Below are 72,089 nucleotides of genomic sequence, written 5' to 3'. Positions count from 1 at the left end.
CTTTCTTGTAGTGTCATAGTCTGGTTTTGGTATCAGAGTAATTCTGGCCTTATAATTCAAAAGCATTTTGAATGAATTTTAGAATTCAAAAGGATTCCTTCCTCTTCTATTTTTTCTTTTAATAGTTTGAGGAGGATAATTATTAACTCTTCTTTAAATGTTTGGTAGAATTCACCTATAAAGCCATCTGGTCACTAAACTTTCATTTATTGAGGATTTGTTGTTGTTGTTTTTTTTTAATCATTATTATTATTGCTTATTCAATTTCATTCCTAGTAACTGGTCTGTTCAGATTTTCTATTTCTTCTTGATTCAGTCTTAGAAGATTGTATGTTCTTGGAATTCATCCGTTTCTTCTAAGTTGTTCAATTTGTTGGCATATAATTTTTCATAATAGTTTCTTATTTCTGTGGGGTCAGGTACAACTTCTCTTTCATTTCTGATTTTATTTATTTGAGTCTTCTCTCCTTTTTTCTTGATGAGTCTGGTTAGAATTTTGTCAATTTTGTTTATCTTTCAAAAAAAAAACCTCTTAATTTCATTGATTTGTTTTTTACTTTATATTTCATTTATTTCCACTTTGATCTTTATTATTTCCTTCCTTCTACTAACTTTGGCTTTGTTTACTTTTCTTTTTCTAGTTCCTTTAGGTATAAGATCAGACTTTTTATTTGATATTTTTCTTATTTCTTGGGGTAGGCCTGTATTATTGTAAATTTTTCTCTTAGAATTATTTCTGCTCCATCCCAAAGATCTTGAAATACTGTTTCTTTTTTCATTTGTCTCCATGTATTTTTTTAAATTTCCTCTTTGATTTCTTCATTGACTCATTAATTAGTAACATGTGGTTTAGCATCTGTGTTCGTGGGGCTTTTCAGCTTTTTTCTTTTGATTGCTTTCTAGTTTCATACCATTGTGATCAGAAAAGTTGCCTGATATGACTTCAATATTCTTAAATTTATTGAGACTTGTTTTGTGGCCTAACATGAATAATCATCTTGCCAGCTAGAATATTTTTGCTTGTAGGTTTTTTTCTTTTCAGCACTTTGAATATATCATATCACTTTCTTCTGGCTTATAAAGTATCTGCTGAAAAATCAGCTGATAACCTCATTGAAGGGATTTCTTTAATACGTAACAATTTCCTTTTCTCTTGCTGCTTTTAAGATTCTTTTTATCTTTAATTTTTGCCATTTTAATTATTATGTGTTTTGGTGTTGACTGCCTTGTATGCATCTTATTTGGGGCTCTTTTTGCTTCCTGAACCTGAACATCTGTTTTTTCCCCATGTAGGAAAATTTTTGTTTTTTCAAGTATGTTTTCTGCCCCTTTCTTTCCCTTCTGAGGTCCCTATAAGATGAGTATTAGTACACTTGATGTTGTCACAACCATCCCTTAACCTTTCCTCGTGTTTTTATTCCTTTTTTCTTTTTACTGTTCAGTTTAGTTGCTTTCCACTATCCTGTCTTCCAATCCATTCTCTCACATCCTCTAATCTGCTGTTGATTCTCTGTAGTGTATTTTTCACTTCAGTTATTAAATTCTTTAGCCCTGCCTGGCTTTTTTTTTTTTTTTTTCCTATCTCTGTTGAAGTTCTCACTAAGTTCATCTTCTCTTCTCAAATCCATTGAATATCTTTATGATCATTACTCTTGATTATTTTGATTTGCCTATCTCTATTTTGTTTAGCTCTTTAGGGGGAATGTCTTGTTCCTTCATTCGGCATGAATTCCCCTGTCTTGTCATTTTGTCTGTGTCTTTGTCTCTATGTATGAAGTAGGTAGGTCAGCTTTCCTGGTCTTGAAAGCAGTGGCCTTATGTTGAAGGTGTCCTGGGATGCTCAGTAATGCAGTCATACCTGGTTGCCAGAAACAGGCATTCCAGCAGTATCCCCTGTGAGGAGACTCCAGGTCTGATTGAAGCTGCTCACAGGGTTGGCAGGGCAGAGGACACTTTGGAGGAGTGTCTGAAAGGGCAGACATGTTGGGTGGAGCAAGTCCCCAGTGGAATGTCAAGCAGTGTTAGCAAGATGGAGGATGTCAGAATTGGTTCCCACAAGCACCCATCCAGCTAGACAGAAGGAGGACAAGAAAAATAGTGCCCACCAGGACTTCCATTCCTAGAGAAAACTCCAGCAGATCCCTGCCCCTCTGGCATACATCTTAAAATTAGTAGTAAATCTCTTTTACATATAACCAAGGTGTTTTTCAAACTATTGCAGGATGGAGTGACATAGTGTGCTGGTTCTTAAAGAGTAGAGACTCAGTTTTCTATAGCTCCCATGGATTTAAGCCCTGATGATTTTCAAAGACAGATGTTTTGAAGGTTCATCTTCCCGGTGCAGATCCTCAGCGTCAAGGGTGCTCAGGGTGGGGCTTGATCTCCTCACTCTTCTGAGTCAATCAGCTGAAGATACCTGCACTACAGCAGGACTGCAGACAGAGACCCAGTCTGGAGACATTCAGGCTGAAACACCTTGAGCAGAGGGCAGTGTATGTACCAAGGGATCTTTTAACTAGCACTGAGTATATTTAAGCTTAGTTCTGCACCAAGATACCATCTTGAAGTGGGATGGACAAGGTGAGGGAAATCCTCTTAAGGCACAAAGACTCTACTCTGTTAGAGTTTAGGCTTTGAAAAGCTTTTGAGTTAGCAAGGATTCAGTTGACCAGGGTCTTTTAAAAAGAGATTAAGTTGCCTTTAATAGATAATTTAAAAATCCTCACTCCTCCACTCCTTGGTAGTCCTCCTGCTTGTGGGGCCCTTCCTTGGGAGTTTGGTTCTTAACTGCCTCTACGCCTCCTACCCTTCTCAGTGTGGCCTTCTCTTTAAATCTTTAGCAGTGGAAGATCCGTTCTCCTGGCCTCAGGTAATTTTAAGAGTAAGTTGCATTATATACACTGAGGCATGACCTTGCCAGCCATGGTCTAGAGCATATCCTGTCCCTTCCTCACAGACCTAAACATGGAGACACATAGAAATTCTTGTTCTACTCTCCCTACTATGCAACACTGCTGGGGATTTCATGGTATGTACTAAAACTGAAATTTTTACATACCGTCTGTATTTTTCCTTTGAGCTATATAATAGATTCTAACCTTATTCCTTCTGCCTCTTAAGTTTTTCCAGGGAAAAATGTGTTGATTTTTTTTTTCTTTTATGGTTTAAGGCATGACCACATGGAATAGCCTTTGAGGTACAAATCATTATTTGTCTTATTACCATGGTGTTTATCATTCTCTCATAAACACTGTGAATAACACTGTCTGCTCCAGGGAAATGAAGTTTTGTACCCTCCCTCTTAAAGCCTTCACTATCTTTTTTTTTATCCAATATAGACTTTATCTTTTTCAAGATGATTTCAACTATTAAAATTAAAGCCTTTAAGGAAAGTTTTAAAAAGAAAAAGTGAGGTCATATGCAGTGAACTGGATTGGTAAGAGGGCTGAGAGTTGCCAAGAAACAAACATGACAAGAAGTTAATAAACCTATTCACCACCTTTTTTTTGTTTTGTTTTGTTTTTGTTTTTACAAGTACAATTTAAGTTCCAGGTGATTCATCTACTAAGCCCTCTTCCAGTAACAGTGACTACTTTATTAAGAGGTTAAACCTACAACATTTTATAGTTAATTCAAAAACAAATTCCTAAGAACTATTCCCATTGTGTGTTTGGAGAGAAGTAGCTGGGAGCAATTTCCCCCCTCAATTTTTCTATATATTCCATCAAGAGTGAGACAACCACTTTGACAAAACAGCAGAACTGAGTTTTCTTATAGGGCAATATTCATCTGTCTCATTGCTTTTGCTTATTATTAAGTATTTCCAATGTGGTAGGACTTTCTGCATCACTTATTACAAAATCCCTATTCTCTGCAATTTGGAGAATGATAAGGAAATGTCCACAGAATCTATCGAGATGCTCATGATAAGGATAGCATTCTTTACAAACCACCACAAGATACAGACACAGGCTTGAAGCACCACAACTGGAGGGATAGTTTCAGATTTTGTACATGGAGTTTTCATTGTAGAAGCAACAAAAGTGTAATGAAAATTTTCACCAATATTAGGAAAAGTTCCCTGGTTTGTTAAAGAAATTTACTGGTAATCCTGAGATGTCAAGTTCACTTTAAGAACCATAAAGCAGGGGGCGCCGGGGTGGCTCAGATGGTTTGGCTCAGGTCATGATCCCATTGTCCTGGGATCCAGCCCCACATCTGGCTCCCTGCTCGGGTGGGGAGTCTGCCTCTCCCTCTCTCTCCCCATTGTCCCCGCTGCTAGTGCTCTCTCACTCTTTCTGTCAGATAAATAAATAAAATCTTAAAAAAAAAAAAGAACCATAAAGCAGCATAATACAAAATACCCACCAGCACCACAGGAATATGCAGCATACTGTTAGAATTATATCAGTTCATTTGGATGTCAAGAACCACACATCAACACAGAGAACTGCAAGAAATTTTCTTAAATTGGAAAAAGATACAGAATCCTTTTTACCACAGGTACCGCAACAATCTGAAAATTGAGGGCTATGTCTGCCAGACATGCATTCCCTCTAAGAATCATTTCTTTGACAATGGATCATCCTCTCCTAAGTAATTTGCTGAATCAACGAAAACTAAGCCAAAAGAATTCCAATTGATGTGCTTAAGGGTGCAGTTTTGGTCCAAAACAACACGGTGTCCATATGGCACTCACTACCTGAGGCAGGGCCTGGGGTATGGGACTGGGCTGTTTAGCAATGTATTGGGGTCCAAATGTATACCTACAACTAAAACATACTTTCCTTCATTTTCCGTTACCAGTCTTAAACTTTTGCAATTTCATTCCTCATTCCTTGGGGATGGAGGTATAATGGTGTTCTCCTATTAGAAAAAGGAGATGACACAGAAAAGATTTTTTAAATTATCTAAGGCAACTTAATCTCTTTTTTTAAAAGACCCTGGTCAACTGAATCCTTGTTAACCCAACAGCTTTTCCAAGCCTAAACTCAACAGAGTAGATTCTTTGTGCCTTAAGAGGATTTCCCTTACCTTGTCCATCCCACTTCAAGATGGTATCTTGGTGCAGAACTAAGCTTACATATACTCAGTGCTAGTTAAAAGATCCCCTGGTACATACACTGCCTTCTGCTCAAGGTGTTTTAGCCTGAATGTCTCCAGACTGGGTCTCTGTCTGCAGTCCTGCTGCAGTGCAGGTATCTTCAGCTGATGGACTCAGAGCCTGGACTCTCAGCATGGAAATAAGTGGTAACCACTCTTGAGGTATTCATAGTCTTCCTCTCAGCTCTCCCTTGCACTGTGGCTTCCCTGGGGTGTGGCTGCCACTCTCATTCAGTCCCCTCCCAAGAAGTCCAAGTCTGCCTGCTATCCTCATCTACAAAGTCCCGTCATCCTTTGCTTCAGTCATCCAGTTGGCAAAGTCACCATCAAGCACTTTGGTTACTTCCCCTATGCATCATGGTGGGGGTGGGAGAACAAGGGGAGAATATCTGTTATGTGCCACACACAAGCCATAGAGAATAAGGGCTTGGTCTCAGGCCTCCTTATGATGAAGTTCTAGAACCTAGATGAGGTTCAGTGGGCTGAAGTCCGGAGCCGATGACCAAGAAAGAATTCTTGAGACATCTTTGATGCAAAATGGTGGTTTATTAAAGCATGGGGACAGGACCTGTGGGCAGGAAGAGCTGCTGCCCTGGGTTGTGAGGGATGGCAGGTTCTGTACCTTGCTGTTGGGGGAAGGTGAGGTGAAGGGAGGTTTCAATGGAGTTTTCATATGCTAAAGAGGGCCGACAAGGATACAAGAGGCCTTGCGGCTTGATCAGTGTTGTCTTTAAGCCAGCCATTAACATCAAGATAGTTGGGAGATTTTTGGTGGGAGTCACAATCCTGCTATCAAGCTTCTTTGTTAGAAGAGATTTAACTATATTTACATTCCCTTCTACCTGGCCTCCTCCAGTTTTGTTTATGGTGGGGAGGGAGACATTAGGGCTAGAGGAACTGAGAGTTATTTGCCTCTGGAAATTTGTGCTATTGGTAAGGTAACCTCCCTGTTTGTAGATCTCCAGGGCATTCGTAAAGCAAGGGAGACTCCTGTCCTGCAGGACCACGATCTCTGCAAGTTAGCTATTTGTTTATCATCTATGGCAGTCAGGAGTGCCTGAGGAATGCCACACACACTATGGAGGGGGAGCAGAAAAAGAGGGGGTGCAAGGTGCCAGCCCTTGTTCTGTCTTCAACCAGCCTCCTGCTCCCTCATCACTTATGCCTAAGCATGTCATTCCACCATTACCGCTCCACTTCATTTGCTCAGGAAGATGCAGGGAAACCCTAAAGTGCAGTCTCTTCTTAAAGTTATGGGGGGTTGGGCCGGCACCTGGGTGGCTCAGTGGGTTAAGCCTCTGCCTTTGGCTTAGGTCATGATCCCAGGTCCTGGGATCGAGCCCTGCATCTGGCTCTCTGCTCAGTGAGGAGCCTACTTCCCCCTCTTTTCTCTGCTTGCCTCTCTGCCTACTCTAACCTCTTCTCTCTTGTCAAATTAAAAAAAAAAAAATCTTTAAAAATAAAAAAATAAAAGTCATAAATGAGAAACAGGACACAGGTAACCTCTCTTTCTAGCTGTTCCCTCAATGAGATGATGTTGACAGTTTTTTTCCAACACCCTCCCACCTCACCCCAGCCCCTGCCCAAGGCAGCATCTTGACTCAGTTGTCCATCTTTTTACAATTCATTTCTCCCTACAGAAGAGAGATTTCCACTTTCTTTTCCTGTTTGGCAGGAGCATCCCTCATAGGACACCAACTGCCACCTCTACACTTTTGAGATAGTCCACCAGACTGGGCTCTTAATATTTTAAAAAAGTACATGGAATTTAGAAAATACTACTCTCTTGATAAAGCTGAGGTTTAAAGACTTCTTGTGTTACTCCAAACCTTTTATATCGGAAGTCAAAGGCCAAATAGGAACTTGTTTTTACCTCTTTGCATCCCCATTTTAACAATCTGAATTTTCCCTAAGGCAATGGATAACTTGGACTGAATAAAGAGGAGACTGTAAAAGAAAAGAACTTAAGATATTTCAAAACCAACATCCTTCCTCTCCTCCCCATCCTCTCTGTTGCTTTCTCATCCTGCCATCTCATTCCATCTTTACTTCTTTCCTTTCCCTTCTATATGCAAAGATTTTAGTATCCAAGGAAGAGGCTATGAGAAGCACTGCAACTTGCCCAGGAGCCTAGAAAGCGAGACAGTATGTTTCTAGGATGCTTCTTGTTACAGTGGGCTGCAAGTGATATTTTCTTGTAAGAGTTGGAGAACAGAAGGGAAGCAAGGCTAGTGTGTAGCACACAAAAGCTTTTTTTTCAGTCATTCATTCAAACACTGAAATAGGGGAGCCTGGGTGGCTCAGTCATCTAAGTGTCTGGCTTCAGCTCAGGTCATGATCCCAGGGTCCTGCTTAGGAGAGAGCCTGCTTCTCCCCTCCCCTCCACTCATGCTGTTTCTCTCAATCTCTCTCTCTCTCTCTCAAATAAATAAATAAAATATTTAAACAAACAAACAAAAAAACCACAAAACCCAAAAAAAACCACTGATGTAAGTGCTGCTGTGAAAGAATTTTACAAATGTTTTTGAAGTCCCTAATCAGTTGACTTTAAGTTCATCAAAAAGGAGATTTTCCTCAGAGGACTTAAGTAATTGGTTGGAAGGCTTTCAAAAGATGGCTTAGGATATAATTAACTAAAAGAAGCCAATCTATAAAGGCTATATACTATATGTTTCTGACTATATGTCATTCTGGAAAAGGCAAAACTATGGAGAAAATAAAAGAATCAGTGGTTTCCATGGGTTAGGGATGACAGAGATGAATAGGCAGGGCACACAGAATTTTTAGGGCAGTGAAATTAGTCTATAAAATACTACAAGGTAGGTATGTGTCATAATATATTTATCTAAACCCACAGAATGTATAAGTCTAAGAGTGAAACTCTCATGTAGACTATGGACTTTGGATAATAATGATGCATGAATGTAGGTTCATTGATTGTAATAATTGAACCACTCTAGTGCCTAATGTTAGTAGTGGGAGAGGTTGCATATGTGTGAGGACAGGGATATATGGGAATTCTCTGTACGTTTCACTCAATTTTGCTATGAGCCTAAAAATACTCTAAAAAGTAAAATGTATTGATTTAACAAGCAGAAGAAGAAGACAGAAGAAGAAGGAGGGGGGGGGAGGAGGAGTAATATATATAAGGAATATATATAAATTATATATATATCCAATTATCTTCACAGTTAGTAACTAAATGAAAAATGCAGAACTTTTGTGAGCTCTTCAAAGACAAACAAGATATTTTTAGTGTATTACTTTTTTGTTATGTCACAAAACGTGGTAGTGATAGTAAAATGAACTCCAGCCTTATATAAATCAAATGCTGACTCCCCAGATCTAAAAAAAAAAAAAAAAAAAATGAAGTATGCTGATAATAGTGTGTGTTTGTTTTCTATTGCTGCATAATGAATTACTACAAAAATTATTGGTTTAAAACAACACCCATCTATTGACTCACAGTTTCTGTGAGTCAGTGGTCTGGGCATAATGTAACTGATTTCTCTACTCAGCATTTTATAAAGCTGAATTCAAGGTGTGACTGGGTCTGCATTCTCATTTTGAACTCAAAATCCTTTTCCAATATCATCCAGGTTGTTGGTATAAAGTCCCCCACTTTCTTGCCAGCTACTGGTTAGGAGTTACTCTTTCCTAAAACCTCCTAGGAGGTCCTTTAGATGCTAACTATGCAGCCCTCCATGGGCAGCCCACTGCCTGCTTCTCGCTTGCCATCAGGAGCAGCTCTCCGATACTTTATCTTCTTCTACAGGTATAGCTGATTAGGTAATACCCACCCAGGATAAACTCTTGGTTAACTCAAAGTCAACTGATTAGAAACCAAGTAATAAGGGTGATATCCCATCATATTCACAGGTCTCTCCCATACTCAAAGGGAGGGCATTATACAAAGGTATGGGTCATGAGGGATAATCTTAGAATCATGATTCCACACAGAATCAGCTACCCCTCCCTGCTTGGACCTGACAGGCTGTGAGTCTCATCACAGTGACTTACTTGAGAGAAGAAATCCAAAGCAGCAGCAGCACTTTTTTGTTTCTCAATCATGACATACCCCAGCATTCAAGTCTTACACTTTTAGTTAATTACTGAATACCCCCCAGTAATTTTAACCTTCTTCCAGGTCATGGAAACAAAAAGGGCTGCCAATAATCACTTTCTAAAAGGACTAAAAGGGGTTTTCTTCCTCCCTATCCTTGCTCGGAGTCCATAAGCAAAGTCTGCTTTGCTCTCTGGTGACCTAGTGAAAAGATGATAAATGAGAGAAATGGATTTAAAAAGTTTTCTGCTGCTGACTACCAGCCCAGTTAGAGGTTTGGGCTCTGGTTAAGGCTGTGGTATAGGACTTACAACTATAAAAATAACACTTGCCTTTAGACTGGATCAAATGATAGAGTTAGCTTTTGTGATGTTCATGTGTCTGGAGTCTTGAGTCAGGGCATCATCACAGGTTGACTTCCTGATTCTTCGATCTTCTAAGACCCTGACCACTGCTTTTGGGATACTCAGGCCCCCTTCTAACTGACTAGGCTTAGACCCAATTAGCAAAAGCCCATGCACATGATTGTTATGCCCTTGCTTCCCTCCTACCTAGCTCTACAGCTTAAGACCAGCTCACAGGAGCAGAAGGAGAGAACTGAAAGGTTGAGAAGACTTTAGGAAGGGTGATGGAAAGATGCAAAACAAGTAACAGTAGAATCTGAACACACTTCAGTCCTCCCAGCCATACCACAATTCTTTGGCAGTTTCAGGCTTTCCCCATCTTACCATCCACTCCCCACATCCTCACCATCATTCACCAAATGAAAGCTAGAGAAGGCTACCCACTGCCACCCAGAAAGCTATTTCAGTTTGTTCTGCTACATAGATCAGACTATTCAAGAGGATAATTGTGTACCTGGCTCTATAAATTGGTCTATAGTTTTGGTGTTTTTAAGGTTTGTGTGTTTGTTTTTTCTCAGAAAGTAATGAAGAAAGAGCAGCTGCTACAAATAACAGAGGAAGAAAAACCAATATATTACTTTGAATAGCTTGGACTTCCCAGTCACTGAGTACTCCTTGAGATAATCTAACCTCGCTAGATCCCAGATATGAAGTCTGCACACTCAAGACTTTTAAAAAAGTCACTTGAATTTTTTCTTTCAAGAATCTGAACCCTCAACACAGTAGCAGAAAGACTTGCAGTATCCTGGGATTAAACAAGCTAAGGAGTCCAAAAGCAAAGACTCTATCTGGCATTAGTTACTATAATGAATACTCCAACACCCAAGGAAATTGACCTTTCTCCTGCAGAAGTCATAGCCTCTCCCTTGCTGGGGTTTGTCTGTAGTGACAGATCCACCGGACAAACTTCCAGTCAGCAGTTTAGGATACAGTGTAAAGAAATTTCATGATGAAATACTGAATGTGCTGAATAATTTACAAATGTACAAGTTCAGATATAGTTTATATTCAGTCTAAGCCACAGCCTTTTTCTTTACCATCTTAGTCACCAGTAAAGTAGGATTCTTCCAAGCTGGCTTCTCCAATGTTTGTTTTTGAACTCAGACTTGACCAGGCTACTGTGATCCTGAACCACAATGATGCTATTTGCATTGTTAACAACTGCTATAAGAGATAAAACCTGAAATCTTTGTTCCATGCAATCATGCAGAAACCAGACCAACAAAGGCTCTGTCCTTTCCAATACATGGTTTCCAAGGTCACCCTGGCCACTGACACATGATCAATAGAGGAGTAAAAAGTGAAGGCAGATCACCTACGAGGTATTTATGGATCAGGCATGGAAATGATGTGATGACTTCATCTGGCATTCCATTGGTCAGAATTTGGTCACATGGTCCTGAAAGACCCGCGGATCCCCTTACCCAAGAATCCAACACTGCCACTGGATGCAATCAGCAAGAGGTTCTTTATTGTTACGCAGGCGCCTGCGGGTGGTCAGCAGCTCCTGCTAGCTGAGCACACCCGGCTGGGGTGGTGCCGGGTTTTTATAGACAGGTACAAACAAGTTTTGGGTGGGGCGCAACTGATTGGTTGACAGTTAGAACTTTTGAAAAAGGCATACGTGGAGTTTGCTGATTGGCTTTGGGGACCCGCACACGCGAAGAGAGAGGCGGGAAGGGGGAACAAGCTGATTGGTTCTGAGGGCCCGCGCGCGGGAGGAGAGAGGCAGGGAGGGGGAACAAGAAGGGGGAAGGTAGGAATGCCTACCTTCTATTATTTCTATAAGCCAAGCGGTTACAGAAGGGCAAAAGAGCGATTAATAAGCAATTAATAACCTAATTAATAACCTGGTCTATACCTAAAAGCCAGCGGTTTACAGAAAAGCAAACAAGCGGTTAGTTATCCTATCTATCTTCTAGGGGAGGGGTCTTTCATTCCCCCCTTTTTCTTTATCATGGATAGAATCTTCTATCCGTTCGTCTTGTTCTTGCATGTCCTGCCCTTGCATTGAGCTAGTCCGGGGCTCTGTTTGAGGAGTTGGTATCGCTGTGTCAGTACCTAGTCTGAACAACAGACAGGCGATCTTTAATGAACTGTACTAACCTGTTTAAGACACAAGGACCAAAAGTTAGAATTAATAACAGAATGATGAGAGGGCCCGTTATAGATGACAACAAAGTAGTAAGCCAAGGCAATCTGTTGAACCAGTTTTCGCGGTGGAGAAGGGTGAAGAGGGGGTGCAAGGCATCAGCCCCTTCTCCATCTTCAGCCAGCCTCCTGCTCCTTCATCATTTCCCCCTGAACAATTTTGACTCTTAAATCTTTAAGGTGGTTGAAGGTGGAAGGTCTCATCTTCTGTAACTTCTTCCTGCTGAATAGGGGCGTAGAGCTGTCCCTACCTACTGGGGTCAATATTGATCAGTGGAGGAATGTATAGGGGAGTTACGAAAGGCGGAGGCAGCCGAATCCAGCGCTGACAGTGAAGAGGCATCCTCTCACGCGAGAAGGATCATCTGTCATGGTGAAGTCATTGCAGCAATGGAGTCTCGGCACCAAGTAGAGAAACATTGAACAAAGCAACATATTAAGGTTAATGAGGTGATAAAAATGAGATGCCCGAGAAGGAGATTTGGCCATAGTCCTCCTTCAAACCAGGAACTTAACCAATCACTAAAAGAGAGAGAGAGAGAGACTTATCCCTAAGACAAATCTGGACCTGATGTGAAGTCATTACAGTCAGGGACTGTCTTATAGTGATCTTTGAGGCTCTTTTTATGAGGAGGGCTGTTCTAGGTTTTGCTAAAGCATCTATTTGCAATTGCACCTCAACAGAGGTGGCTTCTAGGATAAATATGACAAAGGGGTGAAACCAATAAGAAGACCTTTGAGTGGTCCAGCCTTAACAATATCCTGATTACATAGGATCACTGGCAAGTGAGAAAACTTGTCAAGAGATCAGGGGAGTCCCCCATGGATCATCCAATCCACTCATAAAGAAAGTGGGGTCATCCATTATCTCCACAAGTCCATAGTTAATCCTATGGAGTGTGGTATGGTGGTTTTTAGGCAATTTCATTATCCCAGCCACACATAAGGTGTTAGTTAAGTTATACAATTGTAGGGGAATCAATCCCATTTTCCAGTTGTTTAATCATGTGCTGTGGGGTCTGCTAATATCCCCACAAAATAATAAGATCGACTAAAGAAGCTATTGTGCAACTTCTCTGAAGTTTACCTCAAATTGTTTAGCTTAGGTAAACAAACATTTAAAGACAATCAAATCTAGAATTTAACATCCATAAAGGCGTGTTACTAAAACATAATTTTTCTCTCTAAAATAACCCTCATTTCCAGAGATAGCCAAATTAGGACTAATTCACTTGTGAAACAAGTCCAGTTTTAACAAACTTGGCCTATTATTTACATAAGCTCAGCAAGAACAGTGAGTGTGATGAAAAGCAAACAAGCGGTTAGTTATCCTATCTATCTTCTAGGGAAGGGGTCTTTCAGTCCCACCTGAATGCAAGGGTGGATGGGAAATGTAGTCCCTGTTCAGGCAGCCACTTCCCAGAAACAATTCTCTATGAAAAAGGACATGAATCACTTGTGGACAGCAACCCAGATCTGCTAAAATGAATATAATAGTGGTGGTGGTGGCAGCAGAAGCTACCATTTACTGTGTTCCAGTCCCCTGCTAAGTGCTTACCAAAGACTTTCTTGTGGAGTCCTCAGAATAGCCCAAGGAAATACATTTTATTATCCCACTTTTAAAGATGAGAAAGCTGAGGCTCAGAAAAAAATAAGTTACTTCCCAAAATCACATGACTAGCCAGGGAGAAACAAGGACTAAAATCCCAGAATACCTGAGCATAGTGTCCCTGTTTTTAAGCACCACCCACACACTGCGGCTCTTTAGTTTGGCTATGGTTATTTGATTAGTTTTCCCCTCTTTCAGTTGTTTATCTTCTTGCCAGAGAAGTTCCTACTCACCACAAAACTTGGAACTCCCCATGAGTTAGATAATTGTCTAAGATCTTTAAAACTCCTTTGTACTTTTAAGCTAATTCTTACTTTCCCTTTAATGATCCCTGGATCTCCCACTTACCAAAATCTCCTTGAACTGGGCTTTGTCTCTTCAATGCATATCCCCAGGGGCTGATGTGGAGCTGTTCCTCACACCCAACTCTTTCCTAATAAACTTGTTTCAGGTCATTGAATGTGCTATTTGTTGCTCTTGGAGTTCTTCCAACAAGAAGGTTTCTCCAAAAATGTCCTGTCGCTTTTCATAATCTTCTCCCAACTCTCAGTGTCACCAATCTCTCCTACTCACTGTTTCCCTGAAACTCTGTTTTTAGGCTTTGTTTTGCAGCCTATTACTTTTGTTCCTCCCTTGAGAAATGACACCTTCAAAACCTAATACTTAGGTTTAAAATCGCTCTTGACCAAATAGGGCCAGATAGCTTTCATGTTGGAGAAGAGACTAGGGTCAAATCAGGGGAAAAAATTAATAATAATGGGGCTGCAAATGTTTTCAGTTTGGCTGGTTTGCTTTTTTATTGTGGGATAATTCAACCAACTGATGTGAAGTACTTTCTGACATAAAGTTAATGGAAGTTTCAGTCTCACTTTTTAGAATGTTTTAAAAAAACAGAAAAAAAGCAATTTCAGATCTTTGGTTTTTTTTGTTACAATAACAAATTTCATTTCTCAGTTTGCTATAGCCTGTGGGTCTTGTGGACATGAGGCCCATTGATCTTCAAAATTGGATATTTTATGAGCTTATCTCTCAGGTGCAGGTCTTAAAATTTGAGGTGTCTGATGTGGAATTCAAACCCTTTGCTCTTCAGGGAGAAGCTCCGGGTTTTGAGCTCCCTCCTGATGATAGGTCACAGTGCTGAGAGTGGGGTTTACGGCAAGATTGTGTCTTGGGCTCTTCAACCAACTTTGATGTGGCTTTTTTTTTTTCTCTCGTTTGCCCAATGTGTAGGAGTTGCTCAGCTAGTTTTTAGGGTTTTTTCAGGAAAAAAAAAAATTGTTCCATATATAGCTGTAGGCTTGGGGTGTGTTGTGGGGAGAGAGTGAGTTCTGGATTTTCCTACAACACCATCTTGAACAAGAATCTCACAAAAGCCTGGTTCATTCTTCTCCCCTCAGAATTCTAACTCATGTTGTCAGAGAAGTCCTTAAACGCTTACCTGAGAATTTAGAACTCTCTAAGTGACCTTTTGTTTTAAGCTTTTTCTGTGTTCTACAAAATCCCATTTTACTTTGGTTCTCTTTTTCCTCTTCTTGTAATCAAGAAAGTCATTTAACATATCATGTCACCCTCCCTTTTAGTGAACTAACATCTGAATGGTAAGTGATCTTGATACTAGAAAGTCTCACAGTACGGCTTTTTTCTTCAAGAATCTTCATGAACTTACCCAACTACAAACACAGAATGGAATGTGTGTGTGTGTGTGTGTGTGTGTGTGTGTGTGTGTGTGTATGTGTCCTTTTTTCCCTTGACAACCAAGAGCCTATTTCTCACAAACCCTACTCAGTTCTCACCTTTTATGGAGAAATCAGAAAATTCTCCCTGGGCCAAAAAAACATTCAGAAACTATTATTTCTCTAGGCCCAAGGCCCCAAATCCCCATTGCCCTTCTAAATAGTCAATAAAACTTATAGGAAGCATTCAGTTAAATGTGGGAAAATTAAATGTGTATATTTACCTCCACTGCCTAGCAAAGGCCACAAAAATTATGGTAAGGAAAGAATAAAGCATATACCTGCAAAAAAGAAAACAGTAAGAGAAATTAGGGTAACTAAATTTTGTAAGCTGAAAAACAAATGAACTAGTGATAACTGACTTAGAGCAAACCTGAGAAAAATAAAACCTCAGCTGGCAGAAGGGAAAAAGCAGAAGCAAACTGATCTGGACGACAGAAGGCTCAAGAACTGGGGATACTTCATACCTCTTAAAGAGTCTGCAGAAGTTTGAAAACCAAAGGATTTTTTCAAAATCTATATAATATATATAATATAGTGTTTCTCTTATTTATTGCTGCATTAAAACTGACCCCAAAACTTAGTGATTTAAAACAACCGTTTTGCTTTGCTCACAGTTTTATAGGTCAGGAATTAAGGAAGGACTTAGCTGGCCAGGTCATCTCTGATCCTCATAGCATTCCCTGGGGCAGCCCTAGAAGGATCCATTTCCAAGATGGCTTCATCACTCATATTCTGGCACCTAAGTGATACCTGACCTTGTTCTTTCTTCCCTCCCTCTTTCTTCCTCCTCCTCCCCCTCCTTCTCCTATTCTCTCTCTCTCTCTCTCTCTCCCTCTCCCCCTCCCCTTCTCCCTCTCCACACAAGCTATCTCATTCTCGAGAACCTCTCCCCATGGCTTGGGCTTCCCATAGCAGAGTGGCCTCAGGATAGTTGTACTTGTTAAATGGCTAGTGGCTTTCAAGACACAGGAAGCAGAAGTTGCCAGATTAGTTAAAGACCAAGCCCAGAACTGACCTAGCATCACTTCCATTGGATTCTACCGGTCAAAGTAGTCCAAGGGCCTATGAGATTCAAGGCGGTGGAGAAATAGACTCAACTCTTGATGAGAGATGGCAAAGTCACATTGGAAAAACACCAGTCCAGGGGGGAAAAAATCCTACAAAGACTGTCATTTGGAGGACCCTAATGAAGAAGCCCGTTCCAGTTCAGTAATCTCCTCCCCCATGCACAGATCTACCTACATTCTACTTTTCTTTTTACACTCAGTGTCACATGCTTCAGTATGATCTTATAGCCATGAATATCACATATTTGGGAAAAATCACTAACATCAAAGAGTGGGCTCAAAATAAACAAAAAATGGGGGGAACTTTGAGACCACATACATAATCCATGGAGACAAAACAAATTTTGTGTCCATGTAAGGAAAAAATGATGCCATTTTTTAGAGAGTTCATTTCCGTCAAAGTCAAAAAGTTGTAAGTTTAAAAACCAAAATAAATCTACAAGACATAACAATAACTTCAGAAGTAAGTATTTTCAGCTCTCTTAGCTATTTTTTATAATAGTTACCACCATATGATTATACTAATATTTCTTGATATTTCTATTTTTTATATTTAATGGCCTTCTTATGTAAAAAAGAGAGGATATAGCTCTTTTATGTAAAATTAGTTGTATTATAGGAAACCGTATTGTTGAGAATCTCTACCAAGAAAGATTTATCCACTTAATGTTGTAAGGCATTGGTCTAACACGACTTTGTGATCCAACATAGAACACAGCTGCTGCCAGGGACCCAGAACTGTGCCAAGTAAGTTTCCGTGTGCACCCAAAAATTTACACAGAAATAGACCTTTTGAAAGAGAAAAATAAATAAATAAATAACCAGAAATTCCGCTCCCTTCATTCTGAAGTTTAAAGTAGTTAAATATCTCTCTAGGGGACCAGGGTAGCCCGTTACTGAAGCTAGATGACAGTAAAGGACACCAAGCTTCTTGGAGAGAAAAAAAAAAAAAAAAAAAAAACCAGAAACGAAAAAACCCTCTCTGAGAGTAAAAAGTTTAATCAGATCGAACAAAGACAGGAAAATAATTTTGTGACCAAGAGGGCTAAATAGAGGCTCAGAGCTCAGCCTTGCTCAGTGGATATCTAGCCCGGTGGCAGCACACTTTCATCCTGAACCCTTACCCTTCTCCCTTGGGACATCAGATGCTCTGGTTCTACTTCCTCAACTTGTCTGTGAGGACTCAAGAACTGAGCATCCATCAAGCACGATGGGCAGCGGATGAAGATCAGTACCAGCTGACACCAGTCCTAAATATGGAGTAAGGGGCAATATGGGAAAAGGGGGTGGGGGGTGAGTGAGGAGGAAAGTATCTCAAAGAAAATCCTGCTGTTTTCCAGGAGCTCAGTAAACACGACCATGCTTTCTTTCCCAGAAATAGTTTTATTTTGGTCCCAAACTCCAGGGACTCGATAAACAGTCCCTCCAAGCATTCTGACTGAGAGCAAAAAACAGAGGAATCATTGATATCTTCGACCATGAAACTCGAAGAGAGAATATGTGAGGAAAAACCCAAGATCAGGATAAAGATTAGAGTTCTTTGTCTTCAAACAGCCGTAAGATTTTACCAATCCTTAACTGAGTGAAGCTGGGAGTGGGTAAATAGGAATACATCTAATGCTATAATTAATTATAGTTTACCTATATATATTAATAACTACAACGTACATAACTTGCTCGTTATAATTTGATACCTTTTAAATGGAACTTTTCACAACCCCTCTTAAAAGAATCCTTTTGAATGTTGCTACAATGGAAACTCCTGAGATAGGCAGGTTGAACTGACCATCTGGACCATCTTCTTCTTGGTACATGGAAATAACCACATGCCCTTGCAGTCCACCAATTATCCAAATACCAAATATACAGGTGGCCTTAGGAATAGAGCCTTGAATATTGTCCTAAGTATAACCTAGGATGTTTTGTTACAAGCAACAGGAACCAAGACTGGCTAATTTAAGGCCAAAAGAGGTTTGTGTAGGAGGATGTGGCTGGAACTCTTAGAATTGTAGGAACAGATGAAAAACCAGACCTCAGACAGAACAGGCACCTGGAAGCCCCTGCAGGAGCTCATGGTCTCCCCTCCCATGTGCTTCCCACAGATGACTGCAGGGAGACTCGAGATTCCGAAGGGGGAGGGGGAGCGGCACCTGGGTGGCTCAGTTGGTTAAGTGGCTGCCTTTGGGTCCTGGATCTGAACCCCACATCAGGATCCCTGCTCAGTGGGGAGTTTGCTGCTTCTTGGCCCTCTGCCCCTCCCTCTCATGCTCTCTTTCTCTCTCAAATAAATAAATAAAATCTTAAAAAAAAAAATATTCCAGTGGGGATGGGGGGGGGGCAAGAATCTGATTGGGCAGTTGAGCCACATGGCTGAGAGTGGGTAAGGCAGGGATAGCAGAGGGTAGAAGGTTGTTAGCAGAGGAGAAGTGTTAGGCAGGCAGAAATAGTGGCTCCTATGCTATGCAACCCAAGCCACATTCTTTCTCATACTTCGTGGCTTCACTTCTCGGTTTCTAAAGTTAGTCCCTACATAGAGAGTAAACCAGTGTTCAATGGCTGACGTCTGAATTATACAATAGTTCTCTTGAAGAGAAAAAATAGCTTGGTGGTTAAGTGCATGGGCTTTGGAGGCAGACAGCCTGGGTTCCAATCCCAGTTTCAACCTCACTAGTTGTATGACCTTGGATGTTTTCTAAAGGATCAGTGTATCCAGCCCCACTCAAGCATTCTGAGCTCCAATTTCTTCAGCAATAAAATGAGGAGAATGTTCATCTGTGTTGTGTAGGGTATCTTTGGAGATAAACCATAGAAAGCAAATAAATAAGGGAATTTAATGTCTTATATAACTGAAAAGTCCAGGGGTCGGAAAGACTTCAGTGGCTCACCAACCTCTTGACATATCCAGCTTCTTTCCATTTTCAGCTCTGTTCTTTGCTCTTTTTCTATTTTTTAATTTTAATTCCAATATAATTAACATACAGTGTTATATGAGTTTCAGGTGTGCAATATAACGATTCAACAATTCTATACACAACTCAGTGCTCAGCACAATTAGTGTCCTTTTAATCCCCTCACTTATTTCACCCATCCCCCCTACCTATCTCCCCTCTGGTTACCATCAGTTTTTTTTCTCTCTAGTTAAGAGTCTGGTTTTTTGGTCTCTTTTTCCCTTTGTTTGTTTGTTCCTTAAATTTCACAGATGAATAAAGTCATATTTATTTGTCCTTCTCTGACTTATTTCACTTAGCATTTTACCCTCTAGATCCATCCATGTTGCTGCAAATAGCAAAATTTCATTCTTTTTTATGACTGAGTAATATTCCATTGAATATATATACTACATTTTCTTTCCCAAGTCATCCATCAATGGATACTTGGGCTGTTCCCATAATTTGGCAATTGTAAATGATGTTACGATAAACAGAAGGGAACATGTATCTTTTTGAATAAGCATTTTTGTATTTCTTATGGAAACACCCAGGAGTAGAATTACTTAATCATATGGTATTTCTATTTTTAATTTTGTGAGAAAGGTCCACACTATTTTGTACAGTGACTGTATTAGTTTGTATTCCCACTAATGGGGTCTAACTGTTCCTTTTTCCCCACATCTTTGCCAATGCTTGTTTTTTCTTAGGTTTGTGATTCTAGCTATCCTGACAGGTGTGAGATATTATCTCGTTGTGGTTTTGATATGCATTTCCCTAGTGACAAATGATATTGAGCACCTTTTCATGTGTCTATTTGCCATCTGTATGGTCTTCTTTGGAGAAATGTCTGTCCATGTCTTTTGCCCATTTTTAATTGGATTATTTGCTTTTTTGGTTTTTATATATTTTGGATACTAACCCTTTATCAGCTATGTCAACTGCAAACGTCTTCTCCCATTCGGTAGGTTTTCTTTTGGTTTTTTGGTTGTTTCCTTTGCTGTGCAGAAGCTTTTCACTTTGAGGCAGTCCCAGTAGTTTGTTTCTGCTTTTATTTCCCTTGCCTCAGGAGACAAATGAAAACTGTTGCTACAGCTAATGTCTGAAAAATTACTGTCTGTGTCACTTCTAGGATATTTACGGTTTCAGGTCTCCCATTTAGTCTTCAATCCACTTTGTTTATTTTTGTGTGCAATGTAAGAAAGTGGTTCAGTCTCCTTCTTCATGTAGTTGTCCAGTTTTCCCAGCATCATCTGCTGAAAAGACTTGTCTTTTTTCCCTTGCATATTCTTGCCTCTTTTGTGAAAGATTAATTGACCATATAATAGTGGATTTATTTCCAGACTCTCTATTCTGTTCTATTGATCTGTGTATTTCCTTTTGTGCCAGTACCATACTGATTTCAGTACTACCGCTTTGTAGTATATCTTGAAATCTGGGACTGTGATGCCTCCAGTTTTGTTCAACTTTTCCAAGATTGCTTTGGCTATCTGGGAGTCCTATGTGGTTCCATACAAATTTCAGGACTATTTGTTCTAGTTCTATAAAAAGTGCTATTAGTATTTCGAGAAAGATTGCATTAAATGCTTTGGATAGTACAGACATTTTAACAACATTTGTTCTTCCAATCGTTGAGCATGGCATCTCTTTCCTTTTGTTTGTGTCATCTTTAATTTCTTTCATCAATGTTTTATAGTTTTCAGAGTATAGATCTTTCACCTCCTTGGTTAAGTTTATTCTTGATATTTTATTATTTTTGGTGCAATTCTAAATGGAATTATTTTTCTCAATTTCTCTTTCCGTTACTTCATTATTAGTGTATAGAAATGTAACAGAGTTCTGTATCTTGATTTTGTATCTTGTGATCTTACTGAATTCATTTATCAGTTCTAGTGGTATTTTTGGTGGAGTCTTTTAGGGTTTTCTATATATATGATCATGTCATCTGCCATACTGAAAGTTTCACTTCTTTCTTACCAATTTAGATGCCTTTTATTTCTTTTTGCATGTGTCTGATTATTGTGGCTAGGAATTCCAGGACTATGTTGAACAAAAGTGGAGAGAGTGAACATTCTTGATCTTAAGAGAAAAGCTCTCAGTTTTTCACCCTTGAGTATAATGTTAGCTGTGGGTTTTCCATATATGGCCTTAATTAGATTGAGGTATGTTCCCTCTAAACCTAGTTTGTTGAGGATTTTTATCATGAATGAATGTTGTGCTTTGTCAAATGCTTTTTCTATACCTACTGAAATGATCATATGGTTTTTATCCTTTCTATTGTTGATGTGATGTATCATATGGATTGATTTGCATGTATTGAACCTCCCTTGCATCCCAGGAATAAATTCCACTTGATCATGGTGAATGACTTTTTTAATATATTGTTGGACTCAGTTTGCTAATGTTTTGTTGAGGATTTTTGTGTCTATATTCATATTGGCCTATAGTGTTTTTTTTTGTTTTGTTTTTTTTTTTTTTGTATCTTAATTTGGTTTTGGTATCAAGGTAATACTGGCCTCAAGAATGAATGTGAAAGCTTTCTTTCCTCTCTTATTTTTTGGAATACTTAGAAAAGAATGGATATTAACTCTTCTTTAAATATTTAGTAAAGGGGCACCAGTTTGCTCTGTCAATACATCATGTGACACTCGGTCTCAAGGCTCTAAGTTTGAGCCTCACATTGGGTATAGGGATTACTTAAAAGTAAAATCTTTAAAAATAAGTATTCAGTAGAATTCACCTGTGAAGCCATCTGGTCCTAGACTTCTGTGTGTTGGGAGTTTTTTGATTACTGATACAATTTCGTTGTTGGCAATTGGTCAGTTCAAATTGTCTATTCCTTCCTGATTCTGTTTGGGGAGGTTATATATTTCTAGAAATTTAGTCATTTTTTTTAGGTTGCCCAGTTTGTTGTCATATAATTTTTCATAATATTCTTATATATTATAATTGTATTTCTGTAGTGTTGGTTTTTATTTCTCCTCTTTCTTATCAATTTTGAGTCTTCTCTCTCTTTCTCTCTCTCCCGATGAGTCTAAAGGTTTAACAATTTTGTTGATCTTTTCAGAGAATTTGCTCCTGGTTTCATGATCTGTTTTATTGGTTTTTTTAGTTTCTATTTCATTTATTTCTGCTCTAATCTTTATTATTTCCTTCCTTCTACTGGTTTGGGGTTTTGTTTGTTTTTTTTACTAGCTCCTTCAGGTGTATTGTTTGGCTGGTTTTTTTGAGACTTTTCTTGCTTCTTGAAGTAAACCTGTATTGCTATAAACTGCCCTCTTAGAACGACTTTTGTTGCATCCCAAAGATTTTTGGACCATTGTGTTTTCAATTTCATTTGTCTCCATGTATTTTTTTTTATTTCCTCTTTGGTTTCTTGGTTGATCCATTCATTGTTCAGTAGTATGTTATTTAACCTCCATGTATTTGTGTCCTTTCCAGGTTTTTTCTTGTGGTTGATTTCTATTTTCATAGTGTTGTGGTCAAAAAAGATGCATGTGTGACTTCAATCTTTTTAAATTTGTTCAGACTTGTTTTGTGGCCTAATATGTGGTCTATTCTGGAGAGTGTTCCATGTGCACTGGAAAAAAATGTATATTCCACTGTTTTAGGATAGAATGTTCTGAATATATCTATTAGATCCCATTTGGTCCCATGTGTCATCCAAAGCTACTGTTTCCGTGTTGTTTTTCTGTCTGGATGATCTATCCACTGATGCAAATGGGATGTTAAAATCCTCTACTGTTATTGTATTACGATTGATTACTTCCTTTATGTATTTAGGTGTTCCCACATTGGGTGCATATTTACATATTTTTTATCTTCTTTTTGGATTGTTCCCTTTAATATTATGTAGAGTCTTTCTTTGTCTCTTGTTACAGTCTTTGTTTCAAAGTCTATTTTGTTCTATATAAGTATTGCTACCCAGGCTTTCTTTTCACTTCCACTTCACTTTCAATCTGCATGTGTCTTTAGGTGTGAAATGAGTCTCTAACAGGCAGCCAATAGATCAGTCTTACTTTTTCATCCCTTCCATCACCCTATGTCTTTTATTGGAGCGTTTCTATTGAATGTCTATTTACATTCAAAGTAATTGTTGATAGGTATGTTCTTATTGTCACTTTTTTACTTGTTTTATGGTAATTTTTATAGTTCTTCTCTGTTTCTTTCTTCTCTTGTTCTCTCTTCTCAGGGTTTACTGGCTTTCTTTAAGGATATATGTGAATTCCTTTCTCTTTATTTTTTGCATATCTATTACTAGTTTTTGATTTGTGTTTAGCATTAGGTTTATATATAACGACTTATGCACACAACAGTTGATGATCACTTAAGTTTGAATCCATTCTAAAAGCATTAAATTTTTACTCCTTTAAACACCACACATGTTAGATATATATTTCAATTTTTTTTTTTAATTTGTGAATCCCTTGACTGATTTTTACAGATATACTTTATTTTACTGCTTTTATATTTCCTACTTTTCTTTCTACTGCTTATGGTCTTTCCTTAACATTAACATTTCTTGTAAGACTGGTTTAGTGGCAATGAGTTCTTTTATCTCTACCCAGCCTTCCTGGGTAGAGTACTCCTGGATGCAGGGTGTTGTTTTGTTTTTCTTTCAGCACTTTGAATATATGATGTCAATCCCTTTTGACCTGCAAAGTTTCTGCCAAAAAATCAGCAGATAGCCTTATGGGGTTTCCTGTGTATGTAACTGTTTTTCTTTTCTTGAGTTGTTTTATTTTTTGTTTTATTTATTTATTTATAAGTAGGCTCCATACCCTTGGAGCCCAATGCAGGGCTTGAACTCATGACCCTGAAATCAAGACCTGAGCTGAGATCAAGAGTCGGACATTTAATCAACTGAGTCATCTAGGTGCCCCAAAGAATTATTTTTCTTCAATTTTTGACTAATCTCTACACCCAGAGCGGGGCCCAAACTTGGAACACCAAGATCAAAAGTTGTGTGTTCTACCAACTGAGCCAGTCAGGTGCTTTCTTGCTGCTTTTGAAATTCTCTCTTTATCACTGTATTTTTCCATTTCATTTACCATGTATCTTGGTGTGGACCTCCTTTGGGATTTTGTTGGGAGCTCTCTGTGCCTCCTGCATCTGGATTTCGTTTTCCTTCTCCAGATCCAGGGGTTTTCTATTATTTCTTCAAATATATTTTCTGCTCCCTTTTCTCTCTCTTTTCCTTCTAGGATCCCTATAATGTAAATGTTATTGCGTTTCATGGTGTCACTGTATTCCCTTAATCTATTGTTACTTTTTATTATTTTTTATTTCCAACTCAGTTGATTGCCTTCCTTTACTCTGTCCTCTAGATCACTGATCCATTCTTCTGTTTCCTTTAGTCTACTATTTATTCCTTCTAGTGTATTTTTAATTTTAGTTATTGAGTCCTTTGTCTCTGGTTGGTTGTTATTCATTCTCTATCTCTCTTTTTTTTTTTTTTTTTTTGAGGTTCTCACTAAATCCTCCACTCTTTTCTCAAGTCCAGTATCTTTATGACCATTATTTTAAATTCTTTTAAATTCTCTAGCAGACATACTACTTATCTCCATTGTGTTTATGTCTCTTGCTGTGATTTGTCCTGTTCTTTCATTTGGGACATAGTCCTCTGTCTCCTCATTTTATGTAACTCTCTGTGTCTGTTTCTATATGTTGAGAAAGTTATCTATGTCTCCTACTCTTGCAAGCAGTGGCCTTGTGAAGAAGAGGTCCTGTAGTGCCCTGCAGTACAGTGTGCCCTGTGCACCAGAACCTGGTGTCTCAGGGGTGTCCCCCATGTGTGTTGTATATGCCCTATGGTTGTGGTTGAACAATTTTTGCCTTTGGTCCAGTCACCTGCAATGGCTCTGTTTGCCTATTCTGGGCAGGGTTTGGTCCTAGTGCTGTTAATGGGCCTGTCTGGGGCCTCCTTGGGCTTGAGTTGAGTCAGACCAGTGTTTACCAGAGATGAAATAGCACCAAACTACTGGGTACTTTCTCTGTGTTGTCCCTTAAGAAGCTTTCATTGGTAGGTGGGACCTAAGGTCACACCAAATGTCTGCTGGGGCACAGTCAGGCTGGTATGTGTGGTTATCTTCTCCTCTCCCCAGGCAGAAGTCACTTTAGAGTGGCACTGGCCCCTATTGGAGCTGCTTGCACACTAACACAATTGTGGTGCTACTTTGGAAAGACCCCTGCCAAGGGCATGTCTGCAGGACAATGTGGGGGTGGGGCCCCAGGTGTTAGTAAGGTTTGTGCAGGTGGGCTGTGGTCAAGGACCTGTGGCTGCTTTGAAAAATTTTTGCTGATGCTGATTTAGAAGGGGGAAGGTATGTAGGAGAAGGAGTGGGTAGGGCTTGTGGTATTAGCACAGTTTGTGCCAGTCCACTGTGGTTAGGGACCTTGAGCCACTTTGGAAAATTCCTGCCATAGCCATGATGGAGGAAGCATGTCCACAGGAGAACAATGGAGTGGGACATGCTGTTAGTAAGTAAGCTAGGGGGAGCATTGGCACTGTGCAGTTTCCCACAGGTGTCCATGTGTCTGGCTATGGGGAGAGGAAGGAAAATGGCACCCATCAGCTCTCTTGTTCTTGGAGAAGCCTCCCAAAGATCCCTGCCCCTCTAGCACATGCTCTGAGATTTGTAAACAAATCTTCCTCTTGTATACTCCATGAGTTTTTCAAACTGCTGCTCCTCTGCTATATCTCAGAGGGACTGTCATACTGTCTCTTTAAGGTCAGGAACTCAAGTTTCCTATCACCCTTCCAGCTCTCCTAGAGACAAGCGCATGATTTTTAAGTGTTAAAACCCACTTATTGTAAGAACTTGTGAAGTTAACCCGCTCTGGTTTTCAAAGCCAAATATTCTAGGGATTTTTCTTTCCAGTGTGAAGCCCCTGTACCTGAGGTGCCTGGTATGGGATATGTTCCACTCCCCTTTCTGTGCCCATAGCACCCCTTGCTCCCAAGAACAGTCACAGGTCATCTTGGCTCCCAACTGAAGGCAGCTTATAGAATTCTACAATTAGAAGAAGCCATAGAGAACATTATAACAACCACTTTCCAGATGAGAAAATTCTAAGCCAGGACCACACAGCTAGTGAGTAGTAGAATAAAACTAGACTTCAAATGTCCTCACATCAAGCAAAGCACATCACAATACAATTCCGCCTCCCTTGATAATGTTAAGTTGCCTAGCAAACAAGGTCTTCATAGATAGTGCAAAGATAAACTTCCTCCAAATCTGCCCCAAGCAAATAAACGCAATTTTGAAATTAGGAAAATCCAGTTAATGTTGACATCATTATCCCTCCAAGTTGTCTAGGGTGGGACAGACAACTTGGAAGAAACCTAACACAAGTCTCCCACATCTGAGAAACATGATAAGAGGAGGGAATTATTACTGTTATTGTTACTTATCATTAATAGTGAGAAATGGCATGTTAATCAGGAAGGAACAGATTATGGCTATCATTTTTTTCCCTAAAAGGTAAATAGTTAATACGTAAATCACGTCCACAAGAACTTTCTATTTTTTATGGTCCTATCCATCAGTTTGCTCTCTAAGTGAGGTCTCAGGTTAAAATAGCTCCTAAATGAAAGGTTACTCTAGATATTAAATATTCCATGGAGCAAACCCAATATCCCACTTTTTTGGAGTGCTCTACTATTCTCACTTCCGGGATGGCCACAAATAGCTTTTTGAATCTGGACCTGTTACAGACACTAGTGAAAGAAAACAAGAGTAGAGGATAAAATTTGGAAAAGTCCTCATAGATTTAAGCTTCCAAGCACACCAGCAAAACTGATATCTAATAATTTAAGCAGACCTTCTCAGTAACTTAAGTTGACTTTAACAAACCCTGCTTCAGTGGACTTGCCACAAAATGGTACACCAAGAAAGGGATCCCAAAGAGAAGAGCCTCTTCTCTAGCCACACACAACCAGATTAGGTCTGAGATCCTGGTACCCAAAAGCCAACAAACAACAGAAAATAAGTTATGTGCTTCTGGAGCCATTTTCTTCAGGGTGACATGTTTCACTCCTACCTAGCAAAGTGGCAGAAGCCACTGAATGTTGCCTTGCATGTTCCTTGTCTTCAGACTGTCCTTTTGCCAAACATTAAATGCCCTTTTTCTGCTATAAGACATATACTGAATTGCCACATTATTTTCCCTGACCCTGTGGGACCACAGTACAATATCATAATGTCAAACTGGGTCTGAAAAGAGCTTTGTGTGGGATGAGACAAGAGTCTAAAGATAGAAGAGCTGCTGAATCACTTGGGATATGACCACAAATAGTGCTGTGATCAGCTTGCTGGGTAAAGCTGGTGTCAGAAGTCCCTGGTAAATCTCTGAGCTCATTATGGAGGGTGGGAGGCTGACCTTGGAAGCAACACAGAGATGAGGAAGCCTGAAGGAAAAAAACCCAATTTGCAAACCTTAACAAATAACATTTAAAATTCGCTGATTTAATAAAAGCATGCTATCATATGACAAGATGGTTTTCCTTAGGAGCAGGTGCATTTCAATTTTTTTAAAAAATATTAAATCTTCAGAGACTTGCACGATAGATGGCAGCCTGGAAATACGCTGATGTGTCCTGGCAGAATTTCAGACATAATGATTTTTTTTTTCCTTTGTAAACCTTCCATCAGTGGGAAGGCAAGCCCTGCCAAAACTGAGGAACCCAAGCTGGAGGCAGTAAGGCTCCACCACTCAGACTGTGGCCAGGTGCCAAGACTTCAAGGCCAAATCGGAAACAACCACGTTGAGTTCATTAAAACGACTGAATGATCAAAGGCGTGCAAGCCTTCACAAAGGCAGAAATTAATCTGTTTAATACTTGGCTAAATTCTCATCTGTTGAAGTAAATTTGAAATGAAATTTATCAAACTCACCCTCTTCCTGTGGAAAAATCCTTTGAATTTCTCAGAGTGTCCAGGAGGTGGCAGAGGCGTCCTTCGTTTCAGTTTGCGGAGCGCCACTAGAGCTCTGTCCCTGAAAGTAAGATAAATGGAAGTTATCTGGGTATAACTACGAATAGGTTGTAAATACAGCTCTCTACGATATCAGGACTTATATTCGGAACTGGGTAGGCTGAACTCTACTTGGCAATCTCTTTCTGAAGGATGAAATGATTCTTATCCCAGGAAATGGAAATGGTTTAGAATCCGTAAACAAAGCTTGGGCACCAGTGAAAAGGTCCCGTGAAGAACTCCAGCCCAACAACTCAGACCCTGCTCATATACCTGTTGCAGCCTTCCTGAGCCCCACCTCTCCCACCACGCCTACCGCTCAGTCTCCCTGTCCTTCAGTCCTTGTTAAAGACCTGCACACACATTCCTGAGCCATCAGAAACCTGTGGCCTCACTGCGGAACTAAAGAAGCTAGAAGATGTACAGGGAAATTCCCTTGTGCAACAATTGCTAGCCTCTCTTCAACCTGCCTCCTCTGTGATGTCAACCTACAAAACCAGAGGTTCAGCCATGGGCTTTAACGTTATGAATATTAATTCCTATCGCATAAGCCAAAGCTTGTGGAAGATCTCTGGTTCCTCCGTTTCCTGGGAGGACAACATGTAAAGTATTAATACAGTCAGTCCATCATGAGAAGCACAACTCATGAAAAACACATAGAAATTCATGAAAAGCCTTTCACTGTTTATTTCATGAAGTGAAAACATTTATTCCAACCAGATCAAAGGAGGGGGGGAAGCATGTTTTCTATAGCTCCAATTTCACACACCCTAGTACGAAATGAATCAATAGTAGCTAGGAGGAGCGAAATCAAAGATTTCCTTTTCAACAGTAATAAATTCAGTCAAACCCTATTTGGTATGGCACTTGACATGGCTTGTAAAATCTGAAGTTACTAAATTATGTATTTCAATAGTAATCCCTTACAAAATTAATAGGAAGTGCTAAATTAGGACGAATGGCCTCCAATGGGATCCAGATGCTTAACCCTAGACTAGGTAGAAAGTGTGAAAAATTAAGAACTGTACTGATTTTTTTTTTTCCCCTGAGTTTCGTGAAGGAGCCAGTTCTTCAAGCATGGAATGTAAACACTTGGGAAGGTAGCCTAAGTGAAGCATGTGTTATGTAGCAGCCTGAGTCCCAGCTGTGTTTATACTAGGATTCCAAAATATCTGAGCCTGGAAAGAGAAGTGGTAGTGTGAGGAGGGACAGAGGAGCCTGCTGGGAGACACTGAACCCCAGGGCAAAGAGAAGCTCATTCAAGACACATGGGGAGGTGCGGTGCTTGTTGATAGAGTGCTTGTCATTCAGCTTACCTTGTAACCCCCTTCCCAGACTCACATCTGATTCCCATGGGGATAGAACAAAACCCAGAAATGTGCCCACATTATTGGTCCCCTTTGCAGTGATGGCTACGTTGATGGTGATGGCAATAATAAGACAGCAGTGGCCTTGACAACATCAGGGCCAACAGCACCACACTCCATCTTGGAGACTGGTGTATCCACAAAGACATGGTGCCCATGGGACACCTGTAGCACTGCTGCTGCCCTTGCCACTGATGGGAGTGACTAAAGTCATGTTACAGGGACCCAGTGTAAGAAGAAGAAAATAATAGATCTCTGTTGTGACCAAGAGAACTAGTTCTCAGAGAACTGGTTATGGTCAGCTGAAGAGTCAGCTAAGGATTCTCATGTCCTAATTTCCAGAACCTGGGAATGTGTTACCTTGCGTGGCAAAAGGGAATTTGTAGATGTGGCTTAGTAAAGGATCTTGAGATGGGAGGTTTCTCCTGGATTATTTAGGTGGGCCTCCTGTAATTACAAGGGTGCTTATATGGGGAAGGCAGGAGAGTTGGAGTTAGAGGAGATTTGCCATCAGAAGCAGAGGTCAGAGAAAGATTTGAAGGTGCTGTACTGCTGGCTTTGAAGACAGGGAATGGGACCCCCAAGTCCAGGAAAGCAAATGGCCTTTAGAAGCCAGGGAAAGACACAGAAACAGGTTCACCCTTAAAGCCTCTGGAGGGAGCCTGGCTCTGCTGACCCGTTTTAGACTTCTGACCTCCAGAGCTGTAAGATAATAAATGTATGTGGTTTTCAGCTACTAAGTGTGTGATAATTTGTTACAGCTGCATTAGGAAAATAATACACTAGTGATACACCCCCCTGAGAGCTTTCAGAATCATTTGTGAGAATCAGGAGGTTCAAATTCCCACGGAACAAGCAGAAGGTCTAGGAGCCATTCTTATTCATGGTGTGTGTGAGTAGGAGGATGCGGGTTAGAGCAGGGTAGACCAGGTCTACGGGTCTGCTTTTTACCCTCCAAGTCTCTCCTAGGCAGGACACTTTCTCTTAAATTTCACCTTGGATCTTCATTCAAATCATCGGCATCTTTATTCTGCAACACTTGAAAGATTTCAAACCAAAACATGCATTACTTTGCTCCTCCCCATTTTCTTCCAGAATTTCTGAGAGGCAAGTCAGGTCACAATCCCCTCCGAGTACCACGTCTACTTGTAAATGAGTTCCCAAGTCACTTCAAACCCTGACAACAAATCCCATCCTTATCTTTGGGATACTAATAATGTAGCATTTCTCAGTCACTTGCTCTAGGTTTTAATTCAACCCTAAAAAGCATTCTGCTAAAAGACATTCTGGAAATATCTTCAGAAGTTGGCCCTGTGACTACAAAAGAAATCCAGCCCACCCAACTAGGGTTCAAGATTCTCTTTCCAGCCAGGTCACCATTAAAGATGGAGGACTATTTTTCAGGGCCCAGAAAAGTATTTGAATTGGCTGTATTCATCCAGTACATTCTGCCAAATGAATCAGTTGTTTCTTCCCCAAAATCAAATGTGTCCTAGATCTGAAAAATATATACAGTCTTCCTATTAGTAATCATTACAATACATTTTACTAATATTCAATTTTACTGTCTCTGATAAAAATAGAGATCAGGGAACACAGAAAGGATTACAAATAACAAATTATTTTTAAACTTTATTTTATCTATGATATAATGTCTCAATCCTTATACCAGAGCTATGAACAAGAAGGAAAAAAATAATGAATTTTTTCAAATTCCTTTCATTATTTTCCCTTACCACTTTTTGGCAGATTCGCCAGAGAATATAAAAAGAAATAACGGTAAGAGAAAAGCAAAATAAACCATTGACCATGATGTTCAAAGGCTGGGCACAACCTGCTCCATGGACCATTCTAGCTGAACTTGTCCTCTGAACAAGTTATACAACCTTGGGCAAGTCACAAACTTTCTGGACTTCTATCTCTTCAGCACTCCTTTGTAGGACTTCCACACTTACTTTAATATTATTATCTGCCAGTTAAATTATTTAACATTTATCCTTCACATTTTTAAGTGTAAATTGGGGGCGAAGAAATGCTCCCCATTTACATGAGAGGGTCAAGTGTTCCACTAGGGAGACGAATACTGAAGTTTGAAAAGCATAGGCCTGTAGACCTGTTACCACCGTGGGCCTTCTCCACCACCACAAGTACCCATTTGCTATACATTCCTATCTTCATTGTTTGGGTTTGGTTCTTTTCATTTTTTTCATCTCCTATTTCCTTCTTCACCATTTGGAAGTGCCCTCTTCTTCCTCCAATTTTCCCACCTTTTAAGGCCAGCTTATGTCTACCTCCTCCAGAAAGCCTTCCCTGACCACAGATGTCCAAAGAAATCCTTCTCTGTGTCAAATTTTTATGGTTCTCACCCTATGTAGCATTCAGTGGAATATAATTATATCTTCCATATGATATCTTTTATTATTACTTAACATTTGTATTATTTTTTCTTGTTCTTTATGTCTCTGATCTTCCAACTATATCATAAACTTCCTACAGATCAGAGGTCATGGAAACTACTGTTTCATAATTCCCACAGCCTCTAGATCTGCACTTGGCACATGAGGCACATTCATTCATTCATTATTTATCCATCCAACATGTATTTGTTAAATTATGGGCCAATTCTTAACTATTGATGGAATGAGAAGCAAAACGACTCAATCTAAAAATGGAATAATTCCATTTTCGATAACTCAGAATTGACCCTTCTCATTTCAGATTTGCTGTTTCTTACAATTAGAGGGAAATTTTTCCATTGGCAAATTTAAACTGCAAATATTCTAAATTGGCTTCAAACATATAATGGCTGTGCATGTTCTTGTCATTACAATTGACACAAAGTGCTACAGGTTAATTAAGTGCCTACAAGAACAGGTATTGTAGACTTACAAACAGCAGAAATTACCAAGACTATCAGAGTAAAAATAACACTCCCTGCAAGTGTTAATCTCCCTACAATTGCTAATCTACACGTTAAATGGCCATATACTTGCTTTTATTTAATCACATTATATCTTATGGAATATAGTTGTGTGCTTGCTGGGTTCCTTCAGGGGCAATAAAGTGGAGGCCTTTGCTCCACCTTGTAACCAGAATTAATTGCTACCTGCCATTCTTCCCATAAATCCCAAGTTTCAAGCATTGTAACTGAGCACATGAAAATCGTATTAAATCCAGAGTTACCATTAAAATTGTTAAGCCAGATGCTATTTTAATACATATCAAAGTGGATTACGTTCATTAAATAAATTGTGTGCCTAAGGATGGAAGTCCCCAAATAGTCTGAAGGTTCATTCCCATTTTTTCCACATAGACTACATAAAACAGGCTCTATATCACACGTAAACACATTTACTTCATTTTTACACACCGCTGCCTTTTGTTAATTCCCCCACGTAGAACCTAGCAAATGATTTCACTTTAGATCATAACTAATGGGAAAGGTTCTGAGTGGTGAGTGTAATTGTAGAACCTTGATCAAACGCCACCTGGTGGTCAGATAAATATTTTTTCTACCACAAAGCTTGGCTGAGGCTGTCAAATTGTGTTATTGGTAATTACTAAAAAAAAAAATCATTACAATCAATAATACTTTATTAATGCTTAATATTGTGGAATATTGAGCAACCCAGAGTATATCGGTTTGATATTGGTTCAAATCTCCTCTTGCTTTTTGGTTATGCATTTCTTTACCTTATTCTCTGGGGCCTGTTTTCTCATCCTCATCCTAATTTGAAGTTAATTTATAGAATAAGTGAAAATTAGACATAAAAGGAATAAAATAGTGGCTTGGACATAATATGTATCATAAAGTGGTACCAACAGTTGCTATTACATTTTATCAACAATACCTCTTGTATTGAATGCCAATTATTATTATTATTGTTATTATTATATGCCAAAAGCATATGTTCTTTGCCTACATTACCTCACTTAATTCTCACAACAACCCTATCAAGTTGGTATTATTATCTATCAGTTTAAAAATTAGGAAGCTGGGGACACCTGGCTGGTTCTGTTGGAAGAACATGTGACTTGATCTCAGAGTCATGAGTTTCAAGCCCCACACTGGACATAGAGATTACTTACATACATACATACATACATATATCTTTTAAAAAATAAAGCAAAATACATTAGGAAGCTAACAATAAAAAAGTTAAATGATTGGCTCAGGATCACATAGTTGGTAACAGCCAGGATTCAAACTTGACTGAGGGATGCCAAGGCCATGATCTTTAGTGCTATGCTATATTGCTATTGTTATCATGAGTAAGGATTATGATGGTAAAAAGTATTTCATGGGATTCTAATAAAAATATCCTTCCCTTACACAAAGCTCATTTGAAATTGCACAAGAACATTTCTGTGTTTTTCTCCCAGTATATATAAAAGGTCTGAGGAAATGCTACCCTTGCTGTTTTATATAGAGGACACCAACTCTATTTCTCTGACAAACATTCTTACCTCCCAATATTTCCTCCCATGGGGATAGCCTCATACACAGAGATGTCTCATACACATTTCTATTAGAATTTTTTCAGAAATAGAATTCCTTTAGGTAAGCATTTGTTTTCAAGCCAGGAACAACCCAGAGGGGCTCAAAATTCTGCACACTATTTGCAACCTTGTTATTAAGATATAAATACAGTAAGATAAAAATTTTAAAGCTATTATATATAACATTTTATTACAAAAAATAATATATGTCCATTGTTATAATTTTAGGAAACTGTAAATAATCAAAAAGAAAAGACAAGCAAAGACCATAATCATACCACTCATTTATTAGGGAGCACTGTTAATATTCATGCCATATGTCCCTTAGTCCTTCTTTTCTCTGAGCAAATACATTTTTAAAATGGGATCACACTATACGCCCTGTTTTAGACCTAACTTTTCATTTACTACCAATTGATAATGACTTGCTCTGCCACGTCTGGCTGCCTACCTGCCTCCATCTTTCCAGTCCAGAAAACATTGTTATTCAGATGACTTAAAATCCCCTTAAGCATTTTAAATTAGAAACTGAATAATTCTGTAGGTGGAAGCACAGACTGAACACCTGAAACCCAAACTTAACTTTGCTAAAAACAACTTCCTTCCTTGTGTTTAAAACATACCTTTATTCCATCAAACATTTATTCATTTAATGAAAACATAAATTGGATACCAGCTGTGAAGAAGGTCCTGTGCCAGGCACTTGCGGGGAGAGGCAGGGGCAGGGGGGGGGGCAGCATGAATCAGATACATTGTTGCAGCATGTTTTGGGAAACAAGATGCTATACCATGGACTTCATGCATATCAAAGAAGTACTTTCTGGGGGGAGGCTGAGATATGAAAGTTTCAGGTCTCCAGAGGCAAGGGTAGACAATTGTCCTTCCCCATATCTGTTGCGTTCTCCAGTTTTTATGGAGACTGGAGAGCTTCCTAGAGGAAAAGTTGAAAACTGCAAGTGGGGTTTTGAAATACGTAAACATGTGGGAACCAAGAAGTAGGGCAGGGAAATCCCATAGTGTCCTATTGAAAAGGGTTCAATTTCAGGGCTTCTGAAAGCAAATCATCCTAAAGGAAGCCAGACTCTACTACAGGGCAAACATGGGGGAGGGGCAGGCAGGCTGCTTCCAAGGTACAGAAAGGGCAGAATAGTGTCTCTTGAACCTGCCCTCATGGCCCAATGGGTGTGTGAGAGTACCTCTGAGTGTGTGAGACTTCTCAGCTCTTGTCAGACTTTGCAGCAATCAGGGCCCAGCAAGTTCTGTCCAGACCATCTAATAGTGGATGACACTGTGGGGAGATAGAATGTAGCCCTATGCTCAGCAGGGTGAGAACCATCACAGCACTGAGCAAATGGACAGCCCTAATGGCTGGGGTCCTTGGTAAACCTCTGCACACCCGAGAGCACCAGTAACATTAGCAGTGGTGGCAGTCCCTAGCTCAGAAAGGCAAATCAGGGGCAGCCACTGGATGAGTAAATGTAGGACACAGTCCTGGGGACATAGAATACAGGTAGACAGAGAGCCTACTAGCATGCAGGTAGAGGCTAATGAGCTTGTTCACGCATTGCAAATGCAAATGCCTACAGCCAAACTAGTATCCCAAATGGGCAATGTGGAAGGACTGTTGCCTGAAGGGAACTGGCCCATGCCTGTCCTGTCCAGCAAGGGCCACTGCTCTTCAGCCTCAGCTGATGGAGGCTGTTCCAGCCCATAAGAAATGCTGGCTTTATCAGCAACAAGGACAGGTAGCAGGAACTTGGACATGGCTGAAATGAGAGAAGTGTTTACATGGAAACAATCTAGCCAGACCAAAGGACCACAATCAACCACCACAATAACCGAAAGTCATAGTCAAGGAAATGTGGTGAAGCACCAATTTTCAGTGAAGAGGCAAGAAACAGCCAATCGGCTCAGCTGCTTGCTGTGTTGAGATATTCATCCGTGTCTCTTCTAAACCTTATTATTGTCTTGTGACCATGGCAGAAGGGTCACAAGCCATGAGACCTTCATGGACTCAATGGAAAGTGAAACTAGAGAGTAATGGTATCACTCTTGGTTTTTCAGAACAAAAGGCAGAGCAAGTAGCCAGTGGGGAAGGTAAGGGAAGGTGATCTGCACTGGAGCAGTTGTGAATAACAATTGAAGCCACACCCACCAGTGAAAAAATGAGGGTGGCCTTGAGGCAAACTATAGGCCACATGTGACATTTACCTTCATATGGTATAAAATAAGGGAATAACTAAACACCCACGTTCAAGAAATCTTGAATTTGGAGTTCCAAATTCCAAGCCTTTAAGTCACCGATTAATATGTTAAGTTTAGTATCTCCAACTATAAATATGTAATGGGATATTGCCTTCAGTCCCCGCCAAGAGCTTAGTGACATATGCTTTTCCTAAAATGCCAGGGGTTACCTATCAAGGTTCTGGGGCTAGGGCATAAGTGATGAGAACTGGGATGGTCAGCATAGGCCATGATCACAGCACAGAGAGGGCAGCTCATTTTGGGGTCCTGAATCTGGCTAAGCTGATGAAGGGCAGCAACAGAAATGACAAAGATAGGTATGACCTTCCAATTAGATCCAGAGGTTTGGATAACTTGGAACACACTTTTATAGCTAATGTCATTGGAGATTATCCAAACTGTCCTGGAATTCAATTTAGTAAATCATGAATACCTCCCCTAGTGTTCAGCAGTACAGCCCTCATGGGTTAGTGCAATGGTCAGTAGTGCAGTAGGGTGGGGATAATGAGACAGAGATCACAGCGGGGCATTCTACTTCCTTTTGTCCACACCACCATGTTCTATTTTTCTGTCATGTAATCCAATTTTGCTCTCCTAGGTTTTTGAATCCTAACAAAATGATTGTTTTCTAGAAGAATAAACAAACCTATGGCCATTTCAATGGTTAAAAGGCACACTGAAGGTGTGCCTGGGTAGCTCAGTGGGTTAAGCCTCTACCTTCAGCTCAGGTCATGATCTCAGGGTCCTGGGATCGAGCCCCGCGTCCGGCTCTCTGCTCAGCAGGGAGCCTGCTTCCCTTCCTCTCTCTCTGCCTGCCTCTCTGCCTACTTGTGATCTCTGTCAAATAAATAAATAAAATCTTAAAAGAAAAAAAAAAAAAGGCACACTGAACCTTATAGCAACTCCAGGAACATAAATCTCAGAGGGATATGGGGTCATGAACCAGACCTAACCACAATGACCATAGAGAATGCCAATCAGTTAAGACATTAGGCAAATAAACCTCTAATTAACATCAATTGTAAGCAATAAAGTGGTATGTCAGGAAGATATCTCCATAGAGATCATGGCGTGATGACCTCATGTGGTTCAGATTTAGTTAGCATTCTCATTTCTAAGCATGCATCTGATGTTAAAGAGTATCAGATATCATAGCAATGATCAGCCCATTGGCCTAGTAATTTTCCTCCAAGGAATTCATCTTGAGAAAATGACCCACATGGAAGAAAAAATAACATGCAGGAAAATGTTCTTTGAAAACAATAGAATGGATAAATAAATTCTAACACATCCACTCAAATGATTATTAGAATTTATAGTATGGAAAATGCTTGTGATATAATGCCAATCTTAAAAAAGAAAGATTGGGGCACCTAGGTGGCTCAGTGGGTTAAAGCTTCTGCCTTTGGCTCAGGTCATGATCCCAGGATCCTGGGATCAAGCCCCACATCAGCAGGCTCTCTGCTCGGCAGGGAGCCTGCTTCCTCCTCTCTCTCTGCCTATCTCTCTGCCTACTTGTGATCTCTGTCTGTCAAATAAATAAAATCTTTTTTAAAATATTAAATAAATAAATATTAAAAAGAAAGATTAGGAGTGCGTGGGTGGCTCAGTTGGTCAAGTGTCTGACTCTGAATTTTGGCTCAGGTCATGATCTCAAGTTCATGAGTTCGAGCCCCTTAATTGCTCCAAATCAGGCTCCAAGTCAGGCTCTGAGCTCAGCAGAGAGTCTGCTTCTCCCCCACCCCCTGCTCTCTCTCTCTCTCTAAAACAAGTTAAAAAAGAAGATTAACTACATGTACACTAAAACTGCAACATGTAAAAGACATCCAGGAGAATGAAGATGGGAATATGAAAAAATAATAATGAGGAATATTTCCACCTTTTTTAAGAATGTTTCTACATTAATAACATTGTAAAAAGTAGGAGGAAAAATAACAAATGAGTGAACACACTGTCCTGAACCTAAGTCAGTGATTAAGGATTTCAAATCACAATGTAGTGATCTATTTTTTTTAAACTTTTCTGATTTTTCTATGATACTGCATAAATATTTGACACTCGACCTCTCTTTCTTTTGCCAATCAGAAAAGAAAGTAATGATTTTGTGCTTTCGATCATGAATTAATATAGAAAGCACAACTTCACACAGTGGTTAAGAGCTCAGGAACTGGGTTGTAACAGCCTGAATCCTGGCTAGTCGCTCTGAACAAGGGCTCAGTTTATCTTGGGCTTTGGGTTTGTTACATGTGAGGTAGAAATAATTTATAACACCTACCATGTGAGATTGTTATGAGGAATAAGTCAAACGGTGCATATGAAGTATTCTACACAGTGCCTGAAAAATAACAAGAGTTAATAAAATTAACTGCTATGATGTTGATTGATAATGATGAAGAGATCGAAATGCGTATAAGGAGGACCAAGGAGGGAGAAGTCATTCCTTTAAGATGCAATTGCCCAGGGCACATAGGTGGCTCAGTTGGTTAGGCAATTGCCTTCAGCTCAGGTCATGATCCTGGAGTCCTGGGATGGAGTGCCCCAGTGGGCTCCCTGCTCAGCGGGGAGTCTGCTTTTCCCTCTGACTTCTTCCCTTTCAGGCTCTCTTAACTCTCATTCTCTCTCTCCCTCAAATAAATAAAATCTTTAAAAAAAAAACAAATGCAGTTGCCCAAAGAATGAAAACAAAGAAGCATGTTTTCAAGTCTATAAATGAGTGTCTTATCCCAGATGATATTTAAATCTTACAGCATTAGAGCAGGCCATGGTCATCATGTCTCAGTGGGTACCCCACCACCTCAGAGCCTCTTACAGATTTTGATGATGTGTTTCAAATTAAATATATGCATAATCTTTTTTTATATGCCTACTCTTTGACATAGCAGCTTCCCTCCTAGTTATACACCTTAGTGAGAAACTGTCCTCCATTATATCAGAAAGACATGAACCAGAGTGTTCATAGAAGCATTGTTTGATAACCAAAAATTAAAAACAACCCACATGTCACAAAAGGAGACTTCAGGGTGTGCTTAAACCACTACACTGCAGTGAAAACTAATGAATTAGAGCTACTTTTGTCAAGATGAATAACTATCACATATAAAAATTTGAAGGGGAAAGCAGATAGATATATATATTATAATACCATTTACATTAAGTTAATAATGTACAAAAATAATACTGTTTTGATTATGGATATGGACATGCCATATTGCTTATGGTATACACATTATGGAGTAAATTATAAAAATATGCTTAGGAATGGAGAAATCTAAATGTTACATGGTAAGAACAGAAGAAAGAGGAGCACACAAGGACTTCAGTCGTATCTGTGATGTGGTATCTCATCATAAGAAAAGAAATCTGAAGTATCATAAAATATTAAGATTGACAAAGCTGGTTGGTAGATAGATAGTCATTCTATTATCCTCTCTACTATTCTGTATCCTGTTGTGTGCCAAGCATAAGGCAGAGGAAGTGGTCTGTTATGGGTACAGTCAACATGGGGATGTATTTTCTGCCAAAAATTTTAAGACAGGGGCACCTAGGTGGCTCAGTGGGTTAAACATCTGCCTCAGGTCATGATCTTAGGGTACTGGGTACTGCCCCCGCCTGCCTCTGCCTACTTGTGATGTCTCTCTCTGTCAAAAAAAGAAGAAAAAATTAAGACAATACTCAAACATATTAGAAGTTCTGGTTTTTAGTATCTCCTTGAGCTGGCAATTCCCACATAAGCAGTGATAAAAGACTCCTCCTTGGTAAGCAAACAGCTCCCACCACCCCTGCTTGGAGAGCTGCTTGCTATAACCTTAAAATATTTCCAAATCTGTACATATTCACCCATTAACATAAGTATTCTTTATCAATGGTAGTGTACAATGATATCCATAATGATCATCTTGAAGTGTTTTAAGATCTCAAATGATCAAAGAGAGCAAGTCTACTGAGTAAGTCAGAGAAAAATGTATTTGGAAGATTTTCCCAGCAATTCTGGTTAACATTAAAAGCATCTTCAGTTCACTCAGTCTAACCAGAAATATTTCAATGTACCAGAAAGCTTTAATCATTCTAGTAAATCATGCAATGGCTATAATAATGTTATAGAGTAAGATCATATATTACATTAGCATTAGACTGCAGAGACAACATGAATGGCAAAATTAATGAACCTTTGGAGAAAAACACTTCAATTGCCCTTATATACAGTAAGCATGGCTTCATGAATATAAACCTGTTTTCGTGTTTATTCTTACACTCACTCAAGTTTAAGATTCTGGAACAATGGCAATGTCTGGATATCTGGACGTGCAAACCAATTTGCCAGAAAGGTAACCATCAAACCCAATCGAGGAGAAAAGGTGTGAGTGGACAATGGTGCAGAGCTTTAAATTTTAGCATCCATCTCAACTGCTAGAGAGCTTGTTAAGGCCAGATTCCTACATTCCCCCTCCACCAGTTCTAATTCAGTGTGTCTGAGAATTTACATTTCAAATAAGCTCTCAGGGGATGCTCATGTGCCTGTCTGCAGATGACATTTTGAGAAGAGTTTTAAAGGATTTTGTCAATCCCTTTGACTCTTGCCCTACAAGTTGCCTTTAAAACTTAATCCTGGTATAATATTAAGTTCTAAAGATGAACTATAAAGTAAGTGCCCAGAAAATGCCAGTCACAGCAGGACCACTATAATAGATGGGGCAATAAAATTCAATCATGTAATATGCAATAACATATAAAACATTTATTATACTACTCCAAAGAGTTATATAGAAGTCCTTGTCTTTCAGCGAGCTCAGGAATGCTTCTTGTGTCTTCTTTATATCGGATATATGAGAACTATAAAAATGTATTTGATTAATAAGGAATTTACAAAAATGAATGGTTTCTATTTCAATGACTTGTGACTGCTTATACCATGAAGCTAACTGTTGTGCTTTTTCTTAGCTCCTGCAATTGAGTGGTTTAAGGGAAAAATTTAATGATGTCATTACATTTGATAAGAAGCAAACAGTTAAGGTTTGCATTTGATAGGATAGATGCAAAAAGGCACTTTATTATGAATATATCAAAATAATTGTCATTAAAATGGAAGAGAAACTTACTTCAGGAAAGCAGGAAACTTTTGATCTTAAAACACCAAGATAGTGTTTGTCCATTGTCTAGTAAAAGATACTAGAATTCCATTGCCAAATCAGTGGCTTTTCTCTAAAAACCAGTGCTATAATTACAACCTTAAAAATATACATTGTATATTCCATTAATTACGACACTCAAGCTTGTGTGTGGGTAAGAAAATGTTATTTGGCAGCAAGAGGCCACTTTCTGAAATGTTAATTTAAAATATAAAAGCTCAAGAAACTAATTTAGATGAAATATACTGAGAGCCTCTGAAGGAAACAATAAATTGTCTTAAAGGGAAGTGTCTGTTACTGTGGTATTTAACTTTTGACCCGTTCTGAATGTAGGGTACCTTCCTGAAGTCCAAAGAGAGCTTTCCTCAAAATGTTTTCTGGAAATTTCATTTAAAGGTCTTGAATCTTTTTAACTTCAAGATTGTTAAAAAAAAAAAAAAAAAGACTAGAGGCCCAGAATGGCACCACTTAGGCCAAGTCACCAAGTAGCCGCTTAATACCTAATTGCAGTTTCAACCTCCCCCAGATATGTCGTCTCAACCTTTCAATCAGGAATTTTCTGAACAATGCCAATGAGGTAATCTGTCACATGGTCCTTCCATCCCCCCCAAAAGATGAGGAAATGCACCAATAAGGCCCCCTGCCCTTCTACCTAAGGCAAGGGAATCTTGCCTGGAACAATTCTTTCCTTTCTTTTGCTAAAAAACGTTCTTGCTCCACACTCCTTTGTAAAAAAAAATCTTCCATTTGGTACAACTTCTCAGAGGTCCCCTCAGTTTGCTCAATGGGAATGCGAAGTCATGAATCATTTATTAAAGCCAAATTAGATCTTTAAATGTATTTAGTTGAATTTTGTTTTTTAACAGATCAGGCAGCAGTGATGGGACCCAAAGCATACAGAGACAATGAGAAACGCAATGATGGCACCCTGGAAACCCTTTTTGAGTTCACTGCCTTTCTCACTATCTCCAAAGGCTGCTGGTAAGTGCCTCTAGGTTTGAGTTTTGCTCTTTTTGCATAAAAACTACAGACCTAATTTGTTTTCCAGTCCAAGGGAAAACAAATTATGGGTCAACCTGAGTGGTCAGGGGGCTCTAACAGAATACCAGTTCTTGGCCCTGGGTTCAGCCCCCAATCCACACTGGAATCCCTTCCCTAGCTTCAGTCTGCAGTCCCCATTTACTAGGGTATGCTGGTTTAGTCCTTTCCCCATTTCCAGAATGTACTCTCTATTCATGGAGTCTGCCAATTTAGTCAACACTGGGAATTACTGGTGGCCTTTTCTTGGCCAGTCCACAGTGACATGTGTTGGTTACTGCTTGTGTGTCAAGGTGCATATGTTTGTCTTTTGTGTAAAAGACTTAGCTAGTGGGATTCTTAAATTCTAAAGATTAAGCACTCTACCTTTCAGTAGACTTGCTTATTTTATTTCTAAGAACTATGGTCCTGGAAACAATAAAAATCTACACACTTTTTTCATGGCCTAAAGAATTTGGCTCGGTAACCATCGGGTTGCTGAAGACGGTAAGACCAATGTAACTTCTGTTACTCTCCTCTGTCGACCTTTGAGTCACTCCATTCATCCTCTGTCTAAATTGTTTTTCTGCTCTGAAAAGATGACCCAAACATAAATAGAAATCCTCTGGTTCATGCTCTTACAGACACCTCCATATCTACCTTCAAAGGAGGGACCCCCATCTGGGCCCCTTAAAGAGCTGATGACACTCAGGGATTTTCTGGTAAACTGCTTCATTATTCCTTTAAACTTCTATTATTCTACCATAAGGGAACTCTGATAGATACCAGAGCCACCAGTGGAAATCCTGGTAAAACTGACAGAAGCCAGAGAAGGGTAATTCTTACCAACATCAGTTTTTCTGAATCTCTGTCTGCAGTGCCCAGTCAAGAGAGGAAAATAAAATTTCACATTGTCCTTTGTTTTCCAAATCCAAATCCATCATTCACGGATCCTTTTCCTTGGGATAGCTATTGCCTTCCTGTTTGTCTCATTTTGTATTAACAGGGTTTGATTTCCACCTACCCAAGAGCCTACCAAGGATGTGCAGGTTGTTGGTTCCTTGTTTTAATATCTTTGGGAGTGACTGGATCTTGGAAAGAGTGTGTCTTGTTCACCTAACACCCAAGGGTAATTATTTAATACTGTCAGAAAAATTTGCTGTTTGTACTGGGAGGACATGGACAAGATTTTTTTTAAATCTCTGTAGTCAAAGTTGGCCAGATTATAAACTGATATTCAAAAACTGATCATTTTTTTTTAAGGCTTTCACCTCTAAATTAAAATTAGAGCTAGATACCAGAGGGAAAAAAGCAAGTCGAGGATGGCGTGGTTGGATGGGTAAATCAACCTATGACGTCATCGAAGTTGCAGCCGTTCCTCAAGAGACTACAGGCAACTTATCTTACAAATCTTTGCAAAACTAGAAATACAGCCGGCCTCTGAAAGGATTCAACATCTTCCAACCTATCCTTTCCATCGGTCCCCAAACCTCCTCCATTTATCTCAAAGTTCTTATAAATACTCTCTGGGAACTTTTGCCTAGATCATCCTCTATTCCTAAGACTGAAGAAAAACAAAAGTAAAAAAAGAAGCTTTTTAAAAAATGCAAATAGCTATAGAGGCACTCTGGCTCGAAATCTAGCCAACAACTTCCATCACATTACTTGTCCAGGATAAATACAAATCTCAAATATCTTCTCCCCAATATTAGTTTAAAAAAAAAATAAAAAACTTTAACAATCTGAGCAGGTAACCTTAACTTACCCCATCTGCCAGAAAAAGCTTGTGTCCAGCCATTCTTTTATAAACGAAGGAGTTCTGCTTTATCATACCCAATCTCATGGACAAAAATTTTGGAACAATAACTAGAAGATTTCTCTATCTCTGTGTTCATATGTGTCGTAGATGTGTGGTGTTTTCTACCTCAGAGTGGTATTATTGCCAAAATTAAAAGCTTATTTATTTATTTATTTTTAAAGATTTTATTATTTATTTGACCGTGAGAGGGAGAGAGAGCACAAGCAGAAGGAGTGGGAGGTAGAAGGAGAGGGAGAAGCAGGCTCTTGGCAGAGCAAGGAGCCTGATGCCAGGCTCGATCCCAGAACCCTGGGATCATCACCTGAACCGAAGGCAGACGCTTAACTGACTAAGCCACCCAAGTACCCCCCAGAGAGCTCATTTAATTGGCTTAAAGAAAATTTAGTACTTATATAAATTAAATTCTCAGAAACATAATAGAAACAAACCCAAATAAATTTCAAATTCATGGGCTCTAGGATTAATCTTTAATAAATCAAAGCCAATTGAAATTTGTTGGTTTAAGTAAAACAGGCATGTTTTTAGAGTTGTCAGCATCAATTATAATACTTTTATGCTACCTTGGCTTTTTGAAAGTCAAATAAGCTCATATTATTTCTGTTACAGAATTTGCCAGAAAGAAAGATAAAGATGATGGTTAGTTGTTTGATGTCTTGTGAGATTTTCATAGATAATCAAAACATAATTATCAAGAACAAGAGAATGAAATAGATGCAAGTAAGATAAAAGTTTACAAATAAACTTTTCAGCAATATTCATGTCTACATAAATAGTTTCCCCAAATCTTTTTTGGTAACTAAAAACCTTAGAGTTTTGCTAAATTAAATTACATAATGGCTAGTCATTGAATATCTAGATCCTTCCCAAAAAAGATAAAATACTGAAACATAAATTACTGAACAGAAGTTTTCTACTTTTGGCTTCTTATTACAGAGAAGTAAAAAAATGCTTGGATGTGTTAGTTCTCTACTGGAAAATTTTAAAAGGCATATGCTTCTAGAAATCATGAAATACACTCATAAATGGGCAAATTTAAAGTATACAGGTGTATCCGACAGTTCATAATTATTTACTTCTTAGTTTTCACTAGAAAGTAAAGTTCCTAAGGGTAAGAAGACTAATTAATATACGTAAATAAAACCCTAGAAATAATAAGAGAAACATCTCTGTATGCCAGGAAAGTAGGATGTGTTTTCAGTAAGAGAAGGTATGAGAAAAGCAGATGTATTTTTTTGTTGAGGGAAAGAAAAATTTGATCCTAAAGTGAGGCTGGTTGTTTAAAGGGGTAAAACGTAGGGGGTTCCTGAGTAGGTTGAGCAGCTGACTCTTGATTTCCACTCAGGTCATGATCTTGGGACGTGGCATCATATGGAGCCCACTTATGCTCCCCACACAGTGGGGTCTGCTTGTCTCCCTCTGCCCCTCCCCCTGCTCATGTGTGTGAGCACTCTCTCTTTCCAAAATAAATAAATAAATCTTAAAAAAAAGAGAGAGAGAGAGAGAGGAAAAACATAGGACAAAATCAGAATGTGGGAAAGAAAGTTGTAAAAGGTTTGTGGCAAGGAATCTTTGAAAAGGAATTTTGATGTGTGGTCAAGCTGGCTAAGATTAAAATGAATCCATTTAAGAATGAGTTGTAATATAAAAAGTAAACTGGTACAAAATTAGAATTTGGTTTTCTCTCTGTTAAAAGGACAAAGTTTCACAAACTTTTGGTTTGCTTTTGATAAGATTGTGAAATTTTTTTACCTTTTAAGTATTAAATTTCATAATGATCTGTGATAATATTTAGGCAAGTGCTTTAAAACCTTTTTTTGTATTTTTGACAAACTTCCCAAAATCAAATTGTAAATGAGACCTTTTTGATCTGGAATATTTCATGGGATTTGTTAACTAATGAGGCTTATTTGATATGGAAATTATGTGGGAAATATTGTCAAATAAGTAATAACTCAGTTTTCTTTATACTTGATATGTAAATTACATGGGAAGTCTAATAAGTAATAACTAAGCTTTCTTTATACTGTAAGATTGTGGCACTTGTGGATGAAGTTCACTCTGCTTCTGCAATAAAAAAAGGCCTTTCACTGTCGGACTTTCACCATCCTGATTTCCTCCCAACATGACAACCATCTACTCCTGCATTGTAAATTAAGGTAGGTAAACAAAAGGACTGTCATATGGGACTTCTTATATCAAAATCCTAGTCAATGTTATTTCACAATCCTGAAATAACCCTTCTTTTCTCTGTCAAAAAAGTCATGTTATTTTGATCTTATATATCCTTCAAGTTTCGTTTATATACCAATATATGCTTTTTAAAAAATACATTCACTTGGGCATCTGGCTGGCTCATTCAGTAGAGCATATAACTCTTGATCTCAGGGTCTTGAGTTTGAACCCCATGTTGGGCATGAAGCCTACTTAAAAGGAATAAATTTTTTAAAAAATACAACAAAAAACAGTATATTCACTTATTAACCTAGGAACTCTTTTGTATTAGCCCAAGCAATGTTTGTCTATATATGCTACTTCTACACTAGTAGTTTTGTGGTCTTAAGAGTATGCAAAGCCCTTTCTTTATGTATACTTGACTTTGCTAAAAACGAAAACATACCTCTCTTTCCTTTCTTTCTTTCACAGAGAGGGAAGACAAAGTTTAACCAGTACGTCCAAGTGATAATTAATTTCAAATTACCATGTGACTTCATTATGCCAATTTACTATGCATAATTTAGTCTTCCATAAACAAATGTGTGAATAAAGTCAAGTCTTTGGTCTTCCATTTTGTATCAAATATATTCTCTCTGAAATGTGCTGTCAGGATAAAAATGTTTAATGTTAATTTCCTTAAAAAGTACTAAATGTACTTTCATATGTGGCTACTTTGAAAAGCATATTCTTAATGAAAACCCTTAAAACACCTGGGGGAAATAAAAGAGTAGTCAGGGCTATGGGAAACCCAAGATGGCTGCTTGGTTCTACTCCCTCAGGAACTCCATATGTCTGGTTTTGCATTCCTTCACCCACCACAGGGCATTTAAAGTGACTCAAATTATGAATAGACATTGGTGGAGAGATTTCTATAAAATTACAAAAACAGTCTACAGGCACTTTTGACCTGTCAGGTCCATAATCCTAGAAAAATTATTTTTGTCCCTAGAGGCCTCACATGTCCTCCCTCTGGACCCTTTGAACACCTGCAGCTGGACTTTATTCAATTGCCACTTAGTAGGGGTTACCAATATGTTCCTGTTCCTGTTTTTGTATGCATGTTTTCCAGATAGGTTGAAACCTTCCCCTGCCACAAGGCTGATGATGACCTTATGTGGCTAGATGGGAATGCTGAATCCATGAATCATTTAATAAAGTCAGTTAGATCTTCAAATTTACTTGGTTGAATTTTTTTTCAATAGGGTTTTCTATATTTATTCCACTTCATGTTTGGCCTTTTGTTCTATCTCAGCAACTTTATAAGGTAAACCAAAATTCTAAATATTAAATTCTACTTACTGGCTGCTCCAATATCTTCCTGACCTTATGTTAGCAAACACATTCATTCAATAAATATCTACTAGATGTGTAGTATATGAAGTGAAGGGCCACAAAGAAAAAAAAAAAAAAGCAGATATAAACTCTAACCTATAGGAAAAAGCAAATTGCCTTAAAGGAAGGTTTCCATAACTATGGAATTTAACATATGAACTTTTAATGTAGGATGTCCTCCCTATAGTAAAAGAGAAGGTCTAGTTTAGATTTTTCTGAAGTATTCTGAAAATGTCATGGCCAAATGGGTTTTGGAAACACTAACTCTCACTCATAGAGTCCTAAATAATTCTGACATAAGATAGAAAGTGCCAAGAACCATATAAACCAAAAAACATCACTTTTATAGAGTTGACTCCTTTGTCTCACCATCCACCAACCAAACCATTCCTAAACTGTGTGGCTTCTACTTGTAAGATGTGTCTCAAATCAGCTCATGAAAAGATACCATGCAAAAATAACCAGAGGATTCACAACATATAGTAAATGTTCTCTGACCTTAGGAAATTAAGTTACAACTCAGTAACAGAAAGACAACTATAAAAGCTCCAAATGTTCAGAAATAAAGTAACATACTTCTAAATCACCACTGAGTTAAACAAAAAGTTATGAGTGAAATTAGATAATATTTTGATCAGAAGAACAATGAAAGCATGATATATCAAAACATATAGAATGCAACTAAACACATGCTAAGCAGAAAATTTATATCTCTAAACACATTTATGAGAAAAGAAAGAAGGTTGAAAATCTGTGCTATAACTTCTAAATCAAGAAAAAGAATAGCAAAGTAAACCCAAACAAAGTAGAAAAAAGAAAATTGGAGCAAAACAGTGAAGGAAAAAACAAATATGTAATGAGACAATTAACAAAGACAAAAATTAGGTCTTTGAGAAGATTAATCAAATTGATAAACTGTTAGCAAGACTGATCAAGTAAAGAAAAAACACAAATTACCAATAAAACAAATGAAAAGGGAAATATCACTATTTAATCCACAAACACTAGGGTGCCTGGCTTACTCAGTTAGAGGCGCATGTGACTCTCAGTCTTGGGGTCATGAGTGCAAGCTCCACACTGGGTGTAGAGATTACGTAAATAAATAAATATTTTTTAAAAATGTATAAACACTATAAAGATAGTAAGAAGCTATAATAAACAATTGATGTCAATAATCAAATAATAATTTTATCTGAAAAAATCTGGTAAAATGGACAAATTTCCTGAAAAATACAAGTTACAAGTCAACACAAAAAGAAATTAAAAATCTGAATAGCCCTGTATCTACTAAAGAAATTGAACCCATAATTAAAACTCTTCCAACAAAGAAACTGTAAGATTCAAGAGCCCTGCTAGTGAATTGTCCAAATATGGCCAGAGCTCTCTTCACCTATTGCTCTAATTGAAACTGGCTCTTTCCTGAGAATACCTTGTTCCTTTTAGCATCGCCCCACCTCCCCCAGTGGTGGCTGTTTTCATTTCCCACAGCCCTTGTACCTGAGTCTGGAGTACAGATGAAACACTGACTACAATGGAGCTTAGATCGTTTCAGTCTACACTGCAATGTAGACAGTGGAGTGCTGCCTGCTCCTGAGAGCCACTTCTAAAATATTATCCTTTCCTTCTTCCTAAAAAAACAAACAAACAAACAAACAAAACTTGTCTTGGGTGCCTGGGTGGCTCATTCATTAAGCAACTGCCTTCAGCTCAGGACCTGATCCTGGAGTCCTCGGATCAAGCCCTGAATCAGGCTCCCTGCTCAGCAGGAAGCCTGCTTCTCCCTCTCCCACTCCTCCTGCTTGTGTTCCCTCTCTCACTGTCTCTCTCTCTCTGTCAAATAAATTAAATCTTTAAAAAAAAAATCTTGTCTTGAAAATTATGCCCTCAGATTTTACTACCCTCTATTCCTCTTTGTTTAGCCATCACAGACCCCTGGAACTTCCCTCGCATGCCTTGAAGAATATTATTACCTCGCCACTATCAATTTCTCCTGTACTATTCTTGACATATTTATTACTTAACAATTTCAGTATCTATGTTCTTCCAATCACAAGCTTTTCAATTTCTTAGCTTATACTTCCCAATCTTGTTCTCTACTCTACCTCAGTCACACATGCTCAGGACATGCCCCAGACTATGTTTTTATCCATAACTGCACTGTTTCACTTCCCCCCCCCTTAACTAGCTTAGTGCCATGGACCATTATATTAATCACCCCCTATCATACACCCTCAACCACCTTGTCTCTCTTTCCCTCATAGTGTATTAGTGAGGGTTCTCCAGAGAAAAAGAACCAATAGGATATGTATAGAGGGATATGTAAAAAGAGATTTAGTATAGGAATTGGCTCATGCAGTTATAGAGGCCAGTGAGTCCCACAATCTACCATCTGCAAGTTGAAGAACTATGAAAACTGGTGGTGTAATTCAATTCAAATCCAAAGACCTAAGAATCAGGGTGCTATTGGACAAGTCCTCATCTGAGTCCAAAAGCCCAAGAACCAGGAGCATTGATGTCTGAGGGTAGGAAAAGATGGATCTCTCAGCTCAAGCAGAAAGAGAGTGAATTCAAGCTTTACCTGCCTTCTTGTTCCATTCAGACCTTCAGCACATTAGACGAAGCCATTTGTATTGGGATTCATCAATTCATGTGCTAGTCTTTTCTGGAAATAAGCACATATGCACAACCAGAAGTATTTTACCAGCTATCTGTGTATCCTTAGACCAGTCAAGCTGACACATAAAACTAACCATCACATTTAGTAAAATCCAACCGTAAATATATCCAACTCATTGTACCTGTAGCTGAATGTAGGTGAAGAACACATAAATATGTTGACTAGTCTCAGTTTAAATTGTTGTCTATGGCCGTACCACCCTGAATACACCTGATCCCATCTGATCTCAGAAGGTAAGCAGGGCCAAGCCTGGTTTGTACTTGGATGGGAGACTGCTTGAGAATGCTAAGTGCTGTCGGCTGTTAAAAGAAAGAAGAAGAAATTCCTAATACCTAACCTCAAGTAGGCCGGTAGTACTTCTGGAGAACCCTACTGCACTTCCTACTCAAGTGGTTACAGCTTCTCCTCTTTAACTTCCTTCCCTCTCTATGTAATCAGTTCATGAACTTGCTACCCATTTCAGTGAGACACTTTTTTTTAAGATTTTATTTATTTATTTGACAGAGAGAGAGAGAGAGAGACAGAGTACAAGCAGGGACAGTGGCAGGCAGAGGGAGACAGAGAAGCAGGCTCCCTGCTGAGTAAGGAACCTGATGTGAGGCTCCATCCCAGGACTCTGGGATCAGGACCTGACCTGAAGGGAGATGCTTAACCGGCTGAGCCACTTAGGTACCCCTCAGTGAGAAACTTTACTGTGAGAACTGCCATATGATTTCATCACCTTATCTCTCCTGACTCTGACTTTCTTCCTATTTCTGCAGAGGGATTAGACATGGTCCTTGCTAGGCAACCCTTAGTTCACAGCTAAGGCTCACTTTTGCACCAGGTCAAATCTCCTTTCACCCACCCAAAGACATCAAATAAGGAAATGTTTCCTCTTGCTTTTACATTTAATAAGGAAATGTTTCCTCTTGCTTTTACATCAGCAAATGTTTCTTCATTATTAGATCACTCCCATAAATATGTTATAATATTTCCCATTATAGAAAGAAAAATGTGGCCTCACTTCCTCCTCTAGTTACATACTATGCTCTCTGTTTCATACTATGCTCTCTGTTTCATGAAAACTTCTTGAAGAAGTTACCTATACTTACTGTCTACACCTCCTCTTCTATCATTCAGTCTTGAAACCACCCCAGCCAGGATTTTGTCAAGGTGAGCAATGATGATAAGTCTCAGACCACATTTTACTCAACCTCAACAGCATTTGGTCCATTGATTTTTGTCTTTGTTCTGTACTTGTTTTCTCCTCTTGGCTTCTAAGACACCACTCTTTCTTGGTTCTCTTTCTACCTCATTGAGGACTGCATCAGTTTCCTTTGCTGGAAATTTCTTTTCTTTGACCTCCATGTGTTAGAATTCCCCAGACTCAGCCTTGGACCTCTTTCCCTCTCAATTTATCCTCATCCCTTAATAACCTCATAAAGTCCATCTAATTCCCACATTTTTTTTTCTCAATCTCTGATTTAACCTTGAATTTCCATCTTGCAGAGGGGGATAGGTATCCAACTCCTAAACCTGTTCTTTCCATTGTCTCCCTCATCTCAGTAAATGGAAAATCTGTTCATTCATTTGAGCTAGTTAAAAAACTTGGAATAATTGAGGCACCTGGGTGACTCAGTTGGTTGAGCATCTGACTCTTGGTTTCAGCTAAGGTCATGAACTCATGGGTTGTGAGGTCAAGCCCCATGAAGGGCTCCCCACACAGTGGGGAGTCTGCTTGAAGATTCTCTCCCTCTGCCCCTCCCCACATTTGTGCACATGTCCCCTCTCTCTTTTTCTCTTTCAAATAAATAAACATAAATCTAAAAAAAAAAAAAAAACTTGTAATAATCTTTGACCTTCTCTTGCTTTCGTATTCCACATGCAATCTATTACCAAGCATTTCTGAAATTCCACCACTTATCACTCTTTCCACCATTTCCATCCCTCCCAAATAGCTGTCTTCTTGAAGTTTTAAATAGTCTCTTTAGATGACCTCCCTCCTTCCTCTTTTGCCCTCTACTGTGGATCCTCATGGTAGCCGCTAAAATGACCCTGTTAATAGCATAAATCAGATTGTGATATTCCTCTGCTCAAAACCCTTCAAAGGCAAACCATCATCATCATAGTAAAAGCCTTATAATGACCTCAAAACCCTACATGATATATCTCTAGAATCTCCCTCATCTTTCTTCCTGTAATTATCCCCACAACCTTCAGAACTAACTTCCCCTTCATGTTCAACATGCTCCAACCTCACAAGCTTTGTACTTCATAATCTCTTCAGCTAAAATGTTCTTCTCTCAATGTCCACATGGCTTGATCCCTCACTTCCTTCAGGTTTCTGTTCAAAGATCACATGATCAACAAAGGCTTTCCTGACCACCCTGTATAAAATATCAGCTTCACCCCTATCCCAAGGGTAATCTATTTTCCTTATCATGACCCTTTTCCCCAGATCACTTATTATCACCTAATATTTAATATACATATTTTTAAATTGTTTATCAACTGTCTTCTCTCTGAAGAATGTATGCTCCACAGGTAAACAGCCTTAGCTGTTTTGTTTACTGAGGTATCTCAAGTACCTAGTACTTAGTTGTAAGTACTCACTAAAGGGTTGTTATATGAATATATCAATTTCTTTTTTGCATTATCTTTGTACACCTTAGTTGTGATTTGCTATTCCTTTACACATATATTATAACTTAATCTTTGTTCTGAATGAATTATACTCTTTACAGCTTTCAATGACACTTTTATTCCTTTATTATGCTTTCAAGCTCTGAACAGTCTTTGAGCATTACTATATATTATATATACCTTTCTTATAGCAACTACTTCAGTTCTTTCCAGCTTTATTGAGATATTCATGTAACTCTTAAATCTACTACGTTGTAGTTAATACTAATCTTGCTGAAATCTTCATCTGGTTTTGGACTCTCTGAAATTGTAGGTGTATTCTCAATCTTTTTGTCAGTTCTCTTCTCCTCTTTGATGTTGTAATACTTCCAATATGGATCTGTGTTTTACTTACAATTCCCTTACTGTTTCTTGCAACTTTGCGTGTGTTTGTGCATGTGTGCACATGCATATGTGTGCATTTATGCTGGTGATAGTAAAACACAAAGGTGAAGTTCTATTTTTAAGAAATTGTAGCATAACATAGATATTAAGGCTTCAGAGATTAAAATATCTAGGCTTTAGCCCCTCTTCCACTATTTCCCAGTTATGACCTCTTACCTTTTTTAAACAACACACTTATCTATAAATCTGTTTCTTCCTTTACAAAATGAAATAAATAATAATTCAAATAAAATAGGATAATGTAGGTAAAACATTTAAAACAATGGTAAATTTAAAGTATTCATCATAAACTTAAAAAAATGAAAGGCCATTAGTAAGCAGAACACATTTAAGACATTACCTTATTTGAAGAATATCATTAAACCAAAGGAATATTTACAAGCAACACATGCCTGGGATCATTCTACGTCCTAGAGGATTCCTTCAACTCACAAGGAATGAGTCAAAACCAAAAGTATAACCAAAGGTAAGAAGTGGAACATGGCCAGCAATAAATATTAGTTGTCATTTTTTTCTATTGAAATAAAGATTTTGTGTAATGTACTGGAAAACTTCCCATTTTCCTTCAAGGGATTATGTTATAACATAAGTTATTCAACATTTAGAAATTGTTAGATAAGGGGCACCTGGGTGGCTCAGTGGGTAAAAGCCTCTGCTTTCGGCTCAGGTCATGATCCCAGGGTCCTGGGATGAAGTCCCGCATCGGGCTCTCTGCTCAGCAGGGAGCCTGCTTCCTCCTCTCTCTCTGCCTGCCTCTCTGCCTACTTGTGATCTGTGTCTGTCAAATAAATAAAAATAAAATTTAAAAAAATTGTTAGATAACTTTGAAATCTGAAATTATCTGTAATGTGTAGAAAAGAAAGCAGACCTGATACAGACTAAAAAAATCTGTTGAAAAATGTCATATCTACGTAGATAATTATATTGTCTACTTAATTATATTGTCTACTTAATTTTTAACAATTAGCTGATGATATCAATAGAGAAGTCTTCAAGTAATTAAAATGGAAATCATTTCCCTGGGCAAATGTCATTTTAAAAGTGCAGTGCAGTTGTGGGGCGCCTGGGTGGCTCAGTGGGTTAAGCCGCTGCCTTCGGCTCAGGTCATGATCTCAGGGTCCTGGGATCGAGTCCCGCATCGGGCTCTCTGCTTAGCAGGGAGCCTGCTTCCCTCTCTCTCTCTCTCTCTGCCTGCCTCTCCATCTACTTGTGATTTCTCTCTGTCAAATAAATGAATAAAACCTTTAAAAAAATAAATAAATAAATAAAAATAAATAAATAAAAGTGCAGTTGTATGAGAAAGGTAAGTTTTTCAAAGCCATCAGCTTCCAGTACATACTCAAAAATAACAAATGGAATAAATCATAAAATAGACCTTCTTATGACAAACATTAATAACTTCCAAAATGATATATACAAAATATCTCCATGATATGTGGTACACATGTAGGAAGAAAGAATTTTTTTTAAATTTTTTATTTTTTAAATTTCTTTTCAGTGTACCAGAATTCATTGTTTATTTTATGAGAATGGTCAAGTTAAAGGATTGTATAAAGCTCAAATATATTAAGCATCCAAAGCCTTGTAGACACCAGAGTTCAACAGAGGAGTGAGAGGAAAGCAGAGGCATAGGTGGAGTAAGGTTTGTCTTGTGAAATGGTCAAGAGAAGCGTTTGATAACCTCCCACAGTCTATTGCCTGACTGGCTTGTTCATCCGCAGCAAGGGCTACGAAGTTGTTTCACAAGTCCTATCGCTTGTCCTGTAACCCTACACTCAGAGGTTGATTATAAGTTCCTGCAGAAAATGGAGGACATACTTATACTACCTCCAACTGATAGAGCCTGGAACTAACAGAAATTGGAACACAAACAATATATTCAACCATCAGAGGTTGTGGACTTTGAGGGATTGCTAACAACTGTAAATATAAAGAGGCACAGCGGGACTGGGAGCTCTTGCTTAGTTACACTTTTTTTTTTTCAGTCCTTCAAACAATACTTAAAACTGTTTTACTTCTTGCAATGACAGAGTAGGCCATTTTAAACCAACCCTCCTTCTAAAAAGACTAGAAAAGTTAGACGAAAGTGTTTTTGTTTTGTTTTGGTTTTGTTTTTTGTTTGTTTGTTTGTTTTGAGAGAGAAAGAGGGGGCACACAGAGGGACAGAAGGAGAGGGAAAGACAGAATCTTAAGCAGGCTCCATGCACAGTGTGGAGCCCAACGTGGGGATCAATCTTACAACCCTGAGATTGTGACCTGAGCTGAAATCAGGAGTTGGATGCTTAACTGAGCCACCCAGTGCCCTGAAATGTTTTTTTGTTTTGTTTTGTTTTGTTTTGTTTTTAATCCACTGAAAGGCTGGGGCACCTGGGTGGCTTAGTCAGTTAAGCGTCTGCTTTTGGCTCAAGTGAGCTCAGGTCATGATATCAGGTCATGATCTCACGTGAGCTCAGGTCATGATCTCAAAGTCCTGCATCGAACTCCCTGCTCAGCAGGGAGTCTGCTTCTGCCTCTCTCAGCTCATGCTCCCTCTTTCTCTGTCTCTCTCAAATAAATAAATAAAATAAAAAATAAAATCTTTTCTTTTTTTAAGAAATCCACTGAAAATGGGACGCCTAGGTGGCTCAGTGGGTTAAGCCTCTGTCTTCACCTCACATCATGATCTCAGGGTCCTGGGATCAAGTCCCGCACTGGGCTCTCTGCTCGGTAGGGAGCCTGTTTCCCCACTTCTCTCTCTGCCTGCCTCTCTGCCTGCTTGTGATCTCTCTCTGTCAAATGAATAAATAAAAATCTTTTTTTAAAAATCCACTGAAAGGCATTGGAGATTTCTCTAGGTAGAGAGGATTATAAAATCAAAATCCAAGAGAGGAGGAAAGCTGAGAGAGTAGTGTAACATTTGGGGATGTTTTCTAAATTTTCAGTTTCCAAAACTAGCATCTGAGAGTTTGAGTAGTTGAATAAAGATTTTGTGGGGACTCACTCATCCTCCCAGAAGTATATAAAGATTATTTTAAGATTAAAAAAACATTTGAGATTCAACAAATGCAGAAAGAAGCCTTCTTGGAGCTTTAGTTATTTGACTAAAAGCAGAAACTTTTGAGAAACACGACTGTTATAAATTCCCTTTTCAGGATAGATCTATTCCCAGGAGAAAGACCAAGAGTGAACCTACCCTAAATCTTTCCAGGAGAGTTTCAGGGTCATGAAGAAGACAGAAAGACCACTGGCACCTGCATAAACAAACATCACATCACAAACTTTCTTTTCTCTCATTTGTTCTCCTAAAACCCATTTGTCGTTCCTAAAGGAATCTATTTGCTCTTCCCATAGGAACCTTTTCTCCCCTTTTCTCTCCTCCTACTATGTTAAGTATATAAAACCCCAATTCTGAACACCCCCTTGGGTTACTCATCACCGAGTATATGCAATCACACATATATAGATACCAAGTAGCGAGTTGTATATAGAAGGCTAGAATTTGAAAGAATGATCAAGGCTGGAGATATAATTTTTAGAATTATAATATATGGGTGGAATTTAAAACTATGAGGCAGGTGGAGGCCACAAAGGGAGTGAGTGAGCTAAAGGAGAGAAGAGGAAGAATTTAGTGGTGGGTCAATCCAAGACAGAAAAGCTGGGAGGAAGGGAGAAAAGGAAGGAAGGAAGGAAGGAAGGAAGGAAGGAAGGAAGGAAAGAGAAAAGGAAGAGAGAGGAGGAAGGAGGAAGAAAGGGTGAGATGGAGGAAGGGAGTAAGGAAGGAAGGAGAGAAGAAAGCAAGGAAGGAAGGAAGAAAGAGAGAGAGAAAGAAAAGAAAGATAGACTAAGAAAAGCAATAAAAGGGAAAGAAAAGGAGCAACCAGTGAGTGAGCAGTGTTCTGGTAGCCAAGTGAGGAAATGTATCAAGCAGAAGTAAATAATCAACCAAAAGTTCAAAAAGATTAGGACTAACAACTAACCATTGTATTTAGCAATGTGGAGGCCACGAAGGGCATATAAAAAGAGTTTTTGTGGAGAGCACAGAAAGAAGGATGGCTCAGACTGAGGTTGAGAGAAAAAATGGATGAAGATAATTAGGGAAAAGTTAAGAATAAACAATTCTTTCTAAGACACTGTGGCAAAGAGAAACAAAGAAATGGGGCTGTAGGTAACAAGATGAATGGAATCAAGAAATGAATTTATCTTCTTTTTTATGTCTGTTCTTGAATATTTAATTGATGGTGAATTTGTGATTTCATTAAAAAAAAAAAGCAGACCTATAATGAACCTAGAGAAGGGAAGTATCATACTTTATAATTACTTTATAGTAATCATAATTACTTTATAGTAATTATGATTACTATATTCAGGGAATCAAAACACATGAAGGAGAATTTTAACAGATAAATACAACTATTTTTTAAAAAACTAAGAAATTCTACAACTGAAAAAATATAGTAAATGAAATAAAGGACTCCATGAATGTTAATTTTAGATCATATACAGGGGTTACATGTCTGTTAATGCAGTCAAATGAGCTATACCCCCAACATGTCTGTTAAAGGACAAGTAAATTTCTATCATACCAACCATTTCAGAAATAATGACTCTAAACTCTAGATAAATTATAAAAACAACTATCTGTAGACACCAAAAGAGTGACCAAAAGTAGGCACATTCTGAAGGAGAGTCAGCCCTTGGGAAGAAGGGACTTGTACGGAGTGAGTTTTTCATTTTTACAATTTCTAGCTAAAGAAGAGGCACCAATCAGATCCTTGTGGGATGGGTAAAACTCCAACAGAAAACCTGCCATCTTGCTGTGTAAGGAGCCAAAGGACAGAACTTAGAGCAGCTACAGTAGCCATGAAGTGAGGAGGGAATCCCAGACAGGAGAGAGAGAGCAAGAGGGGAGACACAAGTTCTACTTTAACTCGTGCTTTTCCTCTATTATCAGGAAGTATTCCTAAATTTAGAAATTCCGAAAGTGAATATGTGCCTGCCTCACTGGAATACAAAGAACCTGTCAACTGTATTGTGTTTCGTATTCGACTGCCACAAAGAAACCCTGATGAGGAGTAGTAGGTAGAGCCAGAGTGGATGGAAACAGGCAGCCCTGTCTCCGAAGCCATTGGGAGGGAGGTAAGAGGACTGCCAGAAAATCAGCCCTGGAGCAAATATCCCACAGGAGGTCCCCAGCAGCCCTTCCTCAACTGCCACAGTACTGTCTCTGACCCCTTCCTCATCCTCTCTTTTACTCCAAATTTGAAGACTTGCCTTTGTGACATTAACAATCACCAAGGACATAGAGCACAAGAGCAACCGATTGCAGGAAGAATGATTGACACTGGAATTCACTACAATGAAGCTTAAATAGTTTAATATTACCAGTTAAGGGTTGGGAAATGTATTGTCTTTACTCCTCCCACAAATATAGTAATGCTCCTACCATATATGATGGGAATAAAAATTTTCCATGCCAAACCATGGACTGACTCACATAATAGTTTATAATAATAACTAATGTTGATTGTGCTGGGCATAACTCTCAATGTTTCAAAACTGTTAAACTCATTTCATGTTCATAATAACCCTATGATGTAGATATTATTTTCCATTTTACATACAGTGGAACTGAGGCATAGAGAAGTTAAGTGATTTACACCAAGTCAAAGCACAAATTTTTAGTAAGTAGGTAGTCTGGATTCACAGCTAGCCTCCAGAATCCATGTTCTTAATCATCATACATGCACCTTTTCATGGAATGACAAGACCCTTCCATAAAAAAATAAATTGCAGAAGTAAAATTTCATGTTAACAGTAAGAGATTATAGATTATTTATTTTTTTACAATTTTTACCATTAATCAGTACCTGCATTTTGTACAATCCTATGCCAGTTTAGAAAGGTAGAAAGCTAGAAAAGAGGTGAGGGACACAAAAGAAAGTGCTAGAATTGTAAAGATAGTCTATGATGCTCATACCTGAGCCTAGTTTTTATCCAAATTAATAAAGAACTATGGAATGTTAATATGTAGGGACTTTATAGCAGAAAAAGACATTTTTCACCAGCCGAACTTGAACATATTAAAAAAATAATGTTTCCACAGGAAAATACACTAAGATTGGCAAATACAGCTTAATCTTTAATAATTAAATTAATTGGTAACCCAGGCATACCTGGAGGGCGTAAGTCAGTATTAAAACGTTAAGTTTTGCCTCATTTATTTTTGTAAATGTGTAGAGTAAATTGTACATTCTCATGAATAATTTCTGTCTTATACATTCATTTTGTATATTTGGCACACTCTTTGGCCCAAAGAACCTCAAGGAAAGAAGTATTTACAGATTATTACAGAACCCACAGAGACTTGAAAACTGTTAACAAAAAGACTTCAACTGGTCAGGTAGTGATAGTTGGAGTTGATGCACAGAAGACTTTTTATTAGTGAAATGATTCTTAGTAAACCTGCAGAAAAATACAGCATACAATGAAGAGAACCAGAACATATAGACAATATCAATCAAGGTCTGTCGTGCCTTTTTGCAACTTAGATCTGGGTGGAAACAGGGTAGTTTTTTTGGAATAAGCAACCATGTTAGAGATGGAAGACATGCTTCCAGTGCCTTCTCTAAAAGACAGTTCTGCTTATGTCATTCTTCTGAGTACAGCCTTTGCTGATCTCCACTTCTTGTGTAATAAAGCCCAATTCCTGGGATCCAAGGCCATTTCCCCAGCTGGCACAGCTCGCACTGCCCCACTCACTAGCAGTGAGACTTGAAGCCTGTCCCTTAACTTTCTCCCAAGCCTCAGCTGCCTCAGTCCTCAAATGGATTCTCAGTAGTGCCTGCCTTCCTTGGAGCTTGTGGCAATCGAGGGAAGACAGAAACCATTCTACTATTTTGAACGAGAGGAAAAGTAATGAGGCACTCGGAATAAACAGGTGAGGGAAGGGCTGCGGTCAAGCAGGGAATGGTAAGGCAACCCAGAGGTTGGCAACAATGGAAAGCAACTAGCACTCCTGGGAGTAGAGGACCATATACTGGAGCATAGGATCCCACCTCACCCTGGAGTGCCTGACCGTCACACCGAACAGGGGAGCAAGCTAGAAGATAGAGCTGGGGCCAGAGAGGAGATGCAGCTGTAGTCAATGATCAGATATGGTGAGACAGAAATATCCTGATTTCCCTGTCCCTCCTTTCCACTCCCTCACCAGGGTCTTCTTTTGAACAATCTGACTGGCTGCCAGTTGGCAATGAAACCTGGGAATTGTAATCTCCTTCGATACTATGTGGAGCCAGGGGAAGGGAGGGAAGGGATTACGAACAAAAAGCAAATGACCAGTAGTGTGGTTAGAAGAACAAATGGCAATCACCTTCAAAGCCCGTGTGGCCCAGTGCCTACACATAGTAAATACTCAATAAACTATAGTTGTTAGAAATATTTTTTGCCTATTTTTTGTTTTTAATAATAATATTCATTCATATTCAATGTGATACGGAGATATAGGCCCTTTCTTTTTTTGTATTTTTATTGAAGTATAATTAACCCACAATGTTATATTTCAAACATATAACATGGATTCGACTTATTTCACTCTGTAGAATACCCTCTAGGTCCATCTATGTTGTCTCATGGCAAGACCTCATTCTTTTTTATGGCTGAGTAATATTCCATGGTATGTATGTATGTATGTATCTATCTATCTATCTACCTACCTATTTATCTAGATACCTTTCATCTATGGATAGACACTTAAGTTGCTTCCATATCTTGGCTATTGTAAATAATGCTGTGTTAACATAGGGGTGTGTATATCATTTTGAATTAGTGTTCTCATTTTCTGGGTAAACAGACAGAAGGGGAATTATGGGATAGTAGTATGGGATGGTATGATACTTTTTATTTTTAATGTTTTGAGAAAATTCCATGCTGTTTTCCACTGTGGCTATACCAATCTACATCCCCACCAACAGTATAAGAGGGTATCCTTTTTTCACATCCTGACCAACACTTGTTATTTCTTGTCTTTTGGTTACTAGCCATTCCGAATGGCCTGAGGTGATAACTTGTGGTTTGGGTTTGTATTTCCCTGATGACTGGTGATGTTGAGCATCTTTTCATGCGTCTGTTAGCCATCTGTATGTCTTCTTGGAAAAAAAACAGTGTCTATTCAGCTCTTCTGCCCATTTTTTAATTAGCCTCCATGTGTTTATGATCTTTCCAGATTTTTTTTCTTGCAATTGAGTTCTAGTCTCATGCTATGGTGGTCATATGCTTGATATAATTTCAGTCTTCTTAAGCTTATTGAGATTTGTGATGTGGCCTAACATGTGAACTACACTGGAGAGTGTTCCATGAGTATTTGAAAAGAATGTGCATTCTTCTGTTTTTGAATGGAATGTTCTGCTTATATATGTTAGATCCATCTGGTCTAAATTGCTATTCAAAGCCACTGTTTTCTTGTTAATTTTCTGTCTGAAGGATCCATCCATTGATGCAAGTGGAATGTTAAAATCCCCGACTAGTATTGTATTAAGCCAGTTTCTCCCTTTAGGTCTGTTACTGTGTACTCTATGTATTTAGGTGCTCAGTTACAAATATTATCAGTGTGGATTTTCTAGCTTCATTTTCCACTTCTCATCCAGAACCCACTTTCCCAACCACTATAGGCCCCACACCAGTGTTCATATACTGTTTACTCTGCCAGGGAGGCTCTTTCTCTTTTTTCCTGCTAGTTGACTCCCAGAGTATGTGAGTAAGGATTAGAGCTCCCTCAGGACTCCAGCCTGTTCATAGGAAGAGGTCACAGCATGAAGCTGCTAATATTCTTCAGGCTTACTGTGGCTGAAGACCTTGGTCAAGCACCACCTGGTGACCAAATGCATTGTCATCCCCAGGATTACTCAGAAAAGCCTCTCCCCTAGTGTTATCTGTGATTCTCCCTAGACCAGGAGACACTGAGGCTTTAGACGGCAGTGGTCTGATGTGTGCTTCTCCTTGCTTCTGCCATGACTTCCCAAGTTTGGCTAATTTCTGCCTAATTCCATGGAACACTCAAGGGAGGGAATAGGCAAAATAGAGAAGTGTTACTGCTGTGGGCAATAGGGTCTCCTTCCTCTAGGGCTCTAAGCATGTGAAACACACTTTAAATTTCTCAACAGAAGACAGGAATTTGAGGTTTTAATCTATTCATTCCTATTTCCCACTAATGAGGGGTCACACTTTGGGGTAAATTCCATGATCATTTGGAATATACCAAGTCTCAGGGTCAGCATTTGAGTCACCCTGGCAGAATCTTAGCGAGAAACACAGCAGATACAACATTGTTGAAACATCTATGAGTACCTTAGCATAAAATTATTAAGTATAGATCATTATTATTTTTTAAAGATTTTATTTATCTATTTGACAGACAGAAATCACAACTAGGCAGAGAGGCCAGCAAAGAGAGGAAGGGAAGCAGTCTCCCTGCTGAGCAGAGAGCCCAATGTGGGGCTCGATCCCAGGACCCTGGGATCATGACCTGAGCCGAAGGCAGAGGCTTTAACCCACTGAGCCATCCAGGCGCCCCTAGATCATTATTATTTTTGTATTCTATTGCTACTCTGTATGACAAATTACTGCAAATTTAATGACTTAAATAATACAAATGTATTATCTTAGGGATCTAAGGTTATCTTAGGTTAGAAGTCCAGCAAAGGATTCACTGAGTTAAAATCCAGATGTCAAAAATACATTCCTTTCTGGAGGCTCTGGAGAATAACACTGTCATTGTCTTCTCTAGCTTTTAGAAACTGTCTGCAATCCTTAGCTCACGGCCACTTTTTTTCATCTGTAAAGCCAGCAATGTTCCATCTCTCTGACCATTTTTCCATAGTCATGGAAGGTCTTGTCTTTTAAGAACCATGTGATTAGATTGGACCCACCTGGATAATTCAAAATAATCTCCCACCTCAAGGTTCTTAATCTTAATTACATCTGCAAAGTCCCTTTTTCCACGAACGGTAACATAGTCACACTTTCTGGAGATTAAGACATGAACATCTTTAGAGGGTCATTCTGCTTACCATAATTATATAAAAATTTCTGCAGTATTCTTATTAACTGATTTGATAAGCAGAAAGTATAAGACTATATAAACAATTTTTGCATGTGCATTTATCTATTTAGACTATCTCTTTAGACTGATAAGCAAAGCACCAACAATCTACCCTTCCTGGTGGGAGAAAGCGTGTTTAAGCAGACTTCTGCCAAAGCCAAGGCTGCCTTTCCTAATCCCCCATCCCAACAAAAAAGATGTCTAGACACACTAATAGGTCATAGGGATGAGCCCAACTGTCCCAGTACAGATATATCATTAGCAAGTGTGAGGGATTCTATTTCCTCATCTGGACAGAGTCAGCATCCAAAAACCTCAAGACAGAGAATCTGAAAAGTTTTATTCTATATTCTCCAGCTCCAATCAACTATTTATTGGCACCTTCAGCAATTTCAATAGTTTCTTTTCTCTTCCTTCCTTTCCACCTTCCTTCCTTCCACCACATTAATACTCAATGCCTACTACATTCCAGTTACTGTGGTAGGGAAAGTGATCAAATGGTGAGCAGGACTGACCCTCATAGAGTTTCCTTTCTAATAAGAATGTATATAGTTAAACAAGCCATTTTTTAGCTATATTAAGTGCTAAAAAAAGAACCTAATAGAAGATCTAACCTAATCTCTAGTGAGTCAGAAGAGTTTTGTTGAGGACACAACATTGGGGCTGACTCTTAAAGAAAGACAGAAAGTGAGAGTGGCTCAGGCAGTTACCATGTGAATGCCCATGGTTTTCCTCTTTCCTCTTTTTTTCTTCTGAAGGAAGGTGGGCTTCTGCTGCTCACCAAGTCAGGTCTCTGCCTCAGTCTAGTCTCTGCTTCTGATCCACAATTGAGAGCACCTCAAGATTCAACTCATGATCTCTTTGCCATTCAAACTTAATCATCTTTTCCCTGGTTGAGCATAACTACAATTTAAATAGTCTTCAAAAATATTATACTATGATTTGTCATTGGGTTAAAAAAATGTATTGCATATACAGAATGGAACCAAACAATACAATGAGATATAAATTTGATATAAGGGAAGCAAAACCTTGTAGTTGGATGAATGACTGCAATTTTTATTTTGTTGTAAAACAACAACAAAGTGCTGTAATAGTCCTACAAAAGTAAGATGTTGACATGTCACTGAAACTAGGTTTCATTATTTTATTGACATACATGTGAAATGATTTCTCATCACTTGCCAAGCATTAGGATTAAAGGCAAGAGAATCCCAAATCCCTTGGTGTAGATAAAAAGATGTTTCACTGAAATACAAGGCTGGTATGATCAGTTCGGGTCTTCCACAGAACTATCAGCAGGGCATTGTGTCACAGTCTCACTGGTATACAAAATAAGAGTGTATTTTGACAATCACATCCCCTTCAAATTGATAAAATAAAATAGTATCAAAGCCAGGCTTTACTGTTGACAAAGAAAATAATTTTTAAAAATTTTTTAGTCTTAAGAAAAAAAATTTTTTAGTCTCCTTTAGTATGCCAAGATTTGAACTTGGTGCCTCAGATCATGACCTTATTACATGCTTTACTAAAACACATATAGAGGAAATAAAAAGCCTGTCCCTTCTTGCCAAATGACTCTGAAAAGAGAAAGATATGGCTGTAGAATGTCCACAATAGCCAAACTGTGGAAAGAACCTAGATGTCCATCAATAGATGAATGCATAAAGAAGATATGGGGTGTGTGTGTGTGTGTATAATGGAATACTATACAGTCATTAAAAACCTGAAATCTTGCCATTTGCAACGATGTGGATGGAACTAGAAGGTATTATGCTAAGCAAAGTAAGTCAGTCAGAGAAAGACAGAGAGAAGACAGAGAAAGACAATTATCCTATGATCTCCCTGATATGAGGAATTTGAGAAACAAGACAGAGGATCATAGGGAAAGGGAGGGAAAAATGAAACAAGATGAAACCAAAGAGGGAGACAAACCATAAGAGACTTTTAATCTCAGTCAGGAAACAAACTGAGGGTTGCTGGAGGGGAGAGGGCTAGGAGGGAAATCACAGACCTGCACCCCTGAAACTAGTAATATATTATATGTTAATTTTTTTAAAAGGTAGGACTGTAGGAAGAATAGGTGGTAACAGTATGTGTGAAAACCACTTCCCTCCTAATAAAAATCCTAGAGAAAGAGATGCATTACCTTAAGAAAGAATGTGAGGGCAGGATATGAGGGACTTTTCTCCACTTCTAATAATAGTACTATGAAAGGAAATCCCCATCATAGCTTAGTATGGTTAAACTAAAAGAAATTCTGGATTCAGGGTATCCCTCTGCTGCCATGTGATATGGAAGCTACCCAGAATTTCAAAAATTTCCATTTACTTTTGAAAAGTAAATGGTGCACACAGACAAGCCTATGGTAGTTGTCTTAATAGGGCCGGGTAATGCTGTAACTTGGAGCAGAAGGGTGGATATGCCTGACTTGGGACCAATTAAAAGGCACTGCCAGACATCAGCACTCAACACAGCAGCAAGGAACATAGGGTCCTGTGCAAGCAGAAAAAAGAGAGGATGAGTTCCAGCTGCTGAGTTGGGCTATAGGTGTGTTAGGATGTGCAGTGGCCAGAAATATAAGTGACATTTTCTGTACATAAACCATTGAGGACTAAAGAGCGATCCATGGGCACCATGTGGACACAAGAATCACTGACCCTCCTTACCACTGGGACCTGGCAAGTTCTTCTATGTACATAGTCACCCCAGTGCGGAAGAGAAGGGAAAAGAGAGGAAATTTGAAAGATGAGTCATTTATCCAGAAAAAGAAAAGAAAGAAAAAAGACTTTAAATTATTAAATTGGGCTAAGTTGCCTGAATTGGTTTCCTTCCTCATATCCAATTTTTTTTCATTAATAATGATGTTATTTTAAAACATTGCTTAAAATGTGTTTATTTTACTTAAGACCACATCCTAGAGATGTTCCAATGTCAGTACACATAGATCTACCTCATTCTTTTCAACTACCAAATGTTATTTCATTCAATATAACAATATTTTTAACTAGCACCTTAGTGAACAAGAGTTAAGTTGTATCAGATGTTTTTCACAAAACAAATACAGCTGCAGTTCGTGTCCTTGAGAACAGTGTTCCTGCATCAAATTCAAGCGTGTGGTGCTCTTCCCACAACTTTTCCAGCTACCTTCTCAGTTCCTTATTGAGACCAAGGCAGGGCCCACCAGACCTGCCTAGCAGTGAACAGAACTTAAACTCAGGGTTGGCTCCCAGCTAGCAGAAGCTGAAAGTAACTGGAAAAGTCCAGTGGCCTGGTTATCACAATAACCATCATAACGGTGGGATGCCTGGGTGGCTCTGTCGGTTAAGCATCTACCTTCGGCTCAGGTCATGATTCTAGGGTCCTGGGATCAAGTCCTACATCTGGCTCCTTGCTCAGTGGGGAGTCTGCTTCTCCCTCTGCCTGCCACTCCCCCTGCTTGTGTTCTCTCTCTCTCTCTCTCTCTCTCTCTGACAAATAAATAAAATCTTTTAAAATATCATCATCATAATGGTGCTTACTATGGAGTCAGGCATGGAGTTATATCTTAATCTATTGTTCCTCATTGAATGGTTGGCAATTACCTGGCAGGCTCAGAGCTGTTGAGTCTGGTTAATTAATTATACACCAAGAGATTCAGGCAACCCCCTCCCAAAATGAGTTTCCTAACAACCTGAGTTTCCCTAGCCATCCCTCCATGGTATGCCTCCCGGGAACAAAAATCAATGGATTAGTCTCTGCCACTGTTTTTCCACCCAGTTCGGAGTTGCCTAATAGACCCAGAATCAAACTGGTCTCCCAAACACTCCCAATTACCCAGCGTTCTCTATTAAAGCACTCTATTCTACTAGAATATGTTTAAACTATGGCTTCAGGGCATTGAGTCTGGAGATACAGACCAGTTACTAAAAGGAGTTGTATATCTTGTATCGGTTGCCCACATGGCTACAATGTGCCCCAGCCATGCAACACTGTGATGTTTTAAATAAGAAACCCTTCAGCAGGATTCAAACATAATTTATTAACTTATTACTTAATTGATAGCCTTGAACTTAAATGGTTAAATATATGCGTTGCTTAGAAATCCCTATGGCAAATGCTTTTTATTAATTGATTTATATTAACATTAATTATGGATCATTCTAAGCAATTTGGATTTGTGGTTTTATTTTCTTCCTGGATGCATATTAATTTTTTATCTCCACTGTTTTGAAGCTTTTCATTGAGATAAGTTCTTTTTTATCGTCGCCGTCATTCTTTGATTCTTTTTTTTTTTAAGATTTTATTTATTTATTTGACAGAGAGAAATCACAAGTAGATGGAGAGGCAGGCAGAGAGAGAGAGAGGGAAGCAGGCTCCCTGATGAGCAGAGAGCCCGATGCGGGGCTCGATCCCAGGACCCTGAGATCATGACCTGAACTGAAGGCAGCGTCTTAACCCACTGAGCCACCCAGGCGCCCCTCATTCTTTGATTCTGAAAGGTTATGCTCCAAAGAGCAAATATAAATAAAAGTAGATTAATGCCTTATTCATTGTAGTAGCTACCATTTCGAGATAACAATTTCTATATTCATTGTGGTAACAACAGCTCTAACAATTCCAAAATCCATACTAGCTTGACATTTTGGAATATGTTTCTTATTCAGGTCAGTTCCAAGCAGTAGAGGGTGAGAGGGAAGGAGAGGTTCGGCTCCACACATCCATTCAGGATCCAGGGCAATTGCAGTGTTTCCCATCTTTACCACAAGGTCAACTAGGGCCTATGCATCCAGGAAAAAAGAGAGGAGGGGATTTCAGAGGTTTCTTGGATCAGTTTCAGAAGTGAAGTACATCACATATGCCTTCATTCCACTGGCAAGGATTTGATCACTGGCCATACCTCCAACTTTGATAAAATAAATAAAAGCAGTGTCTAGAATCCTATATACTGATTACAACTATGTACATTCAAATGTTCTTTAGGAAAATAACAGGTTGTAGAAAAAGTACTAATAGTTTAAAAACAGTTGCAATAATAATAATCATTTAATAGGTGTCTGAGATGGACAAAGTGCTAACAACTTTACACATATTCTCTCTAATGCTTTCTACTGCCCTGTAAGGTAGATAACTCTGTAGCAGACAGAGTTACCTGCTAACAGATCTCAGCAGAGAAAATAGGTCCCAACCCCCTTCCCACACTGAATCACCAGTGGGTGGGACCAGATACAACTCAATTCTGGCCAATGAGACAGGGAAAGTGAACCAGGGAACTTTCTTCCATATACAATATGGAGCTTTTTGAAGAGAGAGTCCTATTGCCTTTCTGCTCTAGATATGATTACATGAGGCATTATTTTTTATGTAAGGTGTCCATCTTGGGACCATGATTTGACCAACTTAATAATGAAAAAACAATATACTCAAGCTGGTAAAGAAAAAGTAAATAAATAAATAAAAATACAGCTTGGACCCCTGATGACATTGATAAACTTCTCATTGGTTCTACAATAGCTTATCTTCAGATTTCTTTTTAAGTGATTTTTAATGCCTTTATTGCATAAGCCACATTTGGTTGGGTGTTTTATATTTCAGCTGAGGATAATCCCAAACCATACTTTATATTTCCTTCACAGACCTCATAGTGAGCTCCTACGAAGCGGAACTTGGGTATAAATCCATGTTGCTGTGGCTCTGAAATCCAAGAACTTTCTACCACAATGCAGTGAAATCAAGGCACTCCTTGCTGCCCCCACTACCTCACACATATGCTATAGTAAAGGAAAGAGAATTTGTGCTTTTGCTGCAAGTTATTTTTATACACACACGTGCATGTGCGCACGCGCACACACCTGGGGCTTTCGGCAGCCCTAGCCAGTAAGAGCCATTTGCCTCTTACTCCTTGTGATTCTTAGGTGTCTATCAATGTCCTTCATTAATCTGACAAAAGATTTTTCTGCTGCAGGTGTTTACAAAATGTCTGTAAATATTATTCCTTCTTGAAATGTCTCATGATACAATGATCTCATAGGTTGATGTGTGAGAGAGGAGTGGTATCCCCAAAACATGTCTTTTTCTGGATTTGTTTCTGACTCCAGATCACTTGGTTTTGTCAGGTTCAAGGAACTGTACTTGAACTTTCACTTCATTCAATGTATTAAATCACTGTATACATGTTTGTGTTTGAAACTACACTTTCTCCAATGCAGCCCTTTAGTTCCATTTGATATTCTCCAACTGTTTGCTTTAAAAAGGAAACAATCTGGTGTTCCTGGGTGCTCAGTCGATTAAGCAGGACTCTTGATTTCAGCTCAGGTCATGATCTCAGGGTCCTGGGATGGAGCCCCGTGAGGGCTCTACACAAAGTAGGGAGTCTGCTTGAGAATCTCTCTCTCCCTTTGCCCGCCCCTCTTTTTTTCTCTCTCTCTCTAAAATAAACAAATAAATCTTTAAAAAAAAAAAAACAAAGGAAATCTGATAGAAATTTTAAATGGTAGCAGCTCCTTCTGTACTGGGTCCTATCCTTGTGCTTTAGTAAAAACACATTTTTGCACTGAAAAGAAAGAAAGAAAGAGAGAAAGAAAGATCTAAAATAGCAACAGGAAGTATATAGCTAAAAAACTGTCAGTACTGCCAAAATCACCTTCAGGCAGACTCCTACCCACTGTGTGTCTATGTAACACATTTTTCATTTTTTTTCTCTTCTTTATGACTACATAAATCAGCCTCCTCCCTCTGTTACAGGTCTCTTTTGTTCCCATTTAGTTTCTACTCCCACTTAACTAGAACATGAGAGGTGAGAAGCATAGAGGACAGAACACCACGCAGAGAAGATATTATCTCACTCATGTGAGGAAAAAGGACACTTCGTTGTTTAAGTCCAATGAATTAACCTGAAGGAGATGCTTTGGAGGGCCCCATCTAAGATTAGAAGCTGTGTTGGGTATTTTGGATGTATTGGGATCAAACACTGTGTGATGAGCTTCTGTATATCCTCTACCACCACCTATTGTAGCAGAGAAGCCATGATAAAGGTGAATTCCCCACATACAAAAACATGTCCTACTCCTGAAAGAGCAATTAAGCTCTTGCAAGCAGTCTGCAAAAGGCAAATGGCGCTTCTGAACTTTCTCTTTCCTCTGAATCCAGGGAGTTGACATCAACCTTCAGTCTAAAATCTAAAGCTGTAAAGTAGAAAGACACAATTTAAGTTTATATTTATGTACTAGTCAATAAAACCCAATCACACAGAATGAGAGAGAAAAACACAATTCTTATATAAGTTTTGAAATAAAAAGCCCCTCAGAAACATTCAATGGAAAAGAACTCAAACTAAAAATCTGGAAATTCAACTTTTAGTTCCTGCTCTATTAGTAGCAACCTATACATCCTTAGAGAGAATACTTAACTTTTCCGACTAGTCTGTTTTCTCTTATGTCAAATGATGGTTGTAATAATAACAAGTTCGTACTCTGCTTGGTGGTTGTAAGCCTTTTCTACATACCTTGATGTAACAACCCTGCGAAGCTGGTTAGACAAATATTATTATCCCCATGTTAGAGATGAGGAAATCAGAGAGTTTAAATGATTTGGCTGAATTTCATACAACTGCTAAATTGTAAGTTGATATTCAAATGTAGGTCTTCTAAGTCTAAAACCAATGGTCTTTCTGCTAAGCCCTATTCAGTGGGAAGACCCCTTCCATGATTCAAAACCTATGATGCTGTGAACAAAATTCCAAGAAAGTGAAATTAAATTTTTTGTGTGTATATACAAAGGTTAAGTCCTTGGTTTTCATTTTCTTATTCTTACCTATTTTATTCTTAGGACAAAGGCCATAGATGTAAAGTGTGAATAAGCTGACGTTCAGAAATAGGAGAAGGGGTTATACAATTATGTAGAGAGAAGAGAGACAGACACACATTCAGAACATGACAAGGGAGCTGTTGAATGTTTCCAAATGAGAATTTTTATAAGCCAAAGAATTATTTTATTCCAGTAAATTAGTCTCCTTCTTTTCCTCTTGTGAAAGATGTCTTAAGTACTTTGATTAAAGGATTGTTTAATTATCCCCCACTATTCCATCACAGGCATTTTGTTTTTTTTAAGATTTTATTTATTCGTCAGAGAGAGAGAGAGTGAGCACAACTACGGAGAGCAGCAGGCAGAGGGAAAAAACAGGCTCCCTGCTGAGCAAGGAGCCTGATGTGGGACTTGATCCTAGGACCCTGGGATCATGAACTGAGCCAAAGGCAGATGCTTAACTGATTGAGCCACCCAGGCATTCCTCTATCACAGGCATTTTTATTACCTCAAAAGAAAATCCTGCTGTGAATTGGACTGTATAGCATAAGCAGTTACTATTACAAATGTCTTCCCTCTTCAGTCTTAATCCTCTTGGGATCTACTAAAGTGATACAATGAAGTAAGTTAGCATGCTTTATTAGTCCCCTGGCCTAAAGTGTTGCCTATTCTTTTTTTTTTTTTAATTTTTTTTTATTAACATATAATATATTATTTCCCCCAGGGGTACAGGATTGTGAGTGTTGCCTATTCTAAGAGAAAGAACCGGTATGTAAGATTTATGAGAGTTATAGAATGGACGGTTAGAATGCAGGTGGGGAAGAGTATATTA

At 38.8% G+C, this 72,089-nt stretch overlaps 1 long non-coding RNA gene and 1 pseudogene across 1 annotated transcript; both read left to right on the top strand.

The window, feature by feature from the left end:
- The first annotated feature begins 14,803 nt into the window (after nucleotides 1–14,803).
- LOC106005825 lies at nucleotides 14,804–69,235 on the top strand. Its single transcript, XR_001179475.2, has 4 exons — nucleotides 14,804–14,928; nucleotides 42,139–42,253; nucleotides 46,139–46,264; nucleotides 69,091–69,235. It is a non-coding gene; the product is annotated as an uncharacterized LOC106005825 (long non-coding RNA).
- Nucleotides 50,514–50,632, top strand: LOC123390528 (annotated as a pseudogene).
- Nucleotides 69,236–72,089: the final 2,854 nt, after the last annotated feature.

The sequence above is a fragment of the Mustela putorius genome, unplaced genomic scaffold (assembly GCF_011764305.1).
Source record: "Mustela putorius furo isolate JIRA1106 unplaced genomic scaffold, ASM1176430v1.1 tig00000129_pilon_pilon_pilon, whole genome shotgun sequence".
In the NCBI taxonomy this organism is placed as follows: Eukaryota; Metazoa; Chordata; class Mammalia; order Carnivora; family Mustelidae; genus Mustela; species Mustela putorius.
This window is presented reverse-complemented; position numbering and strand designations above follow the sequence as displayed.